Source organism: Ambystoma mexicanum, chromosome 3p (genome assembly GCF_040938575.1).
Source record: "Ambystoma mexicanum isolate Mex_15411 chromosome 3p, UKY_AmexF1_1, whole genome shotgun sequence".
NCBI classification, from domain to species: Eukaryota; Metazoa; Chordata; class Amphibia; order Caudata; family Ambystomatidae; genus Ambystoma; species Ambystoma mexicanum.
Genome location: NC_090925.1, coordinates 795113659 through 795185747, shown reverse-complemented (window position 1 = coordinate 795185747; position 72089 = coordinate 795113659).

Below are 72089 nucleotides of genomic sequence, written 5' to 3'. Positions count from 1 at the left end.
CACCAGCCAGAGACGCATGCGACGCATCCCTCTAGTTGGGCTCGCCCCGCTCCGGCCAGCTCTGTCTTCCTCAGCTCCACAGACCATTTATGGCCCTCTGTCCACAAGCGGCCATCTTGGGTGCTGCCCTTCCACTGCGCGACCGCCACCTTCTTCGAAGTCCAGTTCTGTGGATATGCAGTCTCGCTGGTGGGGAGGGCACTCACCATGTGCCCCCCACTTTCATGCACCCTTGGATGCACCGTGGACTCGAAAGTCCGCCGAAAACCATCACTTCTTCCCAGGATCAAAATCGGATCATCGGGAGCTCCTCCAAGGAGCGTCCTCTCACGTAGCCATCAAGCCACGCCCCCCGGTGCGAATATTAAAGTTGACAGTCTTTACACAGAAGAAGACACAGACAGGTGGTGGACCAGAACCTGGAAAAGGAGTGCATGAGTTACCCAAAGCCACTAAGAAGAAATCAAAGGTGTTCAGGGTTTGGCCTTTAGCCCATGTCAGATTCTTCAAAGGTAAAATAAAGGCTCTGGTGTGGGGCCCAAATCTGACTTATATGACAATGAATTCTATTATGTGCAATGCCAGCTCCATTTTATGCATTTCTCTTTGCTGTACTCTTGAAGAACTCAGAAATAGCAATGCTTCTCACCGGAGGTGGTGGGTGAATCGTGTGAGCTGGATACTTTGCATACCCTCGCAGCGGCACCTGCCTTATGTCATCCCTGGCATCAATACCATTATACATTGGGATTTGGTTTTTAATGGATGCAAATTAGAGAGGGTTTGTGTTCATCTGCCTAAAAAAGCAAGACCAAGCTACTCATTTTAGACCTAGTGGTAGGTTCACCCTCTTGGATTAAGAAACCTTTCAAGATATTTATATACTGCTAAGAAGGAGCCTTTTGTATACCTTGTCTGTTTCCCTGAAACTAGCTATTAATGAAGGTTGAGATTTCTAATTGTGGGTTACCATTTTAAAAATAGTTGTTATATTAATACAATAAAGCAGTGCCCCATTAGTGTGTCATAATTTGAACAATATATATTTGTCTATGTTGTTGTTCTCGCTTCTTGCCCTAGGTGTATAGCTCATGCGTTATGCACTAGCCTCAGGCGCGGGGACAGCCTGCACTTTGCAGGTCCAAATACCGACGGGGCCAATTTCGCACTTCAACTTTCTAAGGTCAATAAATGGATTACCATTAAATTGGGTGATAATAACACCTATTATCACAGCTCTTATTTGTGAGAACTATCTGGCACAAAGCACCTCACAAAAACGTGATATTATTCTAATAATTACTTACTAATGAGAACATAGTTAGGTCATAATGACTGTAACTGCACGGTGGGAAAATTAAATATCTTCAGAACACTAATGTAAACACCTTTTGAGATGCTTGTGCTGTGGAAAGAGTACTACAATTAATAAGGTGAGGTTACATTTGAGAAAGCTATGGACTCAAGCAGTAATTATTTATTAACTAGCGGTCCCACCCGGCGTTCGACCGGTCTGTTGCTGACATGCACGTGGGGTCTGCTATAGCCTTGTGTATGTTTATTGTGTCATCATTTCCTAGTTTTGAAAAATCGCACAATCGTCAATCTCCCGAAGTCGCCTATACTGATAGCACAGGGCTGGACCCCGCTCCATCCCAGTTCAGGGAGAATGGGTGGGGTTGGTCAAATTCTACTATCGCCAGTACACCCCAGACTGGTATGCCGACCTTGTGTCCTACCTTCGTATTATTGGAAAAATTGCAACCTCCCAAAAATTGCCTATACTGATAGTACACCTGGACCCCTCCCTGTGCAGGGGAAATGGGAGGGATTGGTCAAATTTCACTATCGCCAGTTCACCCCAGACTGGAATGCCGACCCTGGGCCGGAATTTCAGCCCACCAACTGTTCTGGGGCTGGAGACAACCCTGAACATACAAACACACTTTCATAAATGTATGTAGCCCATGGTCATGACAAACTACTTGTGTTAATGACTGCGGGGACAGGCTTACCTGGCCAGTAAAGATCTGATAGCACTAGAAGCTAAGCCTGAGTGAAGCGAGGGCCACCATCAAGGACTTAGAACCATAGGCTACCAGGTAAGCACGGCGTGGCCATTAATGCTCTTAGCAGCCCAGAAGAACATCCTGTGTTCTAATGCCCTTTTTTTAAAATACGACTTTGTGTTGACTGCACGTGTCAAATTTTCTTAGAAAAACATAAGTGTCTGCTGTGCAAATAGTGAAAGGAGCTCACATTTTGTATTTCCTGCATGGCGGGCAGAGGAGATGCAGGGGGGGGAGGCAGGGGCTCACAGGAAAGTGGTGGTGGAGGTCGTGGGGGAAAGGAGGAGCGAGGGGATTATAGGGCAGGTAGGAGTTGGGGCCCGGGGGTTCTTATGGGGTGACAGTAGGTACAAGCATCACAGGGGGAAATGGTAGTGAGAGGGCGAGGTGCTGGAAGCTGGCTGGAATCCGGGCCTGGCTTATGTAATAATGACTGCCTTTATGCCATCTGTTTGACAGGCGCCTCTCGTGCAGGTGCTAATTTCAGGTTGATCCCAAAAGTGGTTATTTCTTTTAAAAAAATCTTTAAAAAAAGAAATCAGATTTGTTTAATGTATCCTTTTTTTATTTCAATCCTTTTTGAAGAAAAACTATGTGTATCATTATTTTGATTACGATCCATTACAGCTGAAACATGTCTCCTCATTGTAATGGGAACATGTATTTCTGTAGTAACTCTAGGGCAATATATTTACTTATCTCCAATAGTAATGCATTATGGAACCAATCATAAAAGGGTCTAGAGCCGGGGTCTGCATCCTTTGGCTCGCCAGAGGTTTTGGACTACAACTCCTATCCGTCCTAGCCAGCATTGTCAATGGTGAGGAATTATGGGAGTTGTAGTCCAAAACATCTGGAGCGTCTCAGGTTGCAGACCCATGGTTTAGAGGCTTCTGTATGGGTACTTTGGCTAATCTATCTATCCCAATAGGATGCAGTTACAATATACTATCGGAAATGCTTAGTGTTGTGTTATTGGGATTTATTCTGTGCCCCAATTCTATCTACAGCCACTGGGGGAGTTCTTAGGTTAGTGATGAGAGAGGGAAAATGCAAGATAGCTTTGCTGTTGTGTTAACTTGTGCATGCTGGAAGTACCCTGCCTTCTCTGTGCGGGTCTGTTTCTAGGTCCAGAGCAGAGAGGTATTTCTGTCCGGAGTGAAGCTTCTCATGCCCATGCTGTTAGGAAGCATTGCCCAGGACGATGACTTGCAAGTTGATTGTAGCAGTCCAGAGTTCGTTTGTTTGATCTCTCAATCTATGCAATTGTGTCTCCAGAGAGAACAAACACGATTTAAAACTATACACCAAGCGGAGAAATGACAACACCTCTGACCTACCAGGCAGGGAAGACACTGGAGATAAAGGTGTAGGACTGGGCAGAGGAAAATAAATGCTGGTGACGGTCTCCCTTCCCTGTCTTCCTCTCTGCCTGGCCCTCCCTTCTCATGTTTGACTCCAGACTTTTTCTTGTCCCGGAGGTTGATGGCCTTGTTTTCTGGCAGGGGCCTTCATCCGTTTGAGATGTGCAGTATTAAGTCCAAATTGTTTATTTCGGTAATGCACAACATACCATAAAAACAACAACATTCAAACATTTTACAGTCAAGATTAAAATTATAAAAATACCAACAACATTAAAACCCTAAAAGCATTGCCAAGATGCTCAGATTAAAACAAATTTTAATAAAAAGGTCCTCAGAGACAAAGCACGCTGTAAAAAGGGCAAAAGTGCTCACCCCACATGAACTAACTTTGCCCATAACCAACAATGCAAAGCAGGCTCATAACAACGAAATCATTTGCCATGCAGAACTGGCTTTAATGTATGCTCTCCAATGGATGATAATGTGGGCCAACACAATACGAATGTGCTAAATCTTCTTTGGCTGCTGCACAAAACACACATGATTGATACTCTTTCCCCTTGGACTTGGCCGCCACCACTGCTCCCAAGTGAATGCAATTAAAACGCACCCTTTTAATAGAAATACACTGAGAAGGATTCTGAGCCCAACACAGATACTTCTGGAGACCTGGGGCCATACTAATCATGTGTTTCCTGTTAGCAGGCCTCATGATCTCCAATGACTCTCTCTTCTCTCTGATAGACTGAAGTACACTGGGGTTCACGGTTTTTACAACATTAGAAGATATAAGATCTACCGTGTAAAAACATTGAGTCACATCCACTTCTACCAGTGTGGCTTTAAGATACCTGAGCCAGGGGATTTTCAAATGGGGGGGGGTCTTTAGGCACCATATATTTAATTAGCTCATGAGTCAATATGGCTTTACTATTTCCCCCAACCTTCTAAGCCTGTTACTTACATGCTGGAATGCCATACGATCACTAAGAAACCAGAACCCCAGTTCCTGGTGCACCGCAAAGTTAGGGTCTGACCTAGGAAGCCCGAATATTCTCTTAAAAACAGTGTTCTCCACCACCCGAATGCGCTCAGTCTTGCCATTTCCCCACAACCCCATAACATACCTAGCACCAGAGGTGGCTTTGCCATTATACATTTTGAGCACAAGCTCAATCGGCTTTGATTTAAACGTTCTCAAAGCTCTAGCAACCCCACCAAAAACCTGTTTAAATCTTGTGGTCTGCTTATTAACAATTGTTTCAGCCACAAAATTGATGAGAATCTAACCCCCAGAGAATCAAAAATGTTCACCCCTTGCTAGATATTGCTGAAGACTTCGGAGGGAGCTTCCCCCTGCAGCTGACCATTCTAGCCGATTTTTGGGCATTTATTTTCAGATCCAATTAATCCATAAATTGAGATTAATCAACAAGAAACTATAGGGCTCTAGTTGTATGGGCTAATAAAACAATGGGCTTCATTACAAGGTTGCTGGTAAGGAATTTGATTTTCTGGCATGCCGGTGCCACTGTGTCCGGCAACCGGTGATGCTGGAAACCATGGCTGATTCTGTGTTGGCATGCACGCGCATTCCGGCATGCCTGGAAAAGGCGGTACCGACATGCCGGAAATAGCACCGAAACCCCCCCAAAATGACAACACAGTCGTCCTCGGTGCTGGTGACTCTGCATTCGGCAACACGGTGTCTGAGCCACCGGTAACAACGGTGCCGCAAATGCCTATACCGGAAATACAGTGTTCGCCGGAACAGGAAATCGTCCGGCGGCCAATACTAAAACACAATCCATTGCAATCCTGACAGCACAGGTGACATACCACAATCCTGACCATAGAAACTCCACCATTAACATGGCATCAAGAGTCTGTGAGATTCAGAGGTGCAAGCCACACTTCAGCGAGGCGGAGCTGAACATTTTGTCGGACACCATAGTCCAGCATGCTGATGCGTTTGTGGAAGAAGACCACCTGGGAGAAGGTTGCCCAGAAAGTCTTAGCAGTTGGCACAACCCCCCGCACTGTGTGAGACTGCCACAAGAGGTGGGACGACCTGCGCTTGAGAATGCGCAACCTCCTCTCGGCCCAGTGCAGACAGGGCATGGCCACAAGTGGCAGGAGCGCATCTCCAATCCACCTGCTGCCCTGGGAGGAGACGTGCAGCAGTGTGCTGCACCTCGAGACAATAGAAGGGGTCAGTGCTGCAGAGGCTGGAGCAAGGACACCTGAGGAGGCTGGGGAGTACACGTAACCCCAATGTTAAATCAACATCCCTGGCCACCCTGAACCCACTACTGCAGCAACATATGACATGAATGTCAAGTGCATCGTGCACAACACCAATAAAGCCCTGGCTGCCTCCATCCCCCGAAACCTGCAACCTGGGTGCACACACCGACATACACCCTCTCCCAAAACCTCACACTTATCACTAATACACCTATAACACAGCACAGCCACCCTGTACTGCCAACAGAACACGCTTCTGTTGCCACTCAGACAGACATCTGCCTGCCACAGCAGAATTTGTGTGTGCCCGATGTGTTTCCCCTGGCACTAAGTCAAATCAGTGCTAAGCTCCTTCACCACCCACAATGACCAGCGTCACACACAAAGGTAACATGTGACTCCCTCGTCCCAGCCAGCCCGACCCATGAGCATGAATTGCCACCTATCCCTGTAAGTGCTGCAGGCAGATTGCACATTGCAACCCCATCCATGGCACACCCCTCCCCAACCCAACATCACACAGCGTGTAGGCCACACCCCTATCACCCTACCCAGCAATTGTCAGTACACCACAACAGTATCTCCAGCACACCACCATACCATGTACGGACATCACACATCCATCGCTCAGTACACATGACACAAGTATGTGTGCACAATGCCATGTCCCTGACACAGCACCGTCACAAACAAGATAAAGTATGAATGTCTGCCTTATCAATCCACACTCTTCACTGACAACCTGCCCTTCTGACTCCCTGTGGCGCATCATCGACAATGAAGAGGCCCATCCAAGCAACACAAGGGGCACCAGCCATCGATGCCGCCGAACACAATGGACCACCACCACCACCTCCACCCAGGACTCTACAGCCTCAACAGGCACAACTGCCACTGCAACTACAGCTGGACCCGTCGAGCCACCTCCGGACCTACCGGCTCAACCCATCCAGCCACCTCCGGTCCCACCGGCTCAAGCCATCCAGCCACCTCTGGTCCCACTGGCTGAACCCATCCAGCCACCTCCTGTCCCACAAGTTGCACCCACCCCGGCAGCCCCAGCTGCAGCAGTACCACCACAACTGCAGCCACAAGCACGTGCACATGCGTGCATTGTAGATGACATGGCTGACAACGGTGCAGTGGACACAGGGGCTACCACCGACCACAGCACTGATGAGCCCTTGCTATTCAGCCCTATGGGCCCGATTAGCCCACAACACCCACCCTTCCCCAGTGTGTGGGAAATCGATGGCAGACTCACCTGCATGGAACAACGCCAGGATGCCTTGACAGCCCTGGTGCAGCAGCACCTCCAGGAGGTGCAGCTGATGCGTGAGAGCATCCAGGATGGTGGACACCGTAATACCTGTGGACTTGGCTGCTGTACACGTGCTATAGTACAGATGTCCAGGAGGATACGGGAGGGGAACAGTGTAATGTCATTTATAGCCGAGACAATGGCCATGTTCCTCCAGGCCATCCTGGACCGACGGCCCATGGCACTCCCCCAAGTACAACTCTGGCTAGTTTGGTGTAGAGCAGCCCAAGGCAGCGGTCAATGTGGCTTGCCCGCTCGGCACACAGCTGCATCCCTGATCCAAAAAGGGAATGAAAATAGGCCATGCACACACATGTGCCCTGTCTGTGACTTGTGCAAGTCATACTTGCAGAACATGGCAGGAGTTGCGTAGAGACAATTGGGGAGGTGCTGTGGGGAGGGACAGTTGGGGAGGAGGGAGGGATAGTTGGGGAGAGTGAGAGGGGAGGGATAGTATTGCCAGTTATTTCGTTCCACATATGTAGATATTTTCCTTGCACAAATTACAGTTGGTGTTGCATAGAAATCATGACTGGACATTGCTTTTTCAGTGTACGTGAGTGATTTATTTACTGTGCAGTGACAAGTGTGCTAGCTGGCCTATGCCACGTGTGTGTGTCAAGTGATCAGAAATAGTGGTGAATATGTTCCTCTTGTGCAACACGGCCACCCATGCCATCACAGCGATGTGCAATTGGCAATTCATCATCACTCATATCCTCCTCCACCTCTGGTGGGTGCATGCCCATGTCAGGTGGCAGTGGAATGTTGCGCCTGATACACATGTTGTGCAATATGGCGCAGGCAAGGACTATCTTTCCCACCTTCACAGGGCTGTACATAAGTGCGCCCCCCAATCTGCTCAGGCAGCAGAACCTCACCTTTAACAGGCCAAATGTCTGTTCAATTGTACAGCGAGTACGGATATGGGCACAGTTGTCTCCCTGCTTGTGCTGGTTGTGTGGTTGCCTCACGGGGGCCATCAGCAATAGCATCAGAGCAAAAGAAAGTGTAGAATGTCATACTTGTGCCTGTATCATGTTGGTATAGTCTGTATAGTGTTCACTAAACAATGAAAATGTGCACATGCTTATTGCTGGTTACGTAGCATATGTCCTATTTTGGGTAGTAGGAATGCGCATTGTCAGTGTGATGGGATGTCCATGCATTGTATGGGCCATTCTGAGCATGATCAGGGTAATGTTAGGGATATATGTCTACAGTCATCAATGTAAATGTAATGACAAGTGCTAAATGTAATAGTGGCTTGTCCAGGTGTAAGTGTGCAGGTGCCATCACCAGGTGGCATTGTTTAACGGCCAGGAAAATAGTCTTCGGCCTGACATTGCCGGTGTACCTGACATAGCATACCCTGCCGGGTGCCGCAGACCTATTAGGCATGGCTGACACGGGTAAGGACATTAATCTGCGTTGATATGTGCTTCTAAATGTATTAATTTGTTGGACAGGTATCTCGGCGCAAGGTTTGCCAGGCACTTATGTGTAAGTGACAGGGATTTAAAAGCAATCCTTTGATTGACAGATAGCCAGTTCAAATTCTGTCTGGATTCAGAGACGTGTTGGGCTCTGGGGATATTCAGTGCTGCCCAAATGGCGTTATTTTGTAGAACTTGCATCTTTTTTATGTTCTGTTGGCTGGCCCCTAGATATAGCGCATTGATGTACTCTAGTTTTGATAAAACTAGAGCTCTCGCTATAGATGTGCAATTGGTTGTGGTTAAGAAAGGCCTACACGCGGTGATTAATTTCCATGTGTATGCCGTCGAAGAGGCTATTACATTGATTTATCTAGATAAGGTTACGGCGGAGTCAATATAGATGCCAAGGGTTTTCACGTCCTTAGAGACCTTAATAAAGTTACCGTCTATATTGAAGGAGTCAAACTTTGCATCTAACCTGTTGAGTTTATGTTGGGATCCTAGAAGGAGTATCTCTGTCTTATCGTCATTAAGGGGGTTTAATAATTGGGTACTCCCTAGTTTTTGTTAACGGGGGGTCAAATCTGTTGGAAGGGAGAATCTAAGAAGAAAATGAGTATGTTACAGATTGACTACCCCTCTCTAGTGGTCCTGTATGGACACAGGTTTGGGTGGAGAAAACTTGCTTTAGCAATGGGCAAGATTATCACCTTAGTGGGAACACTTATTTAAGCTAAATGCAATTTTACAAAAACATGAATTATTTGATTAATAGTTCATAAAAACATCATAAAAAACGTGTCAAAACACACACACTTACTTGGAGGAGAGAATCGACACTCTCCCCCGAACCACAGAAGCCGAATGAATTCAACCCTCCCACCGTGGTTGGCACAGGTGCCTGAAGTGTAACACAGGACACCACGTGGCAGCCAATGGGGGGAAGAGGAGTTAAGGAGAGGTTGTGGATGGGGGGGGGGAAGTTAGGGAAACCGGGAAAAGGGTTAGGACAAAACCTAAGTTAGATAGGTAGGGGGAAGCACTGGGGAAAAACCCTTCCTTTCTTATACCTGTATATCCTAGTTCCTGACATACTGTAACATTGACTACATGAATACCCAGTAACATAGATCAGGACACACATTAATGCGTATGCCCCTGAATTCAGAACAAACATAGAGCACAAAACATGCACATGTAGTAGCAAGCGGGATGAACACAGGACAATGGAACTTTTCCCATCAACGAAGAACAAAACACATGGCCCGTAGGGCAAGCTTGCTGCTGCAATACATAAACACATAAATGCATGTCCTTGCGGTTTAACCAGACAAACTAATACACATCATCGCCCCTTGAGAGTGAATACTCTTGTCACCCTTAAGGAGCTGTATTCGAGGAGAATATACCCCAAAAATATTCCGTAATGTCCTTGTGTCTTATTACACAAAACCAATTGCTTTATCCCCAAATTCAGCCCTTCCGTGATTGCCAAGTATCAGCTCATGCGAGAGAAAACATATGCATCATAAGCTCCCACCCCACAATACCTTCAGCACTTATCTGAGCTCCGAGGGCCTCGCGGGACTCCTCGGAGGATTGGTAGCACGCTGAAAATGCTGCCGCAGTTCTGCATGCAACTCAGTGCGAGAGAACGCTCGAAACCTTGTGTAGCTTTAGGGCAGAGCTTCGCCATCCATGGTTTCCTCAGCGTTTCGCCGACATGCTCCTCACGCCAACTGCTCCTGGATTCGTAATAAGCCACACCTGTTTCACGCGCCATTGCTCTTTATGCTGTTTGTAATCACTGCAGCTGGCAACGCGCACGTGACCTTCTTCCTCATTGTGCACAGAACTACCAACCTCCCGTGACTTGCTGGGAATTGTAGTCTTTGCCTCCAAAACTAGCCCAAAAGGATTAAGAGACAAAATGTGTGGCTCCTGTGCGCTTCCAGCCCTTATTCCTCACAAAACGTTACAAACTTCTACTCAAATCAATCATACCTTTCATACAACTCATGATATTTTACAACAATGGGGTTCTACAATTTAAATTTTCTTCCAGCATAGCAATTATTGTTAATATGCATGACATAGGAAAAAAACATTTGGTTTTCCTTTATCGGTCGTCGACATATGTTTCGGCCCTTAATGGTGTACCATCTTTGTCAGTGGTGGTCAGTAATGCAAGTATTGGGCCATCTTCAGGACATTCGTTATTTCTAGAAGATCAGTTACGTTCCCCATTCACATAGATTGCCACATCTAAAACATAAATTGTACATATATTATAATGTGAGAAAATAGTGTTTCCCAGTTTGATTATTAGAAGGTGATGGCTAGTCTGTACTGTACTAGACTATTGCACCACACCCTCCTGTGATCCATAACCTATAGTTAGGACGACTGAGCTTGGACTGCTGGGTGTAACAGAAGTGTATCATCCAGTATCCGGATCCCTAAACAAAAAGGGAAGTAGAGGACCTAATGAGTTATCCATTAGTTATTTCTATTCAATGTATTCCCCTATAATAAGGGACTTACGGGAGGGACACGTATGTAGAGATGTCTTTGATGCCACTCTTGGTCTAAAGAAGATCGACAATGGATGGCTACGTTAGTCAGAGCGTCAATCCACAGATGGTTTCTATGACGATACCTGTTCGAAAGTGCAAGAGTGTCGGTATTGCCTTAAGCATTTAAGTGGACTCCTCAAGAACAAACAATAAGTATTTGAAATTGTGTATAACTACTTCATCCCGCTTAGCCAGTTATTTCTTAGTGTACCCAAATAGTGGTACAGGGTTTCACATGCTTTTTTATGTATTATTACTGTGACTGATTGTCAGGAACTGGAGATTGTGGAAGCGCTGGAGGCTATGATCAGCGCGCTCTCCAGTCCTCACCCAAGATGGCCACCGTGCGCGCTCCAGTCCTCACCCAAGATGGCCGCCGTACCTTTAAGAGGCTGGCTCCTCCCACAATCCGGTGCGTTGTATCTGTTAGTCAACGCTCGGTTTGTGTGTTGGAGTTTCCCCGTTGGATCCTTCTGTGCCTTCAGCGAACCTACTTACCGCCTTGAATCCAGCTCTAGTCACCCTCCTCCTACCTGCCGTGCCTCTTCTGTTTTGCTTGCTCTGTTTCTCTCCCGCCTTATAATTCTTCATCTTTCCACTCCCGGTGTCTTGGCGCCGCCTGTTCAGTGCTTTTACTTTTAGTTAGTCCTTATTTGCTCCTGTTCCTTTCGCTACTCAGTCTATCCTTTTATAGTTTATATTTGAACTGTGGGTGCCGGTATCCTTACTTCTATCGGCGCTGCCTTGCCCTTCTCAGGTTTGGGTCCCTGTTGCTCTGACTACACCCTGGGAACTTTGCCTTTGCTCAATCAGACTAGATCCGTATACTTTTCTATTTTTCTTTTCGGTCAGCCTTCCTTCAACTGTTTATGATATTCTTTTTGTCATAATTTCTTCTTATCACGTGGTGTTGCCTTTTTTACCTTATATCCTTTACTCTTATCTGCATTCTATTAGGAGAACTTCTGGAGTCCTATTCCGTTTATACTCCCTGCAGTCTGAACAATTGAGGAATCTGACTTCTATTCTACAAGTATTCCTTTTTTGGTGTGGAGAAGCTACGCCTTCCTTGTCGATTGAGAGGAACCGACTACCCCCCATCAGAACCCATCCGGAAACAGGGTTTTTTCTGCATTTGTGCTTTTTCCCTGGAAATTAGGACTGGTCCTCTGGGGATCCCCGAGGTCAGAGTTACATCTCTGCCAAGGTGGCCTCCAGAGGGGCCAGACCCTACCTACACGATAAGAAGGTCCGAACTCCAAAGGACAAGACTCCCTCAAGGAGAAAGGATCAGAAGAAGCCCGAGGCCAATCCTAAAGAATCCTTCCCAGAAAATTCAGGTGAGGTGTTGGGGGAGGAAGCCTCGGTTCATGACAGCATACAACGCCCAATAACCATCATGGCCTCACTAGAGCAGTATCAGGAATTGGTGGCTGCTTTACAGAACCTTACTTTAGAGGTGCAGGCTTTACGGTCAGAGAATGTAGCCCTCAGGCAGCAGGTAGTGTTACATCGGGATGATCGTGGAGACCTGCCTACGATGCCCCTTTCCTTTGGTAAATATGATGGTCACCCCGGGGGTCTGAAAGAATTTCTGGATGCCTGCAGAGTGTATTTCGCCTTCCGACCTCACGCCTATGAGACTGCCAGATCTAAGGTGGGGTTCATCATAGCCAATCTAATCGGAAACGCCCTCGCATGGGCCACACCCTTGGTTACCAGAGATGATCCCGTTTTTAGCGACTATGATCGTTTTACAGAGGTTTTTGGTGAAAGATTTGATAGACCAAAAGTATTCTATTCTTCTCTGGAAGCTATACTTGATGTCCAACAGGGAAACACGGACATACAGACCTATCTCTCCCGTTTCCAGAGGCTGGCAGCCAAGGCAGATTGGCCTGATTCTGCTCAGCAAACAATCTACAGACGGGGTCTTCGTGACGAAATCAAGGACGAGCTAGCCAGAGTGGCTCGTCCGACATCCTTTCAGGAATTGGTAACTTTATCACTCCAGATCGAGTTCCGTCTTCAAGAGAGAAGATCCAAAAGAAGAAGAACCAGAGGCTTCCCACAACAGTCCAGTCAACCATCCCCTGCTCCTCCACCTCGAACTACCCCTAGGACAGATGAACCTATGCAGATTGGGGCGGCTCGCGGTCCCTTGACGCAAGAAGAAAGAAGAAGAAGGAGAGAGGCAGGAAAATGTATGTACTGCGGCTCCTCGAAGCATTTACTGAGAGACTGTCCTGAAGACCCACCTAAACGACAGGGAAACTTCCACCCCCGATCCACAGCAAGGGAGGTTTCGGGGGAAGTAAGAAGCACCCTTGCTACAACACAAGAGCAGTAAGCACCCCGGAAGATAACAGCCCAATGGTGTTTCTGGTCAACCTGTAGTTGACCGAGGATTCCCCCACTGAGGTGTTCGCTATGCTTGACTGCGGGGCTGCTGGAAATTTCATTGACTCTAAGTGGACAGCTGAGCATCTAATCTCCACTATACCCAAGGCCACCCCGATTCCAGTAGAAGGGGTCGATGGTAGGCCCCTGTCATCCGGACCTATAACGCTGGAGACCATTCCATTAAGGATGAGGCTCGGCCAACATGAAGAGTTTTTGGTGTTCGACCAGATCCGTGCTGCTCATTTTCCGTTAGTTATAGGAATTGCTTGGCTAAGGAAACACAACCCTCACATTGATTGGACTACTAACAGGGTCTCATTCAATTCGACCTTCTGTGAGTCCCACTGTATCAACCGGTCTGCTTCTCCTAACACCCTAGAACACAGCCAGTGTGGGGTTCAGGAACCTGTCACTGTGGCCTCAGTTCCTGTACATTATCAAGACTTCTCAGAGGTGTTTATGGACACCATAACCAGACAACTACCACCACATAGACCTGAGGATTGCTGCATTGACTTAATTCCGGAGGCTGTGGTACCCTTTGGTAGAATGTACCCCTTGTCGTTACCAGAGAGGAAGGCTTTACGAGAGTACCTCGACGCTAATTTACAGAACGGATTAATCCAAGAGTCTAAGTCCGCCTGTGGGGCTTCCTTATTTTTCATTCCCAAGAAGGACTCAACAGAGCTTCGCCCTTGTATAGATTACAGGGGTCTAAACAAGATTACCATCCGGGATAGATATCCCATGCCCCTAATTCGGGACATCTTGGAAGCAGTACAGGGGGCGGTGTACTTTACTAAGCTAGATCTAAGAGGTGCTTATCATCTCTTGAGAATCAGGCAAGGTGACGAGTGGAAGACGGCGTTGCGCACCCCCTTCGGACTCTTTGAATACTGTGTGATGCCCTTCGGTCTCGTAAACGCACCAGCCATCTTCCAGAGGTACATGGACAAGGTATTCGCCGACATGTTGTTTTTGTCGGTAGTAGTGTACCTAGACGACATCCTAATCTTTTCCAAGTCTTTCTTAGAGCACCGATCATTGGTCAGATTAGTTCTACAACGTCTGCAGTTCCATCATTTACTGGTAAAGCCAGAGAAGTGTTCATTTGAAACCACAACAGTGTCCTACTTGGGTTTCATACTGTCCAAGGATGGTATTGAGATGGATGCTAATAAGGTAAAGGCCATTAGAGATTGGAAGGAACCTACCAATGTCAAGGAACTACAAGGGTTTCTAGGACTGGCTAACTTTTACAGGAGGTTTATTCCCAACTTCTCTAAGAAGGTACTCCCTTTGACCTCCTTATTGAAGAAGGGTGTGAGGTTCATATTCAGAGTCGAACCCCAAAGAGCTTTCTGTTTCTTAAAGGAATGTTTTTCTTCTGCACCCATCCTGGTCCAACCGGATCAGGCCAAGCCTTTCATTCTTGAAACAGATGCTTCTGGAGGGGCAGTAGGGGCAGTCTTACTCCAAAGGACGGAAGACGGCTATGAGCATCCGGTTGCTTACTACTCCAAGACACTGACTAGTAGCGAGTGCAAATACTCTGTAATCGAAAAGGAGCTGTTGGCCATAAAATTGGCCAGCCAAGAATGGAGTCATCTCCTACAAGGAGCCACACATCAATTCACCATTAGAACTGACCACCGTAACCTTCGGGTTTTCCAACAGTTAGAATGTTCTAACGCCAGACACGCCAGATGGGCTTATTTTTTCTTATAATACGACTTTATGATTACTTACATACCTGGCACGGAAAACAGGAAGGCCGACGCTTTGTTCAGAAACCTAGGAGAGTCATCTGGTTCCTATAAGGAACATGAACTGGTTTTTCCGCATCTCACCGTCCTAGCTTCTACAGTTTCGTTCCTTCAAGACCTAATCCCACAGTATCAGCGGTGTTACGAACTTCCGTTATCTGTTAACCAGGATAAGGATGGATTGTTCTATCATGAAGGAGCTCTCTACATTCCTACGAAGGAGTTGCAAAAGCTAATACTTTCTTGGTGTCATGACACCCCTCTATCCGGTCATTCCGGTATTAGGAAGACCTTTGATCTTATCCAGAGAGGATTCTGGTGGCCTACCTTAAGAAGAGATGTAGGCCAGTACGTGTCTGCTTGTTCGGTATGTGCTTCCAACAAGAACCGAACAGGAAGGCCGCTGGGGTTGTTACAACAACACTCCCTACCAGACCGCCCTTGGGAACATATATCTACAGATTTTATCGTGGATCTCTCTCCATCATATGGCATGACTACAATCATGGTGACCATTGACTCCTTTAGAAAGCTAGCGCATTTCTCTGCCTTCAAGCAAGTCCCTTCAGCCTCTGAGATGGCCGCAACTTTTCTCCAGGACATTGTTCGTCTTCATGGTGTTCCTAAGACCATTGTGTCTGACAGGGGACCCCAATTCACCTCAAAGTTTTGGTCCTCCCTTTGCCAAGCTCTCGGAATTCACAAGGCTCTTTCCTCAGGATATCATCCACAGAGCAACGGCCAAACAGAAAGACTTAATGCCAATTTAGAACAATATCTTAGGTGTTTTTGCAGTCCACAACAGGAAGAGTGGTATCGCTTCCTCCCACAAGCGGAATTCGCTTATAACAATTCCCTTCATACCTCGATCCAGATTAGCCCTTTCTATTGTACTTACGGATACCATCCTCAACACCTACCCTGGCTCAGTCCTCCTTCTACCAAGATTCCGGCTCTAGATTCGATTCTACTAGACCTACAGAAGGTGCACAAGCTCGCTAAGGAAGCTCACCAAGCAAGTCAACTAGCACAGAAGAAGTGGGCCGACAAGGGTCGTCGCGCCCATCCTAGCTGGAAGGTCGGTCAATTAGTCTGGTTATCCACCAGGTATCTACCTAGATGGGTTCATAGGGGGAAGTTCTCCTCTCGTTTTCTGGGGCCTTTCCCCATTTTGCAACAAATCAATCCGGTTGCATATAAGCTCCAGCTACCAGACTATCTTAGGAAGGTGCATCCGGTCTTTCATGTATCCCTTCTCAAAGAATAGAAGGATGATCCCTTCAAGAGACCTGTGAACCGCTCACGTGCCCGAGTGATCTCGACACCTGAAGAATATGAAGTATCTCATTTGGTGGATTCCCGTTACCGCAAAAGGCGGTTATACTACTTGGTTCATTGGAAGAATTATCCAGTAGAAGTGAGGACATGGGAACCATTGAGCCATATACATGCCCCACGTCTGGTGCAGAGGTTCCATTGACTTCATCCGGGCAAACCTGGGGGTGCCCCGAGGAAGAAGGGGTATACTGTCAGGAACTGGAGATTGTGGAAGCGCTGGAGGCTATGATCAGCACGCTCTCCAGTCCTCACCCAAGATGGCCGCCGTGCGCGCTCCAGTCCTCACTCAAGATGGCCGCCGTACCTTTAAGAGGCTGGCTCCTCCCACAAGCCGGTGCGTTGTATCTGTTAGTCAACGCTCGGTTCGTGTGTTGGAGTTTCCTCGTTGGATCCTTCTGTGCCTTCAGCGGACCTACTTACCGCCTTGAATCCAGCTCTAGTCACTTACCCTCCTCCTACCTGCCGTGCCTCTTCTGTTTTGCTTGCTCTGTTTCTCTCCCGCCTTATAATTCTTTATCTTTCCATCCCGGTGTCTCGGCGCCGCCTGTTCAGTGATTTTACCTTTAGTTAGTCCTTATTTGCTCCTGTTCCTTTCGCTACTCAGTCTATCCTTTTATAGTTTATATTTGAACTGTGGATGCCGGTATCCTTACTTCTATCGGCGCTGCCTTGCCCTTCTCAGGTTTGGGTCCCTGTTGCTCTGACTACACCCTGGGAACTTTGCCTTTGCTCAATCAGACTAGATCCGTATACTTTTCTATTTTTCTTTTCGGTCAGCCTTCCTTAAACTGTTTATGATATTCTTTTTGTCATAATTTCTTCTTATCACGTGGTGTTGCCTTTTTTACCTTATATCCTTTACTCTTATCTGCATTCTATTAGGAGAACTTCTGGAGTCCTATTCCGTTTATACTCCCTGCAGTCTGAACAATTGAGGAATCTGACTCCTATTCTACAAGTATTCCTTTTTTGGTGTGGAGAAGCTACGCCTTCCTTGTCGATTGAGAGGAACCGACTACCCCCCATCAGAACCCATCCGGAAAAAGGGCTTTTTCTGCATTTGTGCTTTTTCCCTGGAAATTAGGACTGGCCCTCTGGGGATCCCCGAGGTCAGAGTTACATCTCTGCCAAGGTGGCCTCCGGAGGGGCCAGACCCTACCTACACGATAAGAAGGTCCGAATTCCAAAGGACAAGACTCCCTCAAGGAGAAAGGATCAGAAGAAGCCCGAGGCCAATCCTAAAGAATCCTTCCCAGAAGATTCAGGTGAGGTGTTGGGGGAGGAAGCCTCGGTTCATGACACTGATAACGAGAGCCCATATTTACTTACAAGGCTATAATGCTTGATTCTTATTAATAAACATAAAGATAAAGCTTCATCAGTACCCTGAATACTTACGGCATTTTCAGGGTCTGCTTAGCATCATTTGCATGGTCTAATGATTGAACGGCACTCATTCAGTGATGTATACGGGTAGATGCTCGTGTTTAAGCAAAGTTATTTTACGGCATTCTATTCGATATGTGTTTTTACTAAAAAGCCTGTAATGCTTGATTTGTATTGAAGAAGATGAAGCTTCATCAGAACCCTGATCGCTTACGGCATTTACAGGGTCTGTTTAACATTATTTGCATGGCCTGATAGTTGAACGGCATTCTTTCCGTGGTATATGAGGGTTGATGCGTGTGTTTTAGCAAAGTTGTTTTACGGCGTTCTACTCGATATGCGTGCACGTGAAAGAGCTTACCAATTTAAATGTTCTTCACTCGCTGAAATCCTGTTCACGATTGTCAGCAACTGGTCTGCGGTGTCTTCTGTGAAAGCAACGGCTTGTTTTCTAACAATAGTATCTGTTAAAAGGTCACAAAAAAATGACAGAGGCAATATTGAAACTGAGTTATACAGAAAGCCCACGGATAAGAACACTCTTCTAAATTATCAAAGTTTCCATCCTCAGAGTCTCAAAGAAGGCTTAACATACGGCCAGTTCCTGCGAATTTGCAGAAACTGTAGTCAAGTAGAAATGTACAAACATCATGGAAAAACCCTCAAATCTAGGTTGAAAGACAGAGGGTATCCAAAAACGACAGTACAACGGGCATATAAGAGTACTGCATACCTACAGAATCACCAGTCTTGAACCCACACACCGTCATACCGAGGAGAAAATAACTTGTGTCAGCACATACAGTCCCATTAGTAGCCATCTTAGAAAGATCATTAGAAAACATTGGAATATGATCAAAACGGAGGACTTCAATCCATCAGTGCCCCGTTTTGCATTCAAAAGACAATGGAACATCAAAGACACTTTAGTACATACATACCCCAACACTACTACAGCAAAAATATGGCAGATATCTTTACAGGGCTTGCCCCCTGAGTTAGGTCACCACCGCTGTGGAAAATGTTCAGTTTGCGCTCAAACTGCCACTATGAAAAGTATCAAATTACGAAACACGGTAGTTCAACTGAAAGACTTTGCTAATTGCCTTACCCAATGGGTTGTGTATGCCATAAAATGCCCCTGTGAACTTGTCGACATAGGGAAAACTAAACGGCAAGTACGTCAAAGAATTTGTGAGCATAAGTCCTGTATTTCTAACAAAATTGAGAATAAACCTCTAGTAGCTCACTGTACAGCGAAGCAACACAAATGCACTGACCTGGTATGGTGCGTTAGTCAGGTAATCAGGTCATCCCCAAGAGGTGGAAATAGAGACTTGAGCCTCACCAGAAGTGAGTAAAAATGGATTTACAATCTAGACACAGTTAAACATGCACTCAACATTGCCGTGGAGTGGAGTGCATTCCTCTAATTTCTATCTTAAACACCCCACACCTCTATTGTGTACAATGATATTCAGGGTATTTGTACTCACAACTCATAGGTACTCCCCTGTGTTGAGTCCAAAGTTTTAAATGATGCTCAAGCGATTTGCAATCAACCACGCTTCGAAATACAAATCCTACATGCTGTGTTCAAAGCCCAAATGATGTTAAAGCGACTTGCTATTAACCACGCTTCAAAATATAAACACAAGCTATGCCTGAGTTCACGGTTAGTGACCCATACATCAATAGTTTTTGGTTGACTCTCCCCCTAAGGAATATGTATAAAGGCCTTTCCTTCATGTAACAATGCCTTCTTTCCAAGCATATATTTTAGCGCCCAAAAAAATGGTACATCCCGGTTGCAACAATAAATAAATATATTCCCTTCCAATAAAGGGTGACATCGCTTCAAAATGGTGCCTAAACATACGTCCCCGTGTAATAAAATAAATACTATAGTTTTCCTTAGTAAGGATGTACCTGACCTAAGTAGGTCAACAGGATATAATTTAACAACACGGAAGTATTATAAAGAATACGGTACCTTTCTTCGTGCACAGTATATAGCTAATACTGGGTTTTACACAAACTGGTCGAATGGGAGTCTTAAGCAATAGCTGCTTCTTGCAGTATATGCACAGAAATACATAAGCATTGAGTGAATATACTCAAACCATTATGTCACGATTTGAAAGTTCGGCCACGTGGCATGTCACGTGACAATACTGAAAATCAGGTTATCTGCTAAAGTTTGGTCACGTGACACATCACGTGCAAACACAAAAAAATTGACCTTTTAACGGATACTATTGTTAAAAAACAAGCCGTTGCTTTCACGGAAGACACAGCGGTCCAGTTGCTGACAATCGCGAGCAGGATTTCAGCGAGTGAGGAACATTTAAATTGGTAAGCCCTTTCACGTGCACGCATATCGAGCAGAACACCGTAAAACAACTTTGCTAAAACACGCGCATCTACCCACATATAGCACGGAAAGAATGCCGCTCAACTATCAGGCCATCGAAATAATGTTAAACAGACCCTGTACATGCTGTAAGCGATCAGGGTTCTGATGAAGCTTCATCTTCTTCAATGCAAATCAAGCATTACAGTTTTTTAAGTAAAGACGCGTATCGAATAGAACGCTGTAAAATAACTTTGCTTAAACACGAGCATCTACCCGTATACATCACCGAATGAGTGCCGTTCAATTATTAGACCATGCAAATTATGCTAAGCAGACCCTGAGAATGCCGTAAGCAATCAGGGTTCTGATGAAGCTTTATCTTTACCTTAATTAATAAGAATCAAGCATTATAGCCTCGTAAGTAAATATGGGCTCTCGGTATCAGTCACAGTAATAATACATAAAAAAGCGTGTGAAACCCCATACCACTATTTGGGTACACTAAGAAATAACTGGCTAAGTGGGATGAAGTAGTTATACACAATTTCAAATACGTATTGTTTGTTCTTGAGAAGTCCACTTAAATGCTTAAGGCAATACCGACACTCTTGCCCTTTCCAACAGGTATTGTCATAGAAACCATCTGTGGATTGACACTCTGACTAACATAGCCATCCATCGTCGATCTTCTTTAGACCAAGAGTGGCATCAAAGACATCTCTACATACGTGTTCCTGCCGTAAGTCCCTTATCATAGGGGAATACATTGAATAGAAATAACTAATGGATATCTCATTAGGTCCTCTAGTTCCCTTTTTGTTTAGGGTTCCGGATACTGGATGATACACTTCTGTTACACCCAGCAGTCCAAGCTCAGTCGTCTTAACTATAGGTTATGGGTCACAGGTGGGTGCGGTGCAATTGTCTAGTACAGTACAGACTAGACATCACCTTCTAATAATCAAACTGGGAAACACTATTTTCTCACATTATAATATATGTACAATTTATGTTTTAGATGTGGCAATCTATGTGAATGGGGAACGAAACTGATCTTCTAGAAATAACGAATGTCCTGAAGATGGCCCAATACTTGCATTACTGATCACCACTGACAAAGGTGGTACACCATTAAGGGCCGAAACATATGTCGACAACCGATAAAGGAAAACCAAATATTTTTTTATCCTATGTCATGCATATTAACAATAATTGCTATGCTGGAAGAAAATTTAAATTGTAGAACCCCATTGTTGTAAAAAATCATGAGTTGTATGAAAGGTATGATTGATTTGAGTAGAAGTTTATGTTTTTTAGGATGTTTCTATGAAATATTAATAAAGTAATTCATGTTTTTGTAAAATTGCATTTAGCTTAAATAAGTGTTCCCACTAAGGTGATAATCTTGCCCATTGCTAAAGCAAGTTTTCTTCACCCAAACCTGTCTCCATACAGGACCTCTAGAGAGGCATAGTCAATCTGTAACATACTCATTTTCTTATTGTCATTAAGACAGAGACCTTGCTTCGCCATCCAAGCCTGTATGACAAGGTAGACAAGGATTAAGTGCTTTTGAGTTTGCTTTATAGTCTCCAGTGATAGGGATGAGTATTTGGGTGTCATCCGCATAATTAGGTGACACCCAATAGTCAAGGTCATCAAAGAGAGGCTTTGTGAACAAATGTATAGGGTTGGAGACATGCACAGGCCTTGGGGGACTCCACATGTGACTGGTGCAGGCTCGGCAGAGGCTGAGGGTGAGAAAACCCTCATTGATCTGTTGTCAATTAATGACTGGATCCAGGTGGTAGCTTTATCAGAGAAGTGTGCTTCAGAGGTTAAGTGATTACATAGGACTTTGTGGTTTACTAAGTCGAATGCCGCTGACTAATCTAGAAGTACAAGGAGGGCAAGTTTGCCATTGTCTTTTAGTACTTCTATTTGTGTTTTTAAGGTCAATCAAGGCTGTTTCCGTACCGTGTCTCGGTCTAAAGCCTGATTGCCTGAGGTCGAGGATGTTATTTGTTTCTAAATGCTACTGAATCTGCAGGTAAACTGCTCTATCCAGGATTTTCCATAGAAAAGGGACTGTGGTGATTGGTCTACAATTGGTGGGGATTTTGGGATCTAATATCGGTTTAAGTTGTTGGGGACTATGCTTGTATCGAATGAGGCATTGATTATGGCGGTGATAAAAGGAGCCAATTTCTTGACTGCCTCTGATGATGGGGGCAAGGCAGATGTCACCCTGGCATCTTGACAGTTTTAATTTAGAGATGATGTCCTCTACATCTTTGGTGGAAAGTGGAGAGAAGTTAAATAATGTGTGGGTATTCATTTATGTAGCTAATGGAGTAGGTTGGGATGTGGCATTGGAAAGACTGTTTTTTTTTATTCTATTTTGTCTTGTAGCATAGTAATTTTATCCAGAAGAGGTTTCTGAATGTTGGTGCACCAAGTGGAATTGGAAATTGGAAAGGATGTTGATGTCACAATTGAGTCGGCCAGCCAATCTAGAGTCCTGCCTTTGTTATGGGTAGGTTCAGAGATACGATGAAGAAAGCCAAGTTCTGTGATCATATTAGTGATAGCCAGTGCCTTAAGGTCCTTTGTGTCTTGATAGCCAATGTTTTGATCACCCAGTAGGATGATTTGTGATCCTGGCTTAGTAATTGAGCTGAGGAGGAGCGTAATGTCTTCCTCGAAGGTGGATACGGGCCTAGGTGGCTGGTATAGGAGGTGAATGGTGATCGTTCAGGAAGCTGAGCTGGGTAGCTTGACGGACAATAATTCTGCTGAGGGTTGAGATTGGCTAGATATGTGTCTGAGGCCTAGGGAGGTTTTAGAGGCCTAGGGAGGTTTTAGAGCTGAAGGCGACAACCTCTCTATCAAGTCTGATGATGGAGTAATCATTAGGGATGGCAAAGGAGAGTGAAGGCCCTGCTGGAGCATGGAGCAGGTCTCTGTGATTACTAGGAAGTCAAGGTCTTGAGACGTTTTGAAGTCGGCGATATCTAAGGCATGCGCTAGTAGGGATATGGCGTTGATGAGTGTGCCCTTGATAGGTGAGGTGGCCTTGTTGCGACTGCATTTTGTGTGGGAGGTATTTTCCCTTAGTATGGTGACCTTGTTCGCTATATTCTTGGGGAGGTCAGCTGTATTAGTTATTGAGGTAAGATCTTTGGTTATGGTGGTTGTTTTGGAGTTAGGTGATGAGTGGACTGGCAGGAATCTAGAGCCTGGTCTATCATTTCTGTATTTGAGTGAGCAGGGTTGATTAGGTGTGGGTCATGTGGCAAATTGTTTGATCCATAATGCTAGTGTGTTTAGATAAGGATTGTTTAGTGGTGTTGGTATTGTAGGTGTGAGTTTGGAGGCTAAGTGAAGGCAGGAGGGTAGGACAGCTGAGGGGGGTACACTATCCGATGAGGGAAGCCTCGAGGTCATGGAGAGAGAAATGCTGGGGGTTCTAGACTTGATGTTTGGATTACTGGCGGGCAGTGAGGGGTGATTGCTAGTAACATTGGTGGCCATGGTAGGCCGTAGCATGAGGCTAAGGAGTATTGGTAGGTAACAAGAGATTAAGGTGTGACAATGCATAGGTTGGTGCATATAGTAATAGTGTTGGGTTTGGAGTGAGGCTAGGTAGCTAATGCAACTTTACGTATGTTGGCATATCGAGAAGGCTGCTGCTGTTTGGAATGAGGCAGTAAAACGATCTACCTAAGCATAGCAGTATCAAGGGTACTCATATATGAGAGCGATGACTGAGTTACATTGCGACTTTAAGCATATTGGCATTTCAAGAAGGCTACTACTGTTTAAAAAGGGCAGTATAACAGTCTAGCTAGGCATGAAAATATCTGGCATGCTCATGCATGAATACTATGACTGAATTATATTACAGCTTTAATCATGTTTACATTTCATAGAGGCTGCTGCTGTTTAAAATGAGGCAGAATAACAGTCTAACTGGGCATAAGAGTAACCAGAGTGCTCGTGCATGAATACGATGACTGTATTACAGTAGCGGCCTACAGTATACAGTGGGTATACGCTAACAATTGGTTATAATATATGCAAGATAAGCAGAGCAGTGGTAGGTATGTTGGAATCTATCCAAAATGCGCTCTCGGCGACTTAGAAGATATAGCGCGGCCTACAATGGGTGTTTTCTAGCGATTATAGTTCTAATGCGAGCGTAGGATGTGGTCTAATGGATAGCAGGAGAATGCAAGTATAAACAGTAAAGATATAAAGAAGGACTTGGGGTCGTATGTTGACCGTGCGCTTATTAATACTGTTATTGAGGATTGCTAAGCGTAATACATGAGAATTGGATCTGCAGCAACTGCACACTTCCACTGGGTCCCCCAGAAGGAACCAGGACACATATTGGTAAAGTATTGGAATTGAAGGTGAAATCAGTGCGCTGATCCAAAAAAGTTCAGAGTGCAGTAATCAGTATGAATACAGAATGATTCTTGGACTGAAATAGTAGTAGCAATGAAAGTCTTTATCAGGAAAATCTTCAAAAATGAACAGCCAACACGTATTTCGAACCTCACGGTCATTCTCAAGGCTGTACAGTTGGCAAACCAAATTAAAATAATGTCACATGGTAGGTCTAACAAGAAAATAGGAATATTCCAAATGAGAACAAAAACATGAACAAAACATTAACACAATTGGTTAACATAAAGTCAAATATTTGGGAATGTCAATATACCATGGTTCAGTAGTGCAGATGAGAAGGTCAAAATCGTGTTGAATACAAACAGAACATATATCAAAATTAAATGCGCATAAGTTAGCTAAACTTGTTTGAAAAAATGAAATCTTAAAGAAAAATTTGAGAAAATCATATCTTATGCCACAATAATAAGTAAAATTGACCAAAAATTGAAATAGGATGAAATAAAGGATATAGGATTTGGTAAGGATTAGTTACCAATGTTGAAGCACAAAAAAGAAAGAGGCATGGTTAAATCACCCGTGCTAGAAAAAATTGTAATTGTCAACCGCAAAGATGTGGAACAAAACCGGGCAAAGGAAGATAAGGAAGATAAGGTAAAAGTGGCATATCGTATGGATGGATAATAAGTATATGACAATGGATGACAGTCTGACAAAAGACTGTACTGTCACCTGGAAATTGGTAAAGCGAATGGTCAGATATAAGAGTTGGAGAGAGAGAGGCATGTATTACTACCTGCCAACCCTTAGTGCACTCCCAAGGGAATATAATCCCAAAACATGTCAATGTGGCAGGCACGTGAGCTCCGATAAAGCTCCCACTGCTTGCGATTCTGAGTTTAGCTAAAGGTATCGATCTCTTTTATCTAGGGTTCACAGTTGGTAGGGTAAATGAAGTGGTCAGATGTGTGATCGCTGCTACCCGATAAGGTTGCCAAGCAGTTGTGTTTTCCTTTCTAAGTTCACTTCCCAGAGTTTTACAATAAGTATATTAACTCATTGATGTAAAGCAATACAACTTTTGGGAAAGTAAAAAGACCCTTCATGGGTTATTTTTAATCAAACCAAAACAATTTTTTTTCACTTTCAAAATCCGTCAAGATCCATAATTTGTACAGTTAACGATATCTTATCCATAAATACATAAGGTTCGTTTCTTTATGTACATGAATTCACAAAGGCCCTTTAGGGTAACAACAAAAAATAACTAATTTTTAGAGTAGCAACAAGAAAAGTAGTCAAACAGATTTCCTAGTTATAGTCAACAAAACAAAATAGTATCAAGATTTATCAATGTGTTGCCAACGCGTTTCGGACTTTTCTGACAGTCCATCTTCAGGGCTAAATGATACTTCTTCTTCCAAAATTCAATTCCTACGGTAAAAACATATAGATAGTATTACACTCTAAGTGTTTCAACACTTGTTCAAGATAAGACAGCTTAACAACTTGGGATTGTAATTTGTAATATTACATTTCTGATACCATAATAAGAGTTGGTCAAAAAGTTAGTAAACACAATAAAGGCAGATAGAAGCTTACCCTAAAAGCTGATTAGCAGGAACAAATTTCCAATTGTAGCATAAATGCTAGGCAGGTAAAGTATGGACAGGTGTCAAACACATCATAGGAATATTAGGTCAGCCAAATGTAAATAACTCAAATGGTCAAAAGACCAGAAACTGATCTAAAAAAGTGCATAGTTGTAAGTCATTGAAATTAACTAATTTGAATAGGGTAACAGGGAGCAAGTGAGAGACTCTCAAAGTACCTGTGAATTCAAGTATAAAGGGGCCAAATCCCCAGTCCTGACAAGTGTGTCAAGTGCGTTCACCTCAGTGAACGTCTAAAAAGAGAAATAAGCCTGTATTGGTGATGGCGTTGCACCCGTGCTGCGTTGTGCGCATGACATCACGCGGGTGACACTAGTCGCGCTTGAGTAACGTAGGCAGGTAAACAAAGCAACGTCATAAGTGCAGAATGCTGCATAGATTGGAAAGTAATAGGCGCGTGTGAGGAACGTAGGTAGGTAAACAAGGTAACGTCATAAATGCAGGATGCTGCATAGAGTAAAAAGTACAGAAAACATGAGCTGATTCCAAGTGATGTAACAAAAACGGGTCATAGGTGCAGATTGCTGCATAAATTGAAAAGTTATGGAATGGAAGTCAAATATATGAGCTGATTCAAAATTATGTAGTGAAGACGGATTGAAAAGAGGAAATTGAATGTTAGTAAGAAGCTAACTAAAAGATACAGCAATGGCGCTTATTGGTCAAACTTACCATTATAATGCCATTAGTTCAGCAGTCAAAACATTATTAACGAACCTGCTTGGGTTCAATACGGGAATGGAAAAAAAAAAGGAAATCAATATTTGTTGAGTAGAAATATAGTTTTTGTTGGAGAACTGATTGTAATCAATCGACAAAATGAGCAGATATTCCAGTAAGAATTATTTGTCAAGTATAATTTGTATGCAATAATGGACATATAGGCATACTAACACTAGTAACTAAGAATATTAGTGCCAACAGAATAAACCAAAATTGGATAATGAGACACATTACAGGAAGACATGCATGTCATGATCTGAATTGAGGCCAGATGTGGTACAACGAAAAAGACAAATCAGTCTGGACTCCAATTGTCTTAGTTGTAAACACAGATTCCCACCACGTTTCCCACTTCTGGATTGAACTAAGCCAATGAAACGGATTTCTGCCTTATTATCTAGTTGATGTTTGGTTTGCCAATGTAGTGCCAATGGCAAATTAGTGTCGGTTTTACTGAGACTAGAGAGATGCTCTCTTATGCGAATTCTAAGCTGTCTAATGGTGCTGTCAATATATAACTTGTTACAAACACATATTATGGCATATACCACAAACTTAGTTTTACAACTGATGAAATCATTGATGGTAATTTTGATTCCAGATTTATCAGTAAAGACTTGACAATTGTTATGTGCAAATTGGCATTGGTTACAATTAGTATACTTTAAAAACCCATTTGGTTTAGTAAGCCATGTTGGGGAAGCACTGGTTTTGGCAGGATCAAAAAAGGAGGGACTGAGTCTATTTCGCAAGGTGTTGGCTTTAGTAAAATTTGGGCTTGGCAGAAATGTGAGGTTGAAGATCTGGATCTAATAGTAAGAAATGCCAATGCTTGTTGCCATTTTGTACAAAGTGGGGGTATCTCTAGAATATTGCGTGATAATTGTAATTGGTTGAGGTTTTTTTATCAGTAGGCAATTTAGGGATCAACAAATCTGTCTGTTTAACGTCAGAAAATTGTTGAGAAGCAGTAAGTACTGTTTTGCGTGAATAACCCCTTTGTTTGAAACATTCCATCAACTTGATGCGTTCATCAGCATAATCTGCATCTCTGGAACAATTCCTCCTTGCCCTGTAGAATTCGCCCTTTGGTATATTAAGCAAGTTTGACTTCTGATGTCAGCTTTTAGCATGCAGGACTGCATTTACTGCAGTCGGTTTTCTAAATGTCTTAGTCTGCAAGGTATTATTTTGTTTGCCAACCGTACAGCCTTCAGAATCACCGTGAGGGTCGAAACACCTGTCGGCTGTTCATTTTTGAAGATTTTCCTGATAAAGACTTTCATTGCTACTACTATTTCAGTCCAAGAATCATTCTGTATTCATACTGATTACTGCACTCCGTGAACTTTTTTGGATCAGCTCACTGATTTCACCTTCAATTCCAATACTTTACCTATAAACAGTAAAGTACAGGCTGTCACATCGTTTGTGAGAGCATGGGATGCGAGTTGCAGAAAACATTCTGTGAATAGAAGTCAGAGGTAAAGGAGCAAGTTATCGCAACTCCTGTAACGGCATAGGGAGCGGCATGCACTTATACATATACATACAAAATGTGATTAAAGCGGGATATCGTCTGTAAGGAACTTAGATGATTGCTCACATACCGTGGAGAAATGGGTTAACGAGCGAGCAGTAATCTTTAGGCATGTCGGTAGTCCAGTGAGGAATATTGTGAGTTTTTAAAGTTAGGTGCAAGGAGGCAGGCAGTCATACAGTGCTTGCCTACCCCAATGTCATTGTGGCTGACGGTGATCGAGCTGCTAGTGAAACTAGCAGAGTAGCGCGTCCCGCGTCTGCGTTGCAGCCCGCACAGTCACTGACAGGCCTTGTAAGTCAGGCCTTAGAAGGAGGGCCGGCTTCCGCCTGTCCATCGATGTAATTGGCTTATCAGGAAACAGGTAGCCAATCGGTGGAAACGTTGCTGTAGCAACAAGCTACTCAAGCAAACAACAATGCGGCAGCCATTTTCAAAAAAGAAAGTTCAAATCACATAGATGCTGTTAAACGATGCGGCTGATGATACGAGGCTTCAGCTTCCTCATGTGCACGCCGGTGGAATGTAGGAGGCAATATTAAGCAGTTTGAGCATACTGAGATGAAAAGAAGGAAATAGTGCATGTGATGCCATGCTTCTCCATATCTCACCACAATTAGGGCTGATGGTGGGGCTCCTAATCCTGCATCTGGGGCTCCAGTTCTACAGGAGACCTACCCTCTCTCCTGCACTTCGTGCAGGTCACCGCAGAGATCTGCCTCAGCCTCTGCTCCAGTTCGGATCTTGTCAGATCAATGATGGGGCGATTGGGATCAATAAAAGGCTCGATATTTCTGCATAGCCCTGAATTCTGAGAGAGAACAATGGGTTGCTTATAAAAGGAAACACCCACCTACCCTTCCCCCTCCCAATGATACTAAGAATCATGAATATGACATCAATTGGCCTTCATATATTCAGAAACCTCAATCCCCCTAATTGCCAGAACATCTCGACAATTCAGAATACACATACGAAAATGTGCATTGACGAACGAAAAATGGATATTGCACCTCTTGCAGAACATACAATCAGATAAAATACGGACAGTTGGAAACATTTTAAAAGAAATATTGTTTGCCCCAACACTTCCGAAAGGCCACACACTAATGTTCTTTTATAGCCACTTTTTTACCATGTGTTAGGCCCTTAAAACAACATATTAGATTGAAGTCTCGCCGGCCTCTCAGAGGATCATCTTTAACAGCTCTGTGCCCCACATCATCGCAGGGAGCACCTTGGGCAGTCTGTGGGATCTCTATACTCCAAATGTCATCACTGCAAAACACCTTGCTCAGATCTGCTTGGGCAGCCTGACATTCCAGGGCCAGCTTTAGCAACAACAGATCAGGGGGTAGAGAGACGATTATGACTCTCCACCGGGCTATCATCAGACTGTGTCGAAGTAGTCTTTTGTCATCTGGTACTTTTCAAATTCGTAGAAATAGTAGCCCCACCAACACGCGCCCTATGGGCTAGCTCAAACTCAGTTGGAGGAGCCATACCGAACCGTCTCCTGCGGCTTTCAACACTGCATTATAGACATTGTGAGCAGAAACATGTCCAGATTGAACATTTGTGGCTTTAATAACAAGCCTATTAAACATCTTAGCAAGATATGAGACATGTTCTGCACTTGGGCTCACACAAGACTCACAAGACTCAGTAGCTGGCTCAGCAACCAGTGTGCTATTCAACAAAAAGCTAGAGCCCACAGGAATCAGAGAAGCAAGAGGTGACCTACAGGTCCTGCCTGTGAGCACTCTAGTGATAGCTATACTGTTCCTTTATAACAGATCAGATACACAGGAGCTCTCTGAAGTGACTACTCCCCTGATTTCCAGAAGAACCTGCCAGACAAGCCAGCATAGCTGACAAACTTTGATCTCATGGGGAATTACCCCACAAAACATCCCCAGGCTCTTCCAAATCAGGAGAATCCGCATCATCCAGAATTACACAATCCTTCCACCCATGCACTTCCCCCTTAAATCTGAGGTAGCTTGGTAGGCAATTTTCCACATAATCGAACACTCTAGAGCCTCCGGGATTGCTCTTGACGAGGGTTTAGCTACAAGAGAGGGATCTTGGCCAGCATGAAGAACAATATTAAGAACTCTGTCGATTGGGACCTTCGATGCAGACAGACCCGGGGGTATTTGCCAACAATTCCATGACCTGAGGTAGGGACTCGGATAGCTAAATCAGGGACAAGGACTTCCAAAGCAGCTGCAGAATCACTTGGCATCAATACCTGCAAGTCCCACCCCGTATCCTAAATGACTGTTCAACTGGGTGTTCCGACATATCTTCAGGAAAGGCAGCTTCCAAGCTACTCAAACCACTTACATTTGGACTGATGTTTGGGCTGACATTTGGGCTAGCCGCAACACCCACATTGGTATTGGTTGCCATCACTGCCACAGTTTCCCTGTTTTCCTCTTCACTTGTCCCTCCAACTATGGGTTCCCCCATGGCCCCCTAGCTTTGGGCCACCCAATCAATTGTAGCCTGCGTTGATGGATTAGAGGGCCCTACAGCCTTTGTACCCATATGGCTGGCTGTAATGCCCCCCTTTTTTTAATCACCTTTCGTGTTTGAGGTTTTGCCACCATGGGCAGCTAAACCAGCCAAACCAGCTAAACCACTTTGCTATACCTTTCCCAGTGCACAGAGTCTGCAGATGAACAGCATCCAGTGAAAATTGGTGAGCCAATAGCTGGCCAATAACTTGCAAAAGAGGTTAAAGTGGATCAGCAGTCTCAGATTTTCGCAGCCTTCTCTGCTTTGCGGGCTCAGTGAAATACTAAACATCAAAATCACCATCATTTGCCACCAAGTTGCACTGCCTCACACTAGCTTACACTACTTCAAACGTCCACCTTCAGGCAGCCGCTTCAGGTGAATGTGGTTGTCTTAAGTAAGCGGTTTGGAAAGTGCTTTAGAACAACCCGCACAGAACCAACAAGAAACCAACAAAAAAAAGAAATATGCACCCAAGGAGTTCCCAAGGGGTTACAGAGTGGTACAGGAAACAAGGAGCAGGGAGTATAGAGGATGCATAAACTGCCCCTGACCTACTGTGAGCATTCCCCCTCTCCAACCGGCGTGGGTAGCTGTTAAGTCGGGTCCCTGGCCACGAGAATGACACTGACATCATTGCAAGAGCAATCAACTTCTTTACTGTGCTCCAGGTACATCATACAAGTACATCAGGTCTGGTAAGTACATAGACAGCCAAGGAGAAAAGTTTGGTTTGTCATGGCAGCAGGCCATAAGAGATATCCTTTGGGATATTGGGAATGTTTTAATGAAGTCCCTGTATCTCTAAGATAGGCATGCATGCAAAATGCTAACAGTGCAACAAAGAAATGCGAGGCATGGTTACCCAGATGAAGCAACATCATAAGAAGTGTTTCTTCTCAGGTGAAAGCTGCATTGAATATGATCAAGGGTGCAGGATCTTTAGGTTGGTCAACTTTTTTATTTCATGCTGCTTGCACGCTTCCTTGCGGACAATTCTCAAATCTTCACATTCACATGTTTGAGTAAAAAATATAGGTATCATTCTGCGGCATTTTTGTCCAACATTTTAATGTGGAGGCCTGCACAGCCGTCAGAAGAATAGGGTAGGGAGATGAAGGCTATTATGTTTCCACACAGCTTCCCCTGCCGGCCTCCAGTTGGACAACAATGCTCTATGGTACAAAGATTTGTGATGTAGTTTTCATACAAAATCTTGGAAATGGGCAAGTCTTCCTTTTATAACTTCACCTATAAGGTCATGCAGAGCCTCTATGAATAAAATGAGTAAGCAGTATGGTGCGAATGATTAAATCACTGCATTTGCTTTATTTTGTTTAGGAGAATCCATTCCCAACCAACCAGATTCTGAGGCTTATTTTTTCTTCTAGATGACCATCATGTTCTCGAGGTTGAGAGTGATTTACTGATACTAATTTTGCAGTCACATCATGTATGTTACATAACCACAGCACAACCTGTGTTCTAAATAGAGGAAAAGTGTTCAACATTCAGAAACAGCCACAGATAAGTTCATAATAAGATCCATCAGATTACAAAAAGAAGTAATTGATGAAAAGGTTTGCAGTGTGTTTACGCAACAAGCTCTTCTTTCCTTATGAATGAGACCCTGCACTTCATTAACATGGGGCAGGCATGATTGCCAGTATACAGTCAACCAGATGAGCAGATGTTGCAAGAAATTGATGACGCTTCTTCTAACTCTGCTTCCGCAGCGACTTTATCCCTCCATCCGCGTCAGCCTCGAGGGCTGATTGAAACAATGGGCCTCATTACGAGTCAGGCGTTAAGGGGTTAACGGCGCCGTAAACGGCGCCGACCCTTAATGCCTGATTACAAGGTCCCTTAGCGCCATGGTGATTTTAACACCTGCTTTTTGCAGGCGTTAAAATCCATGGCGCTAAGGGACCATGGTGGTAATTACGCCACCGTAATTTAAGGTGGCGTAATTAGCGCCTTCCCCACTCCCATTATGCCCTATGGGGCAAAAATGGGAATGGGGAAGGGTAAAATGGGAGATGGGGATTTACCGCCCCACTCACCTTGGAATGGGGCGGTAAATAGTTTACACCATGGTGGTAAGGGTACGACCCAGGAGGTAACTTACCGCCTGGGTCGTAATGAGGCCCAATGCACTCTTGGCTGTCACGGGCACAGGAACATCAGCTGGATTGTGACTGTAGCGCATGCAGGCAAGGGCTACATGTGCCAAGGAAGCCACCCCAAAACAATGTCCACAATTGTGCAATTCTATGGGCTTGTGTGACAAAGAAAGATGTGAATGTCTTCATTATATAAGACAAAATATTGGGGGAAGAATATAGTTTTCACGCCCCAGTGGGAGAAGGGGGGTGTTCATGGGCTTGAACGGCCCATCAGCCCGAGGTTTGGTAGGTCTGAGTGAAGCAAAGGCTTCAGCTCAGGCTGCGGACAATTAAAGTCCATGTCTGTCCCCCCGTAGGGGCATGAAAGCTATTAGCATCCCGGGATTTACTGGGGTGCAGATTGTTTTTTCCCTTCCGACGGGAGATTAGCACAGCGTGATCCCATCTTCCAACGGGGAAAAAAAATGTAATCAAACAGCCGCCACCATTGTCATTGAAAAGGGACTAGTTCCCTTTTCAGATTTGTATTTGTATTTATTAGATTTTATATAGCGCTTTAAACCAAAGCGCTTTACATAACAACATTAATACATTAGAAACAAAAAGTACAAGTCATGAGGCAAATAATCAAGAACAGTATGCAGAACAATTTGCCAAGATCATTAGGTTAAAAACCTGGGTAGGGGAAGAGCGAGGGGGAAGTAGTAAAAAGCTGTTAGGGGGGAGGATGAAGAAGGTGGGATTTCTGGGATTTTAAGGAGGAGTGGAAAGAAGAGTATGAGGAGATGGAGCGTATAGGGAGAGGTAGAAAGTTCCAATGTAGAGGGACAAGGAACAAGGAACTGGAAGGAACGGAAGTGGGAAGGGGCACAAGGTGAGGGTGGGACAGTGAGTAGGAAGAGGTCAGCTGAACGGAGGGGACGTGAGGGAGAGTAGAAAGAGAGGAGGGAGGAAAGGTAGGGAGGGGCAAAATCATGAAGAGATTTAAAGACAAGACAGAGGAAGTTGAATTTGTGTTGGGAATGAAAGGAAAGCCAGCCAAGAGAGGAAAGTGAAGAGGAGATGGAGTCATAAGGAGAAAGAGAGCAGAGAGTGTGGATAGCGGAATGGTAGAGGGATTTGAGTGGGGCAAGATGAGAGGCAGGGAGGCTGAAGAGGAGAGCTGAGCAGTAGAAGAGACGAGAAAAGATAAGGGAAGAAATGAAGAGTTTGGTGGCGTGGAAGGTGAGGGAGGATCGTATTTTGCAAACATTGTTGAGATGGTAGCGGCAAGCACGGAAGGTAAAAGAGATATGGTGAGTAAAGGAGAGGTTGGAGTCGAAATGGAGGCCTAGATTGTGGGCAGAGGCAGAGATGGGGAGAGGAGCAGGGGGAAAGGGGATATAGGGAGGGGGAGAGGGAGGAGGGAGGGTGCTGGCGGGAAGGAATAAGACTTCAGTTTTGTCAGTGTTTAGGATGAGAAAGTGAGAGGACATCCAATGTTTGATAGCAGTGAGACAGGAAGAGAGTTTGAGGTGGATGTCATGAGTGAAGGAAGAGAAAGAGAGGAAGAGCTGGGTGTCGTCAGCGTGGAAGTGGTAAGAGATACCAAAGGAAGAGATGATTGGGGCTAGTGAGCAATGTTTAAGCCAGAGTCTTTCAAGGCGTCGGAGAAAGCCCTGGGTGTGAACAGCATTTTAAAACTTTAGTATTCTGGAACTTTGGGGGAGAGCTTCACAGTAGCTCTACCTTTATGACTGCTCTAAAGAGGGCATTTGAATGAAGTTTGAAAAATGATACAAAGAGTTGGGTTAAACTGATGTCACCCTCTCTCATTGTTTACAGAAATGTACTAATAAAAGAACTCATAAAAATGAGAGAGACAAAATGAAAGATGAATTATTAATCAGAGATATGTTTACTCAATAACACACCACCACTACTTAATTATTAAAATAATTTTAAAAATAACTAATTCATTTTTTTCTTACTTTCTTTCATATTCTTTCTTTATTTAGCATCTCTCCTGATGAACCACGAGCATAAGACGTGGGGAAACACGTGTTGAGAGGCAAAAAAACTATCAGTTTGTGAATTAATGTTTGGAAAAAAGGATATTGCATGCTATTAATGCAAAAAATAAATATTACTTAAAAAGTGAACTTGCTGGTGTGACGGATATATTATTTTGCCTGAAGCGCAATCCACATAAGTTTTTTCCAAAAAGAAAAGATAAGATCAAGACTGGAGCCAGAGGAGTTTGTTGGAGAAGTAGGGAGGGGGGTAAGAAGGTAGGAGTCGAGAATAGAAAAAATAAGGGAGGTTTGGTGGGAGGCGGAGAGATGAAGGTTAAGGTCACCAAGTACAGTTAGAGGTGAGGGGGTGGGAGAGATGAGGGAGAGGAGGTGGTCAAGGTTTTCATAGAAGGAGGCGAGAGTCCAGGAGGGCGGTACATTTTTAGAAAGGATATAGCGTGGGGGAGGTGAAGAATTTGTACAAGAATTCAAAAGATGGGAAGACAGGGAGTGAAGTTGGACAGGGGGTTGACTGGCATTTACGGTGGAAGAGAAGACCAATGCCACCTCCACGGCCAGAAGGACGGGAGACATGAGTAAAGGAGGAGGAGGAGGAAGTGAGAGAAGCAGGCAGGAACAGTAGAGTTGAAGGGGGCATACAGGTTTCAGTGATACAAAGGAATCAAAGTTTTAGGTGTAGAAACAGGTCCAGAACAGCGGCAGTCTTGTTACAGATAGATCTTGCATTCCAAAGGGTGACGTTGATGATGCTGGAGGGTTCAACGATGGGGGATAGAGGAGGTTGGGACGGCGAGTTAAGGTAGAAGGGTGTTGGGACGATGGGGGATGGGTTGGGAAGGGGAGTTTGAGGGTGAAGTTGGTCATAATGATGAGGCAGAGGGATTTGAGAAATGGCCAAGAGGTGGAGTGGGGGGAGGGATGGGAGAGCAGAGGATGAGAAAGTGGATGGTAGTGGTAGGTGGGGTCTTGCATACCTGAAGGAGCAATAGGAGCAGGTAGAGGCGTAGTTGTTGACAAGGAGTTTGAAGTGGGGATGGGGGAGGAAGCTTGGACTGAAGCTGCTGTGGATAGGGCTGGAGGTAAGGTCAAGGGAGCACAGGGGCGATAGCACCACGGGAGGGAGAGGGGTGGTGTTGTAGGAGAATTTGACCAGTGCAGACAGTACAGATAATCCGGGAAGTGGGGCGTTGTCCGAAGGCCACCGGAGGATAGTCCACTGAGGTTGTAGGTGGAAGAGACGTCAGTCTGCTGCAGGGGAGTGCAGTGTAGGGCTGTGATCACAGAGAAGAAACGTCAGTCTACAGCAGGGGACGGGGCATTAACTCGCAGGGGTGACCAATGCAGATAGTACAGATGATCCGGGAAGTGGAGCGTTGTCAAGAGGCCACTGGGGGAGAGTACACCGAGGTCGTAGGTGGAAGAGACAACAGTCTGCTGCAGGTGACAGGGCGGAGGTGGAGGCAGGGGAGCACCAGAGTGCAACACCACAGGAGGGTGGGAGGTGGAGTCCAGGGAGATTGGGAACACAGTTCTGCAGGAGAGGAGTTCAGCATCAGCGGGTGGCAGGGCCCGACGTAGCCAGATGCAGGATAGGGGTGCACAACACAATTTGCAGCAGGAGCACAGCAAGATTTAGAGTACAGCATCAGGGGAGATGGAATCAGCTTCAGCCGTAGACGGGCCCAACGTAGCTGGAAGCAGGACTGGAGAGCACAACACCACTCACAGCAAGGACCAAGGGCACAGTGCTCAGGCCGAGGAGCCACAAGAGGGAAGGCCAGCAGATGGTCTCCAAGGTGAATGCATCAGACGTTTCAGTCGGCTTAGAGGAAACACCTGACAATGCGCACTAAGGAGCGGGGGATTCAATAATCGGGGCAGTGCAGGCACAGGATGGAGGGGGCCTGCTGGGTGGCAGCAGCTGCAGCACCAAAGCGAACGTCGCGCAGACAGGTCCTGTGTGGGTGTAGAGGTGAGCCCCTGCAGCAGTGGAACACAGGCGAACTCCACCACGTGAGATGACAGGAGCAGGGGGGGACCCAGCGGTCCAGGCCAGAGTGATGCGGCGAGCCAATGACAGGTCTCACGCACAGTGCAGGCTCAGGGTGGTGGGGCTGGCTGGATGGCAATCGCCTCGGATCGCTAGGAGCAGGGGGGAGGAGGGGCTTGGAGTGGGAGCAGAGGCTCTGAGTAGGGGGGGGCCTGTAGTCCAGGCCAAGGCGCTGTGGTGAGCCGAAGACAGGTCTCGAGCACAGTGCAGGCTCAGGGTGGGGGGGCTGGCTGGATGGCAATCGCCTCGGATCGCTAGGAGCAGGGGGGAGGAGGGGCTTGGAGTGGGAGCAGAGGCTCTGAGTAGGGGGGGGGCTGTAGTCCAGGCCAAGGCACTGTGGTGAGCCGGAGACAGGTCTCGAGCACAGTGCAGGCTCAGGGTGGGGGGGCCTGCTGGATGCCAAATGCCTCGGCTGACAAGGGAGCGCCGAGCTGTCAAGTCCTGTGTGGGCGCCATGGAGAGCCACTGGAGGTGCAAAGTGTGGACGCACTCACCGCGTCAAATTTCAGGAGCATAGGGGTCGGCAGTCCGGGACAGTCTGCAGCAGGCGACCTAATCCGATCTTGTGCAGGCCAGGAGCAAAGACACAAGGGCAACGGAACGCAGACGCGCTCCACAGCACAAGAGCTTGAGAAGTGCTTCAGCGCCAATGGAAATCTTGATCCAAAATCGTGTTGGGGGTCTATCATTGGCCCCCTTGCGTGCCCGTGAGCCCCCAACCCGACAGAGCACACACACGTCTGTCGGCTTCGGGCTCCCCGGTCGCTCTGCTGGCTTCCGGGAACGCCCCGTTTATTAAAGCTGCACGCGGCGACGTGCAACGTCACGCCGCCGCGTGCGCAGCCCTTGCGGGCCAACGCCACACTCCTCCTTTTTCAGGAGGAAACACAATTGCAACATTAGTTAAACACGACACATCACACAACAAAACAAACTGCCTGTCCTGAGCCCATGCCCCTTTAATGTCAGCCACCCGGGTCCCATCACTCCGGATGACCCTCCAACTGTCCCAACACATACTCGCTGAGGTAAGCGGGTTTCCCTCGCCCAGCCCTCTGGGGGTACCTCCCGCTCACCTCCGGCACCGGCAGTCCACCAGCAGCAGCCCCTCGACTCGGAGAGGCCAGGGCACCGAGAGGGGGCCCATCATCCTCAGGTATCTCAGCGACACCAGGGTCCAGAGGGGGCTCCGTTCTTGAGTCCCCCAACTTCTTGAAGAAGCTGACGTTTTGGGTGACAGCCGATCGCCCATCTGAGGCCGTCACCATCGACCCCTTCACGGCGACCACATCCAGGGGCTCTGGTTCGTAAGGGAGGGACAGCTTCCCGTGTGGATGTCGGTTCCGGATGAGCACCTCATCCCCAGGTTCCAGCCGCTGGGGACGAAGACCCTGGCGCACGTTCTCTTGGCTGATCCTGGTCAGTCGGTCGGCCTCAACCTGCTGGTCGTTGATCACACCGGGTTCTTTCTCCTGTACCTCTGGCAGTAGCCCCCAGGGGCATCGCCGGAATAAAGCCTCCGCCGGGGCAACACCAGTGGATGCATGTGGAGTGGTGCGATACACTCTCAGGAATTGATACAAGGCCCGTTGGAGAGGCTGACCTTGTCCCTGCGCAATCCGAAATGTCTTGTTCAGCGTTCGCATCAGCCGTTCTGCATCACCGTTGGCTCGGGGCCACAATGGGGATATCTTCCGATGTTTGACTCCACAGCTGGCTAGAAATTCTGAGAACCGCTCGCTTTGGAACGGCGACCCGTTGTCCGAGCATAGCGTCAGGGGAAAACCATGGGTTGCAAATATCTTTTCCACGGCAACTACCACATGCTCGAATGCCACCGACTCCACAAACTCCACCTCAGGGTACCGGGAGTACTCAAAAACTATGGCCAGAAAGTGGGGGCCCACAGACGTGGACCCAAAGTCCGCATGAACGACCTCCCAGGGCCTGGTCCCCCGAGGCATGGCTTCGATGGCCGGTTCTCTCAGCCCCGGGGAGGCTGCCTGACACCATAAGCACGCTGCCACAAAGTCATCGACCCTTTTCTCCAGCTCCGGGAACCAGACCTTCATCCGCAGCCTTGCCTTAGTCTTGGCGGCACCCTGATGCCCGTGATGGGCCAGAGTGATCACATCACCTACTTTGGAGTGGGGGACCACTATGCGATCCCCTCGGAGTAGGAGTCCCGACTCCGAGAATGACAGTTCGTCTTTCACTTTCCACAGTTGTTCAAGGGCAGTCTTCGCCTCCAGGGTCCGCCCCGCGAGAGCTTCCAAAACGAACTTCCAGGATCCGCTCTGCATCGACTGCTTCAGTATTTGGAAGCACCCATCCTCGGCCGCTGCAGCCTCCAGCTCCGACAGGGGCATCGCACTTGGTGTTGTTCAAGATCAGCAAGGGCACCTCGGATGATGTTCTGAAACACTTCCGAGGACACCCCGAAGCTTAACCTCTTGTATCTGTAGAGTCCCCGGTGGGTGGTGAATGTTGTTATATACCGGGACTCCGGATGGAGGACAACTTGATGATACCCTGCTCTGAGGTCGAGCTTGGAGAAGAATCTGGCCCCTTGTACCTCAGCGATTATGTCATCAATGGTCGGAGTCAGGTGTCGCTCCCTTCTGATGGCCTTGTTGGGCAGCCTCATGTCCAAACATATACGAACTGAGTCTGGCTATTTTGGTTTTCTGGCCACGACAATGGGGGACACCCATGGTGTTGGGTCTTCTACCTTCTCGATGATGTCTAAGGCCACCAGGTTATCCAGCTCCTTGTCGACCTGCTCCCTCAGATGAAAGGGAACTCTCCGGTGTTTCAGGGCAGTGGGTTGTACTGAACTGTCAATGTGCAGCCTGACTGGATCACCGGTCATTTTCCCAATGCCGTTGAACAGGGCCGCGTACTTGTCAAGTAGATCGTTAATGTCCTCCAGGTACACTGAGTACGCAAAACTGACTATCCTGAGTGCCTCCGCAGCCGCACAGCTCAGCAGGGAGTTGTTGCTTATAGGGGTCACGTAGAACCGAGCCCTGATCATCGAGCCTTCATGTTCCACCTTCGCTACGAACGCCCCGTCCAGCGGTATAGGCTCAAGTCCACCAAAGGCGAATATGCAAGCTCTTGGCACAGCCAGATTCGGTGGCGGGTCAAGGACGTCATAATGTCCCCTCGCCATTACATTGACAGATGCCCCTGTGTCCACCAACACGGGAATAGGCTAGCGGTTCACCTCCACCACGCACCTTGGCTGCCTCCTGCTTTTGCCTTTCAGGACCCCCATGCTTGAGACGAAAAAGATTTTTTCCTCCTCTTCTTCTTCAGCCACCTCCATCTGGGTCTCCTCTCCCGCTTGATCTACCTGGGCCACGTTGGACGGCCGGTTTTGGCGCGGAGTCCAGATCCGGGCAGGGCCTCTCGGTACCATGACAGGTAGAGCCGACTTGCACACTCTTGAGAAGTGATCAGGCAGTCCGCATCGGCCACATGTTCTTCCTGCGGCTGGGCACTCTGTTGGGTGGGGGAGGTCATAGCCACACTCCCCTGATCTTCCAGCTCTGTCTCGGGGACCTCCACCAGGCCTTCTTATTCCTCGGCCGCCCCGCCAAACAGCGCACACCTCTTCGGCCTTGATCGAGCGTGACCCCGCCTCCATTTTGTTTGCCCGTGCCTCAGCCACTTCGTGACATCGACCCAGTTCCAGTATGCGGGGGAGAGTGATTCCCGGCTCTCTGAGGACCTGTCTCCTCAGTTTGCCGGAGGAGCATGCTTGGATCAGCATTGTTCGTATCATATCATCCGCATCCCTCCACGCACACCCTTGGGAAAGGCGGCGCAGGCGGCCGTAAAAAAGTGTCCAGGGTCTCATCATCCTTTTGTTTGGCCGACAGCATGACAAACCTCTCGAAGTCCACGTTGGCGAGGGGAAGGAAATGTGCAAGGAGAGCCACTTTGTCCTCACCATAGGTCTGGTCAACCGGTGTCAGCGACTCGAAGATCTCCTGAACCGCTGCTCCCGCCGAGTACAGCATGGTGGCTACCATGCTGTCGTCGTTCGTCACCCGAGCAGCCCTAAAGTACATGTCCAGGCGGGCCACCCACCTCCTCCATCGGGGCCCCAGGCTGGACGGGGGGCCCGTTGGATCAAATTCTGGTATCGGTTGTAGGGCCGCCTGGGCTCTCGCTTGAGCCATGATGGGAGCCCCTTGTGGAGTGGCTGGCTGCGCCCCTAGTAGTGCCTGGGGTGCAGGCGCCTGACCTTCGTCCTGAGAGTCTTCCACAGGGTCCGCAGCGTCGCCATCCTGGTCGCTGTCGTACATGGGATTGAGCGCACAGGCACCCCCACTTCAAGTCCTGGGACCGCAACTCAGATTCCCACCATCACCATGCAGGTGGATTCACCCCCACACCAGGCACAGCAATGGTCCAACTTGGAGAATGGAGACGACGGTGAGGTGTGTCCCCTTCACTGAGCACCACTAAAGAGTCTTGCACACTAAAAAAGCACCAACTGCCACCACCTTGTGATGATGAAGCGGATCACGAGAATGTGAAACACCAACTGCCACTACCTTGTGATGATGAAGAGGATCAAGAGAATGTGTCCTGATGATGAAGGGGCGAGGAAGTGCCTTGTCGCCACCCTGCAGCAATGCACCGCAAAGTAGAGGTCCCAAAAATTAAGCTATGTGGGTGGACTGGACTAAGCAGGCCCTGCCATAGTAGTCCTTGTCCTAGCTTGCACTCGACGTAACAGTCCCAAAATATGAGTAAAACACACAAATTAGGTATGGGCGTGCAGGTTATGCAGTCTGCTACCATGAAATCCAAAAATTAGACCCGGATCACCTTCTCGTTCCGAACCGGAGCCCCGAGAAGTTCTGCGGCCTTGTGTCCAAAATGGCCGCCAGCCGCGTGTGTGGTCCGCAGCCACAGCGTGAAACGAAACATCCGTGAACGTTCCGTTATTAAGAAAAATTCCGGACGCCTTTCACCGCCGGGCCCGGGCATCCGATCCCACCTTTGTCGCCACTGTTGGGAGTCTATCATTGGCCCCCCTGCGTGCCCGTGAGCCCCCAACCCGACAGAGCACACACACACGTCTGTCGGCTTCGGGCTCCCCGGTCGCTCTGCTGGCTTCCGGGAACGCCCCGTTTATTAAAGCTGCACGCGGCGATGTGCAACGTCACGCCGCCGTGTGCGCAGCCCTTGCGGGCCAACGCCACAAATCGCTGCTGTCATCCAAAAAGGGACTTAAACCCTTTTCTATTTCAATGACGACAGTGCGACAGGAAGAGCTCAGGTTCCGCAGGTAAGTGGGGGTGTGAGAAGGGGAATCGGGTGATTTGGGGGGGGGGCAATAGCAAGATGCTCCCTGTTGCCTCCCCACATTAGAAAAAAAAGGGAAAAAAGGACCACCCGGGGAAGAGCCTTTGGTGGCTGGAACAGCGGGCCGGGATTGTATATTCTAGCCCGCTGTTCCAGCCACCCGATTGGCCGAGCGCCCTTTCCCGGGTGCGAATACACTTTACTTAAGTGAAACTATTAATTATGATTAAGCAGTACTTTAATTGTCCCCTGCATTGATGCCCAAATAACTCCAAAATGAATCATTATGTTCGCTTTAAATCTTTAATATTTCTCCACAATATCCACTACCTCTTTTTAATTAGAAAAACATAAGCCATCTTAACATTCAAGTATAATCTTTCTAAATGCAGGACCATTTGTGCATACAAAGTAAGCCTCTGGAATTTTCAAGGTGTATAGCAACAAGATAGTGTGGACAGAGGATCCACCATTCATGCCAATGAATGCACTAATTGCCATACATTTAGTTTTAATTTCCTGTCAATGGATATTCCATTTTAAGGAGTCATCAATAAAAAGCCCAATATATTTATAGGTATTGACACGCTCAAATTCAACACCATCCAATAGCCATACGGAACTAGATATCAGCCTCTTCTTGGCAGGAAATATCATAATCGTTATTTAAGCTATATTAACTTTTAGCCCATTCTGAGATGCATATAGACCAAGTGCCCCAATCATAGACTGTAGACATTTGGTGGGGTATGGTCCAGCAGTACAAGATCATCTGCATAGGCTAACCAGCTTATACATTTTGTACCTACTTTGACTGGGCAGTGGTTTATATCATTGAAAGCCACATTTAAATCAGCTAAATATAAATTAAATAGCATGGCCACAACAATACAGCCCTGATTCACACCTCTACTAGTGGGAATGGCAGTTGAGTTTTCCCATCCCATCAAGACGAACCCTAATGCCTGTGTCTTTATGGAGCAGCATAATAATCTTTAGTAGTCCAGGCGGAATTCTCCATAACACCAATTTCTGACATAATCTATTCCTCAACACTGTATCGAAAGTGGCACTAATAAATGCACAATGGACCGCCGTCTCTCTTCTCAAACTTGCATATTCAACTGCAGACAGCAAGGTGAGAATGTTATGAGATGTTGAGGATTTGGTTCGAAATCCAGTCTGATTAGGGCTCAAAATACCTTTGTCATGTATCCACTTCGTCAGTTCAGCCAGTATTACTCTTGCAAAATTCTTTGCTGGAATATCGATCATAGCCAGCATGCGATAATTAGATGGACAATCACGGGGGCCTTTCTTATAAATTGGAAGAATATGGCTCTCATGCCACGTGGAAGTGAGTTTGCCTGTTTTACCTATCTCAATAAATAATAGGTATAGTGCATTTGCCCACAGATCAGGAGACATTCTTAATAGACCATTGCATAAGCCATCAGGACCTGCGGCCTGAGATTGGTTTAGGTGCTCTATAATTAAGATAATATTGAGAATCAAGGCTTTCGATTCCATGTTTCATGAGGTATAACTAACTCCCGATCCTCAGCTATAGTGGCCCCAGGGTGGATTTAATGTGGTCAACCCATATTGTCTCGGGGACGCCATTTATAGGAAATTCTCTTTTTGAGCTCGCTCTCATTATTTTCCATAATTCAATATTGTCATTGGATATTGCCAGGGCAGCTATGCATAACCATCTTATTTTCCACAAGGGCTTTGTGTTCTTTAACCCATATAATGTAGCCTTTTTTTGCCACATTTGATTTGATCATTTATTTTATCAGCAATATTAATACCCACAGAAGGATATATACAAGCCTTGTTCTCAGCTCTCAGTTGTTTTTTGCTGCCGAAATCTCTGGATTCAAGTTAATTTGCTTAGAAGCCACTTTGCTACAGCGTGCTAGGGATCACCTGTACTTATAAATGGGTGATCTGCCTCCGATCTTGAACAAGTCTTGTAGTTGCCAAGTTCTTTCTTTCAATGTATCTCTCAGGAGTACAAAAGGACTTCCTGAGAAATCTATTAACCAAAAGATGGGTGGAAGCCACAGGATTCAGCTGGCTGCAAAAAGAAACACACGATCAGAACACGATAACAATCAATAACAATGTAAAGACAGCAGACTGTGAATGCTACCTTCTTGGTTTGACATATAATTCTGGTAACCAAAGATTCTATTTGTGGATCAAGATAAAGAACAACCTAGAATAGGAAGAACAATATCTTATTATGGCCCTCATTACGACCCTGGCGGAAATCGGAAAACGATGGCGGAGATGCAATACCGCCATCGAATAGCGCTCGTTGCGACTATGACCCGCCACCGCAAAGTACGAAGCCATTAGCGACACCGCAGTGAACGGTAACGCTAACTGCACCAAGTACGCGCGCGCGCCATGCCAAACAATAAATACCACCATGGCGCAAGGGTACGCGAATTCCGACCCTAGCGGACATGTACCTAACGCCATCAAGCATGGCGGAAAGCACCATTCCGCCATGGTGAGAAGTACGGCATCGCGAATCAACCGTAAACGGCCCCACTGAGTGCCTGTACACCGCTCCCTGCCCACAAAGTACAACTCCCCGTAGGTGCAATGAAGTCACAATGCAACCATTGAAATGTACAAGTCACCCATGCATGCCAACGAACAAAAGACTCACAAGAGGGGCCAATGGGAGCTGCAGGGCACAGATGGCACGAATACAGAAGCCATTCCAATGGACATGACCACAGTCCCCCCCCCCCGAAACGCACGCAAACACAGGCACCTGTGACCAGCAATATTCCGAAAATCACAACATTCCACCAGTCCACCTGGCTGACCGGCGTCTGTTACACAAAACCCAATCCCCCACCCCTGAGCATGACAACATTCAAACAGTCATATTGGCAGCCCCCATCCCTGACCTCACTGGGCTCCGTAGGCAAACGCGCACAGCACAGTACCACGCGACTATACTCCGAAACCGGAACCCAATGCAGATCTCCTCACAATACATCGCACCCCAAATAGGAATATGCCACATCACTCGCAAAGAAGAACGCTACACGGCCCATATCAGAATAGAAATTTAATGCACAACTAAATCACCAAGCTCATACAGCCATTAGTCCATGAACTCCAAAACACATATCACCATTGTGGGCTGCATCCGCAAGGAATGACCAGCTACTACTTGTGTGACGCCCTGTTCCATCATGGTACACAGAGCCACATTCACGTACGAAAAGGCAACATGGAAGCGCACAGAACCGCAGGCCCGTCCCAATGGGGAGGCACTAGTCCAACTGAAAGGCCGAAATGTTGCTCCGAGCCACTAGTACTGCGTAAGGGCATGTGGCCCATTGGCGATCGTCCCATAAGATCGTAATGCTGCTCCACTGATTAACACGAAGCAGCAGGTGTCGTGAGTAAACGCCATCTGCAGGAGTGGCATACAGATGGCAGTGGCAAAAGGGGAGGAGATACCTGTCAACCAAAAGAAAAGAAAAAGAACAGAATGGCCATCAGAAGTACATTCGAACAACTCACTCCAATGATCACACTAAATCCACAGCCATATGCATGCTAGCCCACTCCAAAGGATCATCACCACCCCAAAACCACTTGCGACTCATAACCATCTATATCGAGGTGTAAACACCATCACAAACGAGTGTACCTGTGCATGCGACTGTCAAAACAGATTCCATCAGATGGGAATGTTAACGTGCATGGACACAAGTGTCTGAAGGCGCGTCGAGACAGGGAGGGCTCAACAAGGCCAGATAGACGATGGTCCCACTATGGCAGCCCTGCATCACATAGCGCAGGGGAGGCGGATAGATTCCAAGAAGCACTGTACATGGCAAACCCTGTATCAAATCACCTGCCCATGCATCCATTCATCATTCCCTCATCCTGTTATAAAAACGCCTGAAAATTTACTCACAAAACATTCGATTTTTCCATTGAGTCTGTGCGTTATGCAGCCTGCAAAATCCACAGTGCCCCAGCCCGTAATTCCAGTGTTGTGAAGTTACATGTATTTGGGAACGTCCGGCCTCATCGGCCACGTCACTATTGCGCATCCCAAACTATTCATATCAATCATTGCTTCCTCGCCATGGCCTCTGTCTCAAGGACATCGAACAATAGAACGTTATATTTGCAGTCAGACCTGTGGGCATCTCCTCTCCGCTAGCTGAAAACCGAAAGCGCCGGCCTTCGAATTCCTCATTTGCAACATCACGTCGAAAAGGCATCTGTGGCCGTTTGAACTCACAAATTAATCCATCTAGTGCGGCTGTGTGTGAAAATGGCAACTGCCATCACCCACTAATGGGACGCCCCGCCCGTCGTTGCAACTCGGTACAGTGATGCATGAGGGCCCACCGTTACTCGAGTACTACGTTCCACTGACCCATCACAAGTCTGTTCGCGACTGCAAAGATTGTATGTGAAACAATGGGACCATAGCCGAATGTACATATCAACAAATGTTACACGGCCATCGGGTACAAATACATGATTGCAATAGCAAGATGCCATTCCTCGAATAGCAGCGTTGTGTGCGGGACGTGCTCGCCCAAAGGGGAGAGCAGCTTGCACAGGTGGAATGAATCACCACAGGTGGAGGCCATACAGCCTGAAAACACATAAAGTGCACACCCAGTCTCCTCCCACAACCACACCCACTCCGAAATGCTACCGGCAGGACTCGCGATGTTGGCCCTGGGGGACCTGATAGCACTGCAAGTACTCCAACTCCAAGAAGAAGACGAACACCAACTACAACCGGCCGCACGGAGGAGACGCAGGAGGAGGAGGAGGCCAAGGCAGGGCCCGCAAGGGCCGCCAGCACAGCCACTACCACCACGCAGGCAGCCCGCAATCCCACGCCTCCGAGCACATCCGTTCAACCTCACTGATGAGCAGATCCACACCCTCTACCGTTTGGACCGGGACACCATAGCCGCAATAGTGGACATGACACAGGCTGACCTTGTCAGCATGATAGATAGCCCAACCGCCATCCCACCCCTACTGAAGGTGGTGTCTGTACTCCACTTCCTGGCCACAGGCACCTACCAGCACACAGTCGGACAGTTGCATGGCATTTCTCAGCCACTGTTCTCACGGACACTATTGCAAGTGCTCGATGCCCTCCTGGAGCACGCAGACGACTACATCTCTCTACCACGCTCGGAGCAGGAAATTACCAACACCAAAGTGGGATTCCATGCACTTGCCGGCATACCGGGTTGCATTGGTGCCATCGACTGCACCCATGTGGAATTGGTTGTCCCACATGCCATGGAGGCCCAGTACCGCAACCGAAAACAATTTCATTCCCTGAATGTACAGATGGTGTGTGACTCCAACAGGATCATTACACATTGTTGTGCCAGATTCCCTGGATCAACCCATGATTCTATGGTCTTGAGGAACTCTACTATACCACGCTACATGGAGCGACACGCAGGGAACAGATCCTGGCTACTCGGTGAGTCACATTTCATGCATGATGATGTGGGGTATGTGATGCGGCAATGACCTGGCAGGAAGGGGGGGGGGTGTGCGTACGTAGCAATGGCATTCCACATCATACGTTTATCGTCCACATACAGGTGATGCTGGGTATCCACTGAAGAGATGGCTCCTCACACCAGTCCGGAACCCACGGAACCAGCAAGAGCAGGACTACAACCATGCCCACTCACGTACCCGTGTGGTCATTGAACAGGCATTCGGCCTACTGAAGACTCGTTTCCGCTGCCTCAGCAGGTCTGGCGGGGCACTCCTGTACCGCCATGAGAAGGTTGCAAAGATGGTGATGGCATGTGTCATGCTCCACAACATGTGCGTACGTAGAAATGTGCCCATGCCCCCTGACGCAGAACTGCAAGCACCTGATGATGGTCATGATGAGGGTGGGGATGTGGCAGCACCTCAAGGAGTCTGCGAGGCACCGGAGGGCCGTGACATTCGTCAGCATCTCATTGATGCATGCTTCTAGCACTCACGCCTGGTGGCTGTTACATGGACACGGGACTCGTGGCACTGTGTGTGTCTGGTACCTGCACAATATGGACTGTACGCCTATGATGGCCTAGTACATGAAGATCATTGTCGACACATCTCATTGGTTGATCGTGCACTTGTTTATAGCATATGTGATATCATGTTGAACACCCTATCGACCCGCCACCCAAGTGAGCCCAACACACCCCCTCCACCCTCCTACCTCCCCCCCGAACACCAGTGTCCAAAGATGCTCATTGTCAGTGGGCTGTCGCTATTGCAAGCCCCCTCTGCGGGTATCAGGGGCACCCCTGCCTGTGGAGCGCAGGTTCCTCCCAGATCTACGTTGGGGGCTGCCCTGGACGGAACTTGCAACGGATGATGTCTCTGCCTGCTCACGTCCATGCATGTCCCTAAGGGTTTGTGAGAGCTCAGTGAGAACACGGCGCACTGCGGCAAGTTCGGCACATACGTCTTTGGACGTCGCATGCAGTTCCCCCCTCAGGCTCTCGGTGCTTCTCTCCATTTGGAGTCTCAGGCTCTCGGTGCTACTCTCCATTTGGACTCTCAGGCTCTCGGTGCTACTCTCCATTTGGACTCTCAGGCTCTCGGTGCTACTCTCCATTTGTGCCCTTAGTGTCTCTGTACCTCTCTCCATTTCTGCCCTAAGTGTCTCAGTTGATGTTTCTATGTCTGCCTTAGTGCCCCCACATTCATCGGCATGGTCCTTGAGGAGCGTGGCCAGTTGCTGCTGTTGCACGATTAACTGGTCGAGGGACTGTTGCCTCTGCTGGGCCATGGCCATTTGCGGGGGTGTCACAGAGGGGCTGTTGACCTCATGTTGCCTTGCCACAGGGCTTGGGGGGGATGGCCATTCGTCGTCTTGTGGGTGCCCCTGCGTGGTATTCTCATGTTGTACGGGATGGGACAGACAGGGGGATTGGGACAGGTCATGGATGGATCTGACTTCGACATCCCCGTCTTCTGTGTCGGAGCATGCTGCCATCAATGGGGTGTCACCTATGGTGCTGCTGCCACCAGAGGCAGTGCCTTCTGTGGCATCCGTTGGGGGGACCTGTGGTGGTGGTGTTGTGGGCATGCTGGCTGCTGGGGTGCCTGTTGATGTTCCCTCCTCTGTGCTGCCACCTGATTTGTGCTGCTGCCGTGTATTGATGCGTGCAGCTGAGGTGGAGGGTCTTTGGCCGTTGGTCTTGGCCCTCTTTGCAGGTGTGCTGGTAGGGGTGTCCTGATGCTCGTCGTTTGGATCGGACCCTGTGGTGGAGTAAAGGAGGGCGAGGGTTAATAATGGGTCTGTGGGTATTGGAATGGCATTGTATCACATGCATTGGGGTGGTACATGAGGGTGATTTGGGTCGGGGCCTTGGAGGTGCTTTCATTTGTGTGTGGGGTGAGGGTGCAGTTGTTTGGCAGCCTGCAGTTAGGGTGTGCCTGCTGGACGTGTGGTGGGTGTTTTAGGGGTTTTTAATTATTTATGTATTTATTGTGGTTTTAAAGTGCGCTATAAGGGCGATGTGTGTGGACGTTCTCCTGGACATGTGTTTCTGTTGCACTATGTGGACACATGGTACTTCACATGATTGGACATTGTGGATTTAGCATTGTTTTATCTGGCCCACCTACCTGATTCTTCTGATGTCTGCACTCCTTTCTCCATCCCTCCGACTCCCTCAATGCTCTCCATTCCGATGGTGGAGGCACAGATTTCTTCCCAGGGGGTCAACTTGATGGGTGATTCAGGACCTCCCCCGGTGGCTGTGGCAATGTTGCGGTTGGCAGAGAGTATGCTGCGGACGCGTATCCGCAGGTCGTCCCACCGCTTTCTGCATTGCTGTGGGTTGCGGGGTGCGGTCCCCACCGCGCTTACCCGCTGTGCCACCAGAGCCCATATGGCCTTCTTGTTCGCAAGTGCCGTCCTGGTCATTTGCGTGGAGAAGACGACGGCAGCATTCTCCTGGAGGGTCTCTGTTAGCACGGTGAGTTCCTCACGGGAGAAGTGGACCTGCCGCTTGCGGTCGCACGCTTTCTTCGCTACTTTTCCCATTTTTCTTGGTTTCGCTAGGGTGGATGACGGGTTGGGGTGTGTCTCGGGGTAGTGTTTTTAGTGGTTGTGTGGTTTTAGTGGTTTTATAGGTGTACGGCGGGATGTTTCCCGTTCCGGGCCCATGTTTTTACTTCCGTTTCCGTATATTTCCGGTCACCGTACTTTCCGGTAGGCGCACTCTGCGGTGTCCGCTGTGATGGGTGGCGGTATGGCACCTAGGGCGACGTGCGGCGGTGTGGGCCGTTTTGGGGTCATTTCCGCCATCGCGGACTTTGCACTTCCGCCATGGCGTGGTGCTCGTGCCCGATGGGTCGGAATGGACCGCTCTTTGCTCCTTCGTGCAATGGCGGAAACGCTATTTACGCTGTTGCGGTCCGGTCAGTCACTTTCCGCCAGGGTCGTAATGAGGGCCTATGTATTCTAGTAATCCACGAGAATGATAATCAAAAGTTGAAAGCACAAAAAATATGTGAAATGGTCTTACTAATTGAGGGTCTTGGAATGAATGAATGAATGATGCAAGAAAGTTCCTTTAGTTCAGGGACAGTAATCCCAAATCCACCTAACCCCACCGGCACAGGGTCGCCTATCCACAATCCAGGAGAGTCCAATGAATCCAACTAACCCTGCCGGCACGAGGACGCCTAGGTGCTCAAAGGCAGTCTCTAGTCCGAGCACAACTCCGAGCACAGCTGGTAGTTGATCCTTGGCAAAGAAAACACTTGGACAATGGACGAGTTTCAGGAGATGTGTAGAGTGTTAGCCGGAAGGAACTAATAAACAGATCAGGTATGGTTCAGAAGTCGGAATACAGAGGTAGACAGCACGAAGAACAATCGAGCAACAAGGCAGGTCAAGAACGTTCTGTGATTCGTTAGCGGGAGCTGACAAAAACGAAGACAAATGGAGCAAACAAGGCAGGTCAAAGACGGTCCGTGATTCAGTTGCGTGAGCTGGCAAAAGCGTAGACAAATGGAGCAAGCAAGCAAGTCAGGGACGTTCTGTAGGTCGGTAGCCAAAGAATAACAGGAATCGGACAAGAACAAGATAAGAACACAATCCGTAGTCAAGGCGTAACTGGTCACAATAAGGCACAGGAGTCAAAACACGTAAGGCTAAGAAACGAAATTCAGAAGCACTGAGCTCCGACTGGGAGGGGCTAAAGTACCTGAATTCACCCCAAATGATTGGCGGAAGCATCGTTCAACATGCAAGGACACATGATGAACGCGAGAAAGGAACCCAACGTCACCATGGCAACCCCCAATGCCTGCAGAACGAAACAACACGCGAGGGGAACTTGCTGCATTTGCGCAATGTGGCATGTGGAGGATTCCATCTCCTGACATGAGAGAAAGAGCAATGAGATGGGGTAATGGATGCAGTATGAGGTATAAGGTTAGTGGTCTGATGACTGGATGTATCCCTATGAAATCCTGGTTTCTTGACAATATCCTCCCTCATTGGTACAGCCCCCCTCCTAGTAGCCAGAAAACAGGATAGAAGGGACGGGGTGTGGATGTTGGACTCAAGTTCCCATGTGCGATCTTCAGGACCATAGCATTTCCAATCGATCAAATACAACTGAACACCCTTAGAGATCTTGGTATCCAGAATATCATTGACTTCATACTCCTCTGACCCGTGTACCAAGAGAGGAGGAGGACGATCCAGGAACCTAGTGTCACCCCTACATGGTTTCAGCAATGATACATGAAATACCGGATGGGTTCGACATGAGAGCGGAAAATTGAGTTTGATCGCAACTGGATTAATGATTTCTTTAACCAGATATGAAGCCACAAACTGAGGCAAAAGGCAACGTCGACCAGGTATGCAGAGGTTCTTCGTAGACAACCACGCCCTGTCCCCAGGCTGATAAACTGGAGCTGTCGCCCGGTGTCGGTCCGCAAAGAGTTTGGCCTGGTCCTGAGCCTCCTTTAAGTGTGAACCAACGGCCTCACGGAACGCCACAAGGTCCGGTACACTCCCTTGAACTGCAGGGTTACTTGAATCGGGAGCCATATTAAGAGGCAAAGTCCTTGGATGCTGACCATATAAGACAAAAAAAGGTGAAAAACCCATAGAGGTATGTAATGAATTGTTATAGCCAAATTCTGCATGAACAAGGACCGAAAACCATGATTCTTGGAATTGCAAGGGGAGACATCGTAAGTACTGTTCAAGCGCGGCGTTTAACCGCTCAGTTTTCATATCAGTTTGATGGTGGTAGGCACTGGAAAACCTTTCTTCAATACCCATGGCTGAAGTAAGATGCCTCCAAAAACGTGAAGTAAATTGAGCAACCCGGTCCGATATAATAATATTGGCTAGACCAAAGAAACGAAACACATTATGCAAAAATAGTTCTGCCACAACAGGAGCTGTAGGTAGGCCACGGCAAGGGACAATCATTGCAAATTTAGAAAAATAATCCCCCACCACCCAGATGGTGTCATACCCATTGACTAGAGGTAACTCCACTATTAAATCCATTGAGATCATTGCCCACAGACGTCGTGGGACTGGGAGAGGTTGCAAGAGACCTACTGGTTTTGAATTAGTACCCTTGCACTGTGTGCTGACAGAACAGGAATTGATGTATAGAAAGACGTCACGGTGTAAGGAATGCCACCAGCAGCAGCGTTTTAGCAATTCTAACGTTTTCTGTTGATCAGGATGAGCCGCCAAAAGCGAATCGTGACACCATTTCAGAGCAATGCGTCTAGTAGCAGCATCTGGGATGTAAACACGCCCCTGAACATAAGGCAGTGATTGAATGATGTCCATGTTGTATTCTTTGATTTCAGGGGGATCCTTAGACACCCATTCTTGGATAAGTGACTTCAATGAAGGTTGCAGCGTACAACCACACACGACATGGTTAAGTTGGAGAATGTTCTTATCCCAAGAACGTAGGGCGGGAAGAACCATGCATTCGTGATAGGGCACCCGCCTTTGAATGCAATAAACCAGGTCGAAAAGTCAGTACAAAGTTGAACATTGAAAAGAACTCAAGCCATCTGGCATGGCGGGCCATAGAACACTTAACTGACTGTAATGCAAGCAGGTTCCTATGATTTGTTAATACCTGAAATGGAACACTGAAAAAGCATCCTTCACCACCAAAAGCTCCCGCTGAGTAATTTTATAGTTAACCTCATATTGTGTGAGTTTTCGAGAGTGGTAAACTACGGGGTGTAAGAGACCTGAATCCTTAAATGATTGAGACAAAACGGCCCCAATCACTACATCCGAAGCGTCAGCCTCGACATAGAAAGGCTGCTCCAGATCGGGATGCTGGAGTACCGTAGCCGTAGTGAATGCAGCCTTTAATGCATCAAAAGCTTGCTGAGCTTTGTCGTTTCAAACAAACTCATGCTTGGTACTAGTTAATGCTGTTAATGTAGCCACCGTCTTTGAAAATGAGCGAATAAATCGCCTATAAAAATTGGCAAAACATAAGAATGACTGTAAGGACTTGACAGTCGCAGGGGTTGGCCATTTAAGTACTGCCTTTAGTTTAGAATCGCTATCTGGATCCCTTCATGGGTAATATCATAACCGAGGAATTCAACCTCCTTAACATGGAACAGTCATTTCTCTAGTTTTGCATAGAGATGATGTTCGCGGAGACGACGTAAAACATTAGACACATGTTTTGTGTGTTTCTCAAACGATGCAGAGTAAATCAAAATGTCATCTAGATATACGATGACAAACTGATCCAACATATCACTTAGAACATCTTTGATAAAGTTTTAGAATGTGGTGGGAGCATTACAGAGGCCGAATGGCATGACGAGGTACTCAAAAAGACTGTACTTGGTTTTAAAAGCGGTCTTCCATTCGTCTCCTTCTCGTATTCGAACGAGATTGTAAGCTCACCGTAAGTCTAATTTTGTGAACATGTGGATGAACCTAATTGATCCAAAAGCACTGAATTGAGGGGAATAGGATATTGATTATGCACAGTGATTGTGTTAAGGTCACGGTAATCAATGCACGGACGCAAATCACCCTCCTTCTTCAGTACGAAAAAGAGAAGAGAGGCGACAGGAGACTTAGAAGGACGTATAAACCCATTCTCCAATACCTTGTCCTTGTCCAAATACTCCTGAAGCACACTGTTTTCTTGTTATCTGATAGAGTAAATATGTCCTGATGGAATTTGGTCCCTTCCACGAGATCAAATGTGCAACCGTAAGGATGATGCAGTGGGAGTGTCTCAGCCCCACCCTTGTCAAAAACATCTTTAAATGACTCATACTCTTTGGGCAATGTGATGTTTGTCACTCCTCCAACTAGCATGGCCGAGTCCATTAATGAAGTACAAGGATTTAAAGACTTAGTACCACTGGAAATACATTGAGCAGTACAATAAGCAGAGGGAAATGCAACCGTGCCTGCTTGCCAATCAATAAGTGGATTGTGCAGGATCAATCAAGGAAGACCTAGTATGATCTTAAACTGAGGGGCGGCAATATCATCGAACTGTATGATTTCAGTATGCCCTGCATCAATTACCATACACAGATCAATGGTATGTTCCGTGACTAGACCTGATAGTAATTTGGTGCCATCCACTGCATTCACCAACTCCGGATGTTCCTTTGGGAACAATGGAATGTTCCATTAAGGAACGTACTGAGCATCGATGAAATTACCCGTTGCCCCGGAATCCAGAACAACATTGACAGGCTAAGACTCCCTGGTGGAACATGAAAGTGTGGCAGACAAAGCAAAAAGAAACAAATCAACTGAGCCCTTTTTATTACTGCTCGGCAAAGGGGCTCCCTCTATTGCCGGGTCATGGCGTTTCCCTGTTTCTTGGATTTCTTAGGGCATTCTTTCAGATAATGTTCTGATGAACCACAGTAGAAGCATAGGTTACTCTTCTTCCTGTGTTCCCTTTCTTCCAGGGTCAGGGGACCCTGAACTGCGCCTATCTGCATGGGTTCCACATTTCCAGCAGAAGGGCCAGTCAACGGGGCTGGAATAGGCACAAACCCTTGCCTTTCCCCTTTTCATTCTGCCTTACGAGCATCAATCTGAAGACCCAAGTCCAAAAGTTCTGGGAAGGCAGTCGGCATGATGGGTACTGTGGCTAGGACATCCTTAAGGGAATCCGATAATCTCTTATAGAACAATGCGGCCTTCTTTTCATCGGGACAACCTGTTTCTACCACCAATTGGTTACATTTTGCAAGGTAAGCTAACAAAGACATGTTACCCTGTTGCAACGCGAGCAGTTCCAGATCGGTGGCCTCAGACTTGTACCGAGTATCAAAGACCTGTGACAAGGCATCGATTAAAGCATCACAGTCATACAATAATTGGCTCCCTGACTCTAACAAGGTATTAGCCCAAGCAGCTGCTGTACCACCAAGGTATGATAGTGCAAAAGCTGCCTTAGTTGTGGAGTCCGGGAAGGATGAAGGACGACACAAAAAATGAAGACGACATTGATTTAGAAATGTCCGAAAGATCTTAGGGTCGCTCTGGAACCGATCTGGTGGGGCTAGCGAAAACTGTGCTGCCATAAAGACAGGCGAAGTCCCATGACTTGTGGATTGGCCACCAGAAGCAGCATCAGAAGCCTGAGCAGGGGCAGAAACCCCTCCACCACTTGGTTGCATACTCTATTGCAATTCAGCAAAACAGAGTTGCGTGGTTTCATGAGCGGCAGCCATGTCTGCACGTAGTTCCGCAACCTACTGGGCCAGAGCCGTCAAAGGATCGCCTGAGGCTTCCAAGTCGTGTAGTTGACAAGTTATTTCTGTCAATGTATCTCTCAGGAGTACAAAAGGACTGCCTGAGAAATCTATTAAGTAAAAGATGGGTGGAAGCCACAGGATTCAGCTGGCTGCAAAAAGAAACACATGGACACTGCTACCCCCCTCCTACCCCTTTTCTCCCACTCCCGCTGACCTCAAACCTGACAATTATACCCCTTAACCTTCCGCCTCTCCTCTCCCCTCCCCTCCCTCCTTCATCCCCTCCCTTTGAGCAAATTGTTCCAAATACTGTACTTCTGGTTTGTTTCATCATTGTAAATATGCTTCTTTCAATTCTGTATCTTGTTACTCTGTAAAGCACTTTGGCGTAAAGCGCTATATAAATTCAATAAACATAAACATAAAGATAACAATCAATAACAATGTAAGACAGCAGACTGTGAATGCTACCTTCTAGGTTTGACAAATAATTCTGGTACCCAAAGATTCTATTTGTGGATCAAGATAAAGAACAACCTAGAATAGGGAGAACAATATCTTATTATGTATTTGTAACGCTCACCTGATTCCCACGGAGGCGCTGATCCCGGCTGGGCTGCTATCGTTTCTTCAATTGAGAAGCGTAGAGCTCGGACGACTCTCAGGACTGGGCTTCCTCTTATCGAATGTCTGACTTGCAGGGTAAGTTTTCTGCAGGTGGAAGAAAAAGGGTTAATCACCGTTTGATGGGATTCCTTCTCCCACCAATCGCCAGTTTCTCCCACAGCCTAGCTTTCTACTTGTCTCGGCGAGCTCTCACCTTAGGCGTATAAATGCTGAGCTCTCCATCCTGCGTCTGGTGCAGGGGTGCGTGGATTCCAGTTACGTCACTGGATGAGTTTAGTGTTGAGGCTCAAGTCTTTTGCGGCCTTAGTTGTGGCACTGTTGCTGGGATGCCGAAGAGCGATGCCGCCGTTACTGCACGAGCGGATGCCTGTAAGTATACTGTAGTCTTTAGGCTTTAAAAGATGGGCACCTCAATAATGTCCCTTTTCCTTTGTTTCAGGCCTCGGGATGCTGTGGGCGTAGTTTTCCGTTGCCGCTGCACGTGCCGATGCACGTAAGTATAATGTTCGTTGGCCGCTTTTAATGGCACCTCTAATAATGTCCTTTTTCTAGTTTTCAGGTGCCGGGATGCTGCGGGTTTTATATCCGTTGCCACTGCACGTGCCGATGCACGTAAGTATAATGATCGTTGGCCGCTTTTAATGGCACCTCTAATAATGTCCTTTTTCTAGTTTTCAGGTGCTGGGATGCTGCGGTTGATGCGACCGCTTCTGCACATGCAAAAACTGGTAAGTTAAAATGAATGCGACTGCCTTCACCCGAACCCCTTTTTAATTATGTCCTTTGCCTTTCAGGTGCAGAGAAGCTGCCGAAGAGAAGGCCGCGGTTAGCTCCGTTGCAATCACGGATGGTTCAGGTAAGCGGGCGCGGCTGCGAGCGAGTTGCTCTTTTCTAACCTTATGTTTATTCTTTGCAGGTTTTGCCGATGACTGGATTCCGGGATCTGGTAAGTATTGTTCTGTGTCTTTCTTCATCCACAGGTTGCTGCGCGGAAGCTGAAGATGACTCTGGACCTGGAATGCAGGAGCCGACTCGGTGAGCGTCCTGCTGCTGCTGCAGAATAACGCGAAGCACGTGTTTTCCATCGGGCGTGGTTTAAATAGCAGAGAAGTGCTTCCAGTGTGTGTTCTTCCACCGGTTCCACCGAGGTAAGAAAAGAGTTCCTGAATGGAGGGAATAGTTCCTCCCAGCCCTGATGGCTGGGGACTTCAACCAGACTGGATTGTTCTGGGTAAATATGCAGCATGGTCTGCCTCAGGTAAGTCCACCAAAGCATTATTACACTGTTTATCAATATGAGCCCAGCGCCTATGGCGCCGGGACTGAAACCCTTCATGGGCCTGGATCCAAAGGCGCCAGGACACGGTCCAAAGGGCCCCTGTAGGGGTCTGCTGGGTCCGGAGTAGTGGAAGACGGGTCTGCTTCCGAGGGCGCTGGGCCAGTCCTGGCCCCTCGGGAGTAGCGCCCATGACAGCACCCCCCCTCAAGGCCCCTCCCAAACTTGTCCTCCCCGGGGGTTTTGGTTTATCGGGAAAGGTTCGGTGAAATTTCTGGACTAGACGAGGAGCATGGACGTGATCATAGGGTTCCCATGACCTTTCCTGAGGTCCGTAGCCTTTCCAGTCGATTAGGTAGAATAGCTTCAATCTGATGATTTTAGAGTCCAAAATGTCTTTTACTTCAAATTCGGGCTCCCCATTCACTTGAATGGGCTCTGGAGGATTGGTCAATCTGGTTCCAGGTTGCATGGGTTTCAAAAGAGATACGTGAAATACAGGATGTATTCTCATATGGGTTGGCAATTCTAATTTAACGGCCACTGGATTAATTATGGCCGTAATTGGATATGGTCCCAGGTATTTGGGGTTGAAGGTGCGAGGCCCTTTAAGCGATAAATGTTTGGTGGACAGCCAGACTTGATCCCCAACCTTGTATTGAGGGGCATTGCTTCGGTGTTGATCTGCTCCTTTTTTGTACCTCTCTTTAGCTTGTTGTAGATGTGCAGTCGCTTCCTTAAAAGCTTGGGTAATAACGGTGTGCAATTGATCCACGGCGGATGTTCCAAGATCTTGAGGTGGATCAAGGTTGGAGGTTCGAGAATGAATCCCATACAAGATGTAGAAGGGACTCTTCCCGGTACGCGAATTAACTGAATTGTTGTAAGCATATTCAGCTATCCAAAGGATGTCCTTCCAGTTACTCTCCGACTGTTGTAGCATGCATCGTAAATATTGCTCGAGAGTCTGGTTTGTTCTCTCGGTTTGCCCGTCGGTCTGGGGATGATGGCTGGTCGAAAGTCTTACATCGATCTGAGCTAATCGATAACAGCTACGCCAAAAGTGGGAAATAAACTGGCTCCCCCTATCTGAGATTAGTACTGACGGGAAGCCGTGTAGACGGACGATGTTTTCAAGAAATACTTTGGCTAGGACTGATGCTGAAGGTAAGCCTTTTAGCGGAATGAAGTGGGCCATTTTAGAAAACGGGTCCACAATAACAAGAATGGTGTTGTACCCGGAACAGGAGGGTAAGTCTGTGATGAAGTCCATGGAAAGGGTATGCCAGGGACACGGTAGGATGTCTAATGGTTGCAGAAGACCAGCTGGCCTCTTCTTCTGACCCTTGTTTTGAGCGCACACACTGCAGGACATCACAAATTCCTTTATGTCTTTTCTCCACGAAGGCCACCAGAAGTGTCTCTTCACCTTTTCTGTGGTTTTCGCAATGCCAGGGTGACCCTCAATTAATGAATCTTGATAGCAGGAGATTACCTGTCTTTGTAAATCGGTGTGTGGTAGGAACAATCGTCCTTGGAAATAAGGCAAGTCATTGCTTACGGTGAAATCTTTTCCTTTTTGTAACCAGTTCAGTAAGTCTGGTGAGGTTCCAAGTTGTTTAGTTTTTTCTTCAATATCCTCAATGGATTGTGAAGAAATCAGGCCCACAATCCTTTGTTCAGGAATTATTGGTACAGGTTCTGGATTGGCAACATTATCTCCCATTCCAATTCGGGAAAGAGCATCCGCTTTGCCGTTCTTGTTGCCGGGGCGATAAGTGATCACAAAGTCAAATTCAGCAAAGAATAGAGCCCAGCGAAGCTGTCTGGAGGATTGAGCCTTGGCGGTTTTCAGATACTGCAGATTTCGATGATCAGTGATCACTGTGACGGTGTGTCTGGCCCCGAGGAGATAATGCCGCCATGCCTTAAAGGCTGATTTAATCGCTAGAAGCTCTTTGTCTGTGATGGTGTAGTTGATCTCAGGCGCCGAGAACTTCCGAGACCAGAATGCCACAGGATGCAGTTGGTTAGTCTCTGGATCTCTTTGTGATAGGACTGCTCCCATTGCTAAGCTGGAGGCGTCGGTTTCAACGATGTAAGGGAGGTCCGGGCGTGGGTGTTTCAGTATTGGCGCCGAGGGGAATTTAGCCTTTAGCTCTTGGAAGGCTTGTTCTGCTTCTGCGGACCATTCAAAGCGTTTATTTTTTCTTAAGAGGGCGGTGATGGGTTGTACCACTCGTGAAAACTCTGGAATAAATCTACGGTAAAAATTGGCAAAGCCTAGCATGCTTTGAACGCCTTTCACGGAAGTAGGAGACGGCCATTTGAGGATAGCGTCTACTTTTCTCGAGTCCATGTGGACTCCTTTGGGTGTCAGAATAAATCCCAAAAATTCGACCTCAGTGACATGAAAAACACATTTTTCGAGCTTGGCAAAAAGTTTATGTTGGCGAAGTTTTTCAAGGACCGCCCTAACATGATTTCGATGGTCAGCTTCTGAAGATGAGTACACAAGAATGTCATCTATATAGACGACAACGCAGACATCAATGAGCTCTCTGAGGACATCATTCATAAAATATTGGAAGGCGGCCAGTGCATTGCATAGTCCAAAGGGCATCACTTGGTATTCAAATAGCCCATACTTAGTGCGAAAGGCCGTCTTCCATTCATCACCTTCCTTGACCCGTACCAAGTGATAAGCTCCCCGGAGATCAAGCTTAGTATAAATACAGGCGTTTTTTACCTGGTCAAGGAGTTCCGGGATCAGAGGTAAGGGGTACCGGTTTTTTACTGTTATCTGGTTCAGAGCACGATAATCTATACAGGTTCTGAGGTCATCTTCTTTTTTTGGTACGAAGAACAGAGCCGAGGATGCAGGGGACTTCGACGGACGGATAAAGCCATTGGCCAGGTACTGGTCTAAATACTGTCGCAGCTGAAGGTTCTCAGGCTCGGTAAGGGCGTAAATCCTACTGCAAGGGGGAGTTGCACCGGGTAGCAAATCTATCTGACAATCGTATGATCTGTGGGGTGGCAAGGTGTTAGCCTGTTCCTTTTGAAAAACATCTTGGAACTCTCGATACTCTAGAGGTAATTGTGGACCGTCAGCCGTTACTGACGCTAGGCCAATGTTGGGTCCTGGATAACAAGTTGGTGTGCACTCTGGGAACTTTATCGTCTTTGCTCGCCAATCAATATGAGGATTGTGTTTCTCCAACCAAGGAATCCCTAGAATTACTTGGAATTGAGGAGCCTTGATCATGTCGAACACAATTACCTCCTGATGCCCGTCTTGGCCTAGTATCGTCACTTCAGTAGTGGTATGGGTCACTGGTCCGGAGGCGATTTCCGTCCCATCCACCGTGGTAATGACGTCTTTAACCACCTTTGGACAAAGAGGTAAGTTCATCCTGGAAGCCAATTCGCGGTCCACATAATTTCCAACTGCTCCGCTATCAATGTATGCCTTAATTGCATGCAAACGATGCGGTTGCTCTGGGTTTATGAGGACCATTGGCATTATGAAGTGAGAGGTCAAAGAACTGGTTTTTACGCTCGGCAAGCGGACATCTACACTTGTCGGGCGAGGTCGTTTCCTGGCTCAGGCTTTTCAGAACTCTTATCTATTTCCACAATAGAGACATAGTTGCATTTGTCGTCTCCTGTCGCGTTCTTTCTGGGTTAGGGGAACCTTTACAACCCCAATTTGCATAGGTTCGACGGCTTCAACTCCTTTGGTGTGACTTTGAGGCTTAGGGAACACTCATGTTTCAAAACTGGATCGATCCGCCTTTCTGTTTTGTAGTCTGTGATCCAATTGGACCACCAAATCAATGTACTCTGAACAATCCAGAGGAGGATTCACTACCTGGGCAAGGACGTCTTAGAGTTTGCCACGCAAACCCCTGTGAAAAAGCGTGATTCTTTTGTCCTCAGGCCATCTGGTTTCCACGATTAGCCTATTGAATGATGCAATGTAGGCCAAAAGATCTTGATTGCCCTGTCGTAGGCAAAGGAGTTTGTTGTCCAGGGCATGCCCCTGGGAATGCCTTGCAAAAAGTCTTTCCATATTTGCCTGGAAGGTCGGGAAATCACGAAGGATCGGGTCATACTGTGTAACCAGAGGGATTGACCAATCAGCGGCACTGCCGCTAAGATACGAAAGCACAAAGGCTACCTTAGTCTGGTCAGTCGGAAAGGCTGCAGGCCTACAAAGAAAGTGAAATCGGCATTGATTTATAAACACCGCAAACCTTTTAGGGTCACCAGAGAAGCTTTCAGGCGGTGCCAATGGCACATTTCCGGGTCTGTTGATTTGAAAAGGATTGGCTGAAGCCACTGGGATATAGCTCCCTCCTGAATTAGGTAGCAGGGTTTGCCCCGCTTGTGTCTGTAATAACTGTCTGGCGAGATCATCAGTTCGTTCTTTTGATATTATCAATTCCCTCCTAAGGGCATTCGTTTCCTGGCGGGCAGCATGAACTTCAGCTCTTAATTCCCCTAATAACTGGGCCAGTTGGTCTGTGTCGGAAGTTTCCATAGCGCCTGGGTAGGAGGTTATTGGTGGGCTTCGCGTTCTGTAACGCTCACCTGATTCCCACGGAGGCGCTGATCCCGGCTGGGCTGCTATTGTTTCTTCATTTGAGAAGCGTAGAGCTCGGACGACTCTCAGGACTGGGCTTCCTCTTATCGAATGTCTGACTTGCAGGGTAAGTTTTCTGCAGGTGGAAGAAAAAGGGTTAATCACCGTTTGATGGGATTCCTTCTCCCACCAATCGCCAGTTTCTCCCACAGCCTAGCTTTCTACTTGTCTCGGCGAGCTCTCACCTTAGGCGTATAAATGCTGAGCTCTCCATCCTGCGTCTGGTGCAGGGGTGCGTGGATTCCAGTTACGTCACTGGATGAGTTTAGTGTTGAGGCTCAAGTCTTTTGCGGCCTTAGTTGTGGCACTGTTGCTGGGATGCCGAAGAGCGATGCCGCCGTTACTGCACGAGCGGATGCCTGTAAGTATACTGTAGTCTTTAGGCTTTAAAAGATGGGCACCTCAATAATGTCCCTTTTCCTTTGTTTCAGGCCTCGGGATGTTGTGGGCGTAGTTTTCCGTTGCCGCTGCACGTGCCGATGCACATAAGTATAATGATCGTTGCCCGCTTTTAATGGCACCTCTAATAATGTCCTTTTTCTAGTTTTCAGGTGCCGGGATGCTGCAGTTGATGCGGCCGCTTCTGCGCGTGCAAAAACTGGTAAGTTAAGATGAATGCGACTGCCTTCACCCGAACCCCTTTTTAATTATGTCCTTTGCCTTTCAGGTGCAGAGAAGCTGCCGAAGAGAAGGCCGCGGTTAGCTCCGTTAGCTCCGTTGCAATCACGGATGGATCAGGTAAGCGGGCGCGGCTGCGAGCGAGTTGCACTTTTCTAACCTTATGTTTATTCTTTGCAGGTTTTGCCGGTGACTGGATTCCGGGATCTGGTAAGTATTGTTCTGTGTCTTTCTTCATCCACAGGTTGCTACGCGGAAGCTGAAGATGACTCTGGACCTGGAATGCAGGAGCCGACTCGGTGTGCGTCCTGCTGCTGCTGCAGAATAACGCGAAGCATGTGTTTTCCATCGGGCGTGGTTTAAATAGCAGAGAAGTGCTTCCAGTGTGTGTTCTTCCACCGGTTCCACCCAGGTAAGAAAAGAGTTCCTGAATGGAGGGAATAGTTCCTCCCAGCCCTGATGGCTAGGGACTTCAACCAGACTGGATTGTTCTGGGTAAATATGCAGCATGGTCTGCTCAGGTAAGTCCACCCAAGCATTATTACTCTTTTTATCAATATGAGCCCAGCGCCTATGGCGCCGGGACTGAAACCCTTCATGAGCCTGGCGCCAAAGGCGCCAGGACACGGTCCAAAGGGCCCCTGTAGGGGTCTGCTGGGTCCGGAGTAGTGGAAGACGGGTCTGCTTCCGAGGGCGCTGGGCCAGTCCTGGGCCCTCGGGAGTAGCGCCCATGACAGTATTCTAGATATCCACGAGAATGATAATCAAAATTTGAAAGCACAAAAAAAGTGAAATCGTGTTACCAATCGAGAGTCTTGGAATGAATGATTGATGCAAGAAAGTTCCTTTAGTTCAGGGACAGTAATCCCAAGTCCACCTAACCCTGCCGGCACAAAAAGGCCTATCCACAATCCAGGAGAGTCCAATGAATCCAACTAACCCTGCCAGCACGAGGAGGCATAGGTGCTCAAAGGCAGTCTCTAGTCCAAGCACAACTGCGAGCACAGCTGGTAGTTGATCCTTGGTGAAGAAAACACTTGGACAATGGACGAGTTTCAGGAGGTGTGTAGAGTGTTGGTCGGAAGGAATTAATAAACAGATCAGGTACGGTCCATAGGTCAGAATACGGAAGTAGACGGCACAAAGAACAATCGAGCAACAAGGCAGGTCAAGAACGTTCCGTGATTCGTTAGCTGGAGTTCGCCAAAACGAAGACAATTGGAGCACACAAGGCAGGTCAAAGACGGTCCGTGATTCGGTTGCGGGAGCTGGCAAAAGCGTAGACCAATGGAGCAAGCAAGCAAGTCAGGGACGTTCTGTAGGTCGGTAGCCAAAGAGTAACAGGAATCGGACAAGAACAAGATAAGAACACAATCTGTAGTCAAGGCGTAACTGGTCACAATAAGGCACAGGAGTCAAAACACGTAAGGCTAAGCAACGAAATTCAGAAGTAGTGAGCTCCAACTGGGATGGGCTAACATACCTGAATTCAACCCACATGATCGGCGGAAGCGTCGTTCAACGTGCAAGGACAGGTGATGAACACGAGAAAGGAACCCACTGTCGCCATGGCAACCCCCGATGCCTGCGGAATGAAACAACACGTGAGGGGAACTTGCTGCGTTTGCGCAATGCGGCATGTGGAGGATTCCGTCTCCTGACATGAGAGAAAGAGCAATGAGATGGGGTAACGGATGCAGTATGAGGTGTAAGGTTAGTGGTCTGATGACTGGATGTATCCCTATGAAATCCTGGTTTCTTGACACAGCGCTCATAAGGGCTTTTGTACTGTCTCTGCTGCTTTATTAACTCTTTAACACAATCAATAATGAAAAAGATTCTGCGATAGGCATCGAGGGAATGATAAATGTTCCAGAAAATTGTTCAATGAAGGTTGGTAAGAGCCATACCGCTGCCTCAAACCCTTTGTCCAGATTGTGAGGGTTTCGTTGAATCTGATTTCCACCATTATTTATGAATATATCACCATTCAAATCATACTGACCTAGTGGGATATTCAACTGAAGAGGCCAAAAAAGAACACATAACAGGAGATGGTCGCTTTCTTCCCTTGATAGAATTGCCATGTCCTCCACCATGGATAAACCCTCCTGGTTTACAAGAACATACTCTGTGGTGGAGGCACTCTTCCCACTTACTTAAGTGTATGCAGCTACGCATCACCAGCCCAGGAGCCATTTAGCGATACAACCCTGTATGTTTTCAGAAAGGTAGCCCATAACCGGGCTTGATGCTTGGATACAATCTGTCTCACAGGAGAGGAAACCAGCCTCACAGTAAGATCAATATCACTAATATCAATGCCTGCATTAAAATCACCCATTAACCAGATCGGGAAGTTTTGCAAATTGGCATCCAGAATAAGCTTCACTGTTGCTGGATTACTCTTGGTAGCAATACAGTTGGGGGGGAAGGGGGTCGGGGGTCATAGACATTAATCAAACCGCAGCAGGGTAAGAGGCTTCAGAAGTGTAGCTAGATGTGCTATCTATATAACAACAAATATATCAGTGCCACAGAGTGAACTCCACACAAGAGACTATAACATGATTTTGGTTCTCTTGTACAGTGAACGGCAGTTGCCAACAAAAAAAACAGAGACACAATAGAATGTTGAGAATGGAAGGAAAAGGAGCAGTACAGCTAAATGCAAGCTTAATAAACATGCTGAGATACATTCACTTCTATACAGGAACTATAGCTAGTTAACCATGTTTTAAGTAAAACTTGCATTTTTTTTTTAAAAAAAACATTGTATATATTATTTTACATTAGGACAAATAGCTTTTACACATGTTTTGTTCTTCTTTCAGGGTCAAACAATCATACAAGCTTCTGAGGAAGGTTGTTAAATCATAACACTGCCGAAACGTCTAGTTTGCAGATAGGGAAATTCCATTCCCACTGAAAATAATATTCATAGGAAAAAGCAAATCCATACATTTTGGAGAAGTGCTTACACTTGGGTGATTAGTGTGTATCACATCACGAGGTGTTAAATGAGGATTATACCCTCTGTTTGTTCATTACTATATTATGTGTTGAATGATAGAATGGTCTGTATTTCACGAAAAACTCAAGTTGAACAAGATCAACATGACAGGTACAGTGCTTGATTCATGGGAATACATGTCTAAAGGTAAATTAATGCTTGTATGAAAACAATTGGTGAACAATTAAAAATATGAAACCACAAAATAAGAAAAGAAGAATACCAATAAAACAGAGAATTTGGTTGACAATATTTAGTTCCAAGAACTCTATTTACATTGATTGTAGTCAAAATAGACAGAAATTGATATTGATGTTGCAAAATGTTGGCCACACTTTTGTGAAGAACAGAAAAAGCTACTGAGCTGAGAAGAGGACTTAATGACATTCCACTGAAAAGTATTAAGAGTATGAAGTTGACAATTCTGATCAACACCCGGATAATAATAAGGGAACGTAGATCAGTAGGAGGGAACCTACCACTTTGGATGCCCTAAAATGTGCCTCCAGCTGGGGTTTGCTGAACCCCGCTGCATTCGCCTTCATCCGCTGAGTAGTCTGACTGAAGAAATGACAAGCAGAAGAGTCAAGATGAAGGCAAGAATATTGACCGCAATGATGTTCCCAAAGGCCCACTGCATTCCATCACCAGGATCTGTAGAGCTAGAGATGAGATTAGAGGTTGAATTCAGAGGGACACCTGCATTCGCACACCATGATATGTGTATACCAAGGATCCCACCAAAGACCGCAGGAGCAGCCAAGGAACTACTCTAGAGCTGCCTCAATTAACCATATGCAGAGGAAGTAATTGAAGTCGTCAAACTTTGCACATTAGGAGATGCAGAGACAGAAAGGATTTGATCAGAACCTGGCAATTCCAATGCATATTTTGAGTGCGAGCACTTGAAAGTTTGAGTTCCAATTGTAATCCACTAAAAGCATCATGGAAAAAGTTCCATATTACCTAATGCATTGATAAGAGGTCATGAGATCCCCAAGTGATTAGGATGTGATTACAGATGTTCATGGTTAGGCCTTTAGCCCATCCGACATTACAAGCCACAATAAAAACCCTGGTGAGTGTCCCAATCCACACTGATGTCACATGGCCAAGGGAGCATACAACAACTGACACCAGAATAAGCTTAAATGATTTCCTTAAACAAAAGTAGAGCAAAGGACTATTGCATGGAAATTGGTTCATTATGGATGTAACATAAAGGGTCTTGGGAAACGTAGTTTTCAGCTCAGGATTATAAACGAAGGACGGCCAACAAAAGGGAATTCAAAAAGTTTCAGAGAGTAAGTGTCCCTGTTCAAGTGACTCTTGCATTCAGTCTTCATCACTTCTTCTGTAGACCACAAGGCCCCTTTGTCTCTCTCTCTTGGTTCTGGGCTTTCTCCTTTTTGTCAAACGTACCAAAGGTCCCCCTTCACTGGCGCTCTCCTTCTTTCTATTATTTATTCCCCTCTTCTGGGGCCACAGGCTCTCCCCATTATTTATTTATTGATGTGTATACAATGCTCTTTTGATCACAAAAGAATGTACAAAAGATAAGAAATCAGATTTGATGGGAAGCAGTGAGCTTCTTACAATGGGGTGAGTTTTAGGGATATTCTGAGCAGGCTGTGGAGGGAAGTAAATGGAACAGTCACCGGGTACATAAGTGGACATACATAGATTAACGACAATGAACATTTGATGTTTATAAGTGCCCGTAGGTGGTACGGTCAGCTGTGCGTAACCATGATGGGTGAAGTGTCAGCTGTGCGTGACCATGAAGGGTGAAGTGCTAGAGTGGAGGCAGAGGAAGTGAAGGGCAGAAGCAGGTTAGAGGGGAGGGAGAAATATGAGCTAGCAGGCAGTTGAGGGGTAAGTTAAGAGGATAAATCAGAGGCGAGGAGGTAGGCTTATAGTTTGATTTTGAACAAATCCATGTGGACTGTTTCTCGGATGTCCAGGCAGAAGAAGAGATGAGAGAGAGAGGTTTTGTCATGGAAGAGGAGCACTTCTCTTTTAGTTGAGATTAACATCAGAGAGTGAGACACGATCCAATATTTAATGGCAGAGAGACAGTTGGACATTTTGATAGAGCGATCAGAGGAGAGTTCAGCAAAAAAGAAAAAGTTTTGGTTGTCCAAGGAGAGTTGGTACGAGAACCCAAAGGAGGAGATTAGTGCCCCAAGAGCAGAAGTGTAGAGTGTAAAGAGGAGCAGACCCAAGACAGAGCCTTGTGGAACACCAACAGTTAGAGGAGTGAGTTGAGAGGGGTTGTTGCTCCGGGAGACAGAGAATATGTCCCCAAAGGAGAAAGTACAATGGTTTCTGCTGCAGGACCCACAGTGCAGCCCATGGTCTTCCGCCATGCACTTCTCATGTAATCTCACATTGTGCTTATTGACCTTAAACATCGGTTCTTGAAAGGACTTTGTACACTTCATTCAGGCTTTGTTTTGTGTTGGCCCTAAAATTAGTTTTAAAGTGAGCATAAGCAGTTTGCGATGCTGTTTTCCCTTCATTCTTTTTTTGTTGTCTTGTAAGAACTGTGCTTGTATGCATGTCAATTATGATGTCATGTGTGGCGTCATGTGCAGTGCATGGGAGTGGCTGATGTATGGTTACTTATGGAGCCATGAGGGCACATTTTTGGTTTTAGTTTTGTGCTGGAGCCATAATGTCCGCTTATTCTAATTGTTTTCAAAGAGTTTCCGATTCATTTAAAGATAAACTTAACTATAACGTCATTTTACCAAAAGATTTTTCCATGACTGTGTTTTAATGATATACCTGAATATACCTACTGTGCTCACTGCAGCACAGTCTTCAGCCATGCCCCAGGCACCTCCAAACTACTTATTCAATCCCTTGGGGAGACCCAATGCGCTGACTCAGAATGGTCTGCAGTAATGCCCGGTGGGCATTTTGCCCAGGCATGTCGAAGCTGCTCATTGACTGGACTGGGTATAGCCTTGAACCACTTTGTGTTGTGACTGGGCATGCCTATTCAACACCTTGCATGCAGTATGGCCTTCGCTCATTTCTAAGGGCCTCCCAGACAGTATGTCCCCCTCTGCAGCTGGCCATGGTTCTTGGCCACAGCTGGTGGTCACTTGGTCTGGGACGTGTTCTTCAGCATCACCCAGGCTCCACTCTCAACCTAAATGAGGCAACAGTGCAAGACCTCTTGCCATGCACTGTGAACACCTTTCCTCGGACACAGCCTTTGCCCATGCCCCAGGCATCGTCTGGTCGCCCAAAGAACCTACTGGACAAGGCAATGCCCCAGGTTCCCCCAATCCTCCCACTGCGGTCCCCTGCACAGGGCCCGCGGCCATGCGTGTAGAGGCTTTGCCTAGGGCATGACCTTTGTCAATGCCCGGACAATCCCAAACCAACTGATATGGCCACAGGATACTATGTTATTACAACAAAGAAAATGACTTTGTGGTAATTTATTTCATTGCAATTACTTCAAATGTTTTTTTAAAATGTATTTTTCTTGATGGGTCTATTCCACCATACCCTCTTCCCCTTCACTACCACCCCTACCCCACCCCATAGCCACCTTTTTACCACTTAACCTGTAAAACATATATAAAATTCAAAGTAATGCGAAGTAATTGTAAAAAAGTAATTTACTGCAAACAAAAGGAGATCATCCATAGGGTTTGGTCTGGGCCATGCCCAGTTGCCACTTTGCCTGGGGAATGTGACCTTTGGCCATGACAGGTCAAACTGAAGACTGTGGCTTTGCCCAGTGGTCACTTGCGTAGCCTCAGGCAAAATTGAATTATTTTACTACTCCCGAAAAGTCACATAAAATAATATGGAGTACACCACGCCCACATCAGAATCTGTCTGTACAATATGTTGGTATGGAACTGTGCTTGTCTCTCACCTGCTTCCCACTGTGACATTTAGAAGCTATAGCCTTACTAGTCAGAATTGCCTCTTTTCTAACCTTTTTGAATTTCAGTAATCAGCCTCTGTTGTAGTTCTGGAGGCCTCAGCAGACATCTTCAAAGGAGTATCGAGCATTAAACAGTTTGTTTTGGTTGCATAGGCTCCTTCTGCACAAGGGGCATTTGCATTTCCTCATGTTAAGCTTCAGTTCCATTCTGCCCCTGTACTCAAGCTTTGTGCCACTTTTTACATGTAACTTGCCTGTCTCTATAGGCCAGGGACCTTCAACTCCTTGCAATGCATGTCCCAAATATGTTTTCCACTACAAGCTCTTTTATTCACAGGACAGATGTGCTCTGCCTATTAACTTGCATCGGGCTCCAATCTCCTCCATGGGGGGAATGAGGGTAAGAGTAAGTCGTCTCCTTGACAATCTTGCCCGCTGTTCTGTATTGCGATGTTAGTGTGTCCGGGCTGATGCACTTTATTCTCTGCCACGCTTGGCATGTTGCACAGTGCTCTTGATGCCCTCTCATTCTCGCTCACTCCACACATCAAGAATTTGTAGTGTTTGAGGAACTGCTCACCCCCTGACCATCAGCCTGCAAACACTGTGCCTGCTCCGTCTGGACCGTCAACACTGTGCCTGCTCTTCCGTCTGGACCGTCAGGCCATCGCCACAATCTGATGTGGTGTTACGCTCTTTAGGGGGGTTCCTTTCTTAATGCTCTGCAAAAGAAATAAGTGCACTGAAAATCCCATCTACTAAGCTTGCTCTCAATGGGACAAGGAGTGCCTGACTTATTCTTTGTGCTGACACATATTGTTGATTTTGAGGTATTGCATAGCAAATCGCAAAGATGCGGGTCTCAGGGAGGTATTGCATAGCAAATCACAAAGATGCAGGTCTCGGGCAAAGACGTGTTGCTCTAGTTTGCCATTTGGACCATGCCTATTTTAAAACCGTCAATTGGTAAATGCCTTAATCTGCAGTCCTATTCAATGTGAAAAAAGCTTTCTTAAAATATGTCAAATATTGTGTACAAGAATCGGTGAGAATTTGCTGTTTGTTTTCTGGAGGAAATCGTTCCTGTTAGGAGAGAGAAAATCTATATTTTTACATTGGGTGATCTCTATATTTCCAAGGACAGAGTAGTTTCAAGAGCACCTGCTTGAGTTTGGCGTTTCCCATAATCAAGATAAGCGACTGAGCTGCGACAGAGGAGTAATTGATGAACCTGTGAAAGGCGTAGAAAGCGCCTGAAGGTGACAATTCTGACAAACAACCTAACAGAAATAAGGTAACATAGATCAGTAGGAGGGAGCCCATCACCCTGGCGGCCCCAAAATGTGCCTCCAGACGGGGTTTGCTGAACCCGGCTGCATTCGCCTTGATCCGCTGTGTATGTCTGCAAAGGGATGTGAGGATGAGTGTGACTGAAGTGATGACAAGCAGAATAGGTAAGATGAAAGCAAGAACATTGATGGCAAACATGTACTCAAAGTCCCACCGCATTCCATCACCAGGATCTG